The sequence below is a fragment of the Lynx canadensis genome, chromosome A2, assembly GCF_007474595.2.
Source record: "Lynx canadensis isolate LIC74 chromosome A2, mLynCan4.pri.v2, whole genome shotgun sequence".
In the NCBI taxonomy this organism is placed as follows: Eukaryota; Metazoa; Chordata; class Mammalia; order Carnivora; family Felidae; genus Lynx; species Lynx canadensis.
In genome coordinates, this window is record NC_044304.2 from 71,735,501 (window position 1) to 71,807,316 (window position 71,816).

The 71,816-nt window shown below is 44.0% G+C and overlaps 1 protein-coding gene, 2 long non-coding RNA genes and 1 other non-coding gene across 4 annotated transcripts; 2 read left to right on the forward strand and 2 right to left on the reverse strand.

Annotated features, from left to right (window-relative positions):
* Positions 1-5,601: 5,601 nt before the first annotated feature.
* On the forward strand, positions 5,602-38,119 carry LOC115508725. Its single transcript, XR_003967093.2, has 3 exons — positions 5,602-5,729; positions 29,322-29,435; positions 37,735-38,119. It is a non-coding gene; the product is annotated as an uncharacterized LOC115508725 (long non-coding RNA).
* On the reverse strand, positions 19,342-20,463 carry LOC115508726. The gene is made up of 2 exons (XR_003967094.1): positions 20,288-20,463; positions 19,342-19,750 (listed from the first exon to the last, which is right to left on the reverse strand). It is a non-coding gene; the product is annotated as an uncharacterized LOC115508726 (long non-coding RNA).
* On the reverse strand, positions 32,342-32,426 carry TRNAR-UCG. Its single transcript has one exon. It is a non-coding gene; the product is annotated as a tRNA-Arg (tRNA).
* A 9,700-nt stretch (positions 38,120-47,819) lies between the features above and the next one.
* Positions 47,820-58,953, forward strand: INHBA (inhibin subunit beta A). The gene is made up of 2 exons (XM_030307711.1): positions 47,820-48,555; positions 57,951-58,953. The coding sequence occupies exons 1-2, from the start codon at positions 48,168-48,170 to the stop codon at positions 58,835-58,837; spliced, it is 1,275 nt and encodes a 424-aa protein (XP_030163571.1). The 5' UTR covers positions 47,820-48,167; the 3' UTR covers positions 58,838-58,953.
* The last annotated feature ends 12,863 nt before the right edge of the window (positions 58,954-71,816 follow it).

Genomic DNA, 71,816 nt, shown 5'->3' on the forward strand with positions numbered 1-71,816 from the left:
TTTAATTTCTTTTCACTCATTCTCCAAGAAGGCCTATTAGGGCCATGCACAGACACCACTCCCAATACAGTGCTCTGGGCTCCTCGGTTCCTGAGTTGGGCATGCAGGTGAGAATTCCTGCCCTTCTTTGTCTGCAGGCACTTAGAAAACACTTTCCTAATGATCAAGTTGGAAAAACAGGAAAGAGTTTGGAATGCGTGCGCTCCTTCGGTTAAAAAAATTGGAACGTCTATTATACCTTTAGTCTTGACTAAGATAAAATATGGAAAGACATCATTATATAAATATTCACTTAAGACAAAAGCAGCATTTTCCCCTTTTCCCCCGTTGCATGCTCACACTTTTGGTATATTTTGATGTGAATGTGCACACCTATAGTCCACTTCAAAGTTAAAGTTCTGGTGGGGAATTCTTTCCTCCAACTGTGACTAAGTGCAGTGGGGTAGGCTGTGCAGTGGGGTAGTTTCTGACCATAACACAGACATCTACATGCATTCTAGTTTGTTTATTCTTCCCTAGGGTAAATAGCTCTAAAAGAAGATAGATAGTGCCTTTCTTAACACTCTATATGACACCTATTAGGTGGGCAATAAAACAACAAGTGTTGGTAAAGATGTAGAGAAATTGGAACTCTTATACATTCTTGGTTTCTTTAATTTTTGTTCTTTCTTGAGAAAGAGACATCCTGGATACACAATTCTGGTTAGATCTCCCCGCTCAACCCTCAGCACTTTTGGAGATACTATTCCACTGGCTTTTGGCTTTCATGATTGCTGATGAGAAGGCTGCTGCCCGTTTAATTGTTGTTCCTTAGATTGATAAACTACTTTTCCTTTTTGGCTGCTGTTGCTGTTATTATTATGATTATGATGATGATCATCACCCATCTTTGATGTCTTTCAGTTTCACTATGAAGTGTCTAGATGTTTATTATTTTTATTTTTACAATTATTTGGGATTCCTTTTGCTTTTTCTCCGCGTGGATTGTTTTTCACCCTTTCTGGAACATTCATTTCTCAGTACCTTTACCATACAACCTCTCTTCCATTCTCTTTATTTTTTGCTTCTGGGCTCAAATACAGTATCTGTTTGACTTTCTCATTGTGTCTTCCAAACCCCTTCATGTTTTCCATCTTGTTGCCTCTGTGGGCTGCATTTTGAATAGCTTCTTCAATCTACTTTCCAGCCTAACAATTCTCTTCAAATTCTTCAACTCTTTTCTGCAATTTGGGGCACCTGGATGGCTCAGTCGATTAAGCATCCGACTTCGGCTCAGGTCATGATCTCACGGTTGGTGAGTTTGAGCCCTGCATCAGACTCTATGCTGACAGCTTGGAGTGTGGACCCTGCTTTGGATTCTGTGTCTCCCTCTCTCTCAGCCCTTCCCCCGCTCATGCTCTTTCTCTCTCAAAAATAAATAAATATTTTAAAAAATTAAAAAAATCCTTTCTGTGATTAATGTATTCCCTCTTGATTACGATTCTGTTATTTAAATTCTATGAGCATTTACATTTCTTGGGGTTGTGTGCAGTTTCAGTTAATTTTCATGCCTGAATTTTTCTTTTCTCTTGTGTATTTGGTCGACCGACATATATGGACAATGTGGAGGCCTAAACTGAGAATTCTTTTTCTTCCAGAGGGGATTTGGGCTTAATTCAGCTGAGGACACTACTGCTCCTGACAACTCCACCTCCTGCAGGACCCAGGCTCCATCACAGTGCTTCAGAGCCAAGGCCAATTTCCAGCACAGGGTATTTTGTTTTCCCCTTAGAGGTATTTTTTACAATCTGTCAGCCCTGCAATGCCAATTTATAAAAAGTAAAGAATTTGTAGCAACAGAGCCACTTATGGATCCTGTCCTCTGTATTGCCGGTGACAGAAACCCCTGCTTTATTTCAGTTTAATTTATTTCAGTTTACTTTACATTATGCCAAATTTATTTAGTAAAGGAAAGGGCTAGGCACTCAATACTAGGAAAGATGAGATCCTTTACCTCATCTCCATAAACCCAAATCATTTTAAAAACATGAATCAAAAAAGATTTGTATTCAGAGACTGTCATTAAACTAATTTCTCTATGAACATTTCTTTGATATAGTCACAGAACTGAGAACTGGAATCATTTCCTAAAGCAGGAGCTAAATGCATGCTTTAAGATATATCTCCATTGTGTTAATATCTCATCTTATTTACATGTGTTAAAGGGTACATTTGAAGAGGGGGTAAATCCCTATTCCAACTAAGATATAAAATAAGCCCCATGAAGGACTTTATTTCATTCATTAATTAGTGAGGAGGCCAGTAAGATGTTGCAAACTCTCTCAGCACTAACTAGAGAACCTGAAAAATCTATGAGCCTATTTTCTGTTGTTTTGTCTTCTGTCACTATGACTCAGTATCATTCTTGAACATAGATGGTCCTGCCCAGCCTGATGCAATTCCTTGCCACACTTGAGATGCGACTGTTGGTTTTGTAGTAATTGCTCCATGTGCATAAGAGTGAGGAAGGGAGGAGAGGACCTGGCTGTTGGAATTGCTGTTCCTCAAACACAGTGCTGATGCAGGCCAGCATCTGCATGGGCTACGAAGTTTCTTCCAGGGAGGATCACTCCACTCCCTGCAAGTCGGACCCTAAAAGAAAATATTTGTCAAAGGAGAATGGGGGTTCTCGCTTCCTAGTAGAGAGGGGTGTGAAGACTGTTCCCAGGCAGATCTGGAAGTAGGTCAGTGTTCTGGAGAAGTGGCTATGTGAATCCAAAGTGTGGCAGTTGGATGCCCAAGACAGTTCTCTCTTAAATACATCTTTGATAACTAGGAGGTCTATTGGCTGCATCATTTTATCCACAATTCCATCTGGAGATTCGTAACTCATCAACATCAATCTTCATTGTCCACACTTCTCAATTGAATTTGGCTTTCCCCATGAGAATAAAGCACTGAGATACATTTGACGTGCACATCTCAGTTAAGTACTTTCATTGAGAACAAGGATTTCAATATATGTTCTTCCACAACAGTCAATAGCAGGGAATTCCTGGTTCCATTTAAAAGCTTCATTAATGTTCCTCTCATTGTTTTAAAACTATTTTAAAGGAGTAAATCTTAGAATGATAATTTCCCATTCACATGATTATTTATAGTCTCCTTATTTATATCTCTTCTAATGTCATTACTGAACTTGTTTTCCTTTTCTGATGTCTTTTATCCCATCCTACTTCCTTATTACTCTCATTCTCATTGCCAGTGTTTCATTTTCTCACCAATGTCCTCCCATGAAAGGAGAGCTTTATAGTTGACTCCAAATAACTTCTCTGTCCATAGTCCCCTGGAGACCTTCTTTGTGGTCTCTACAGTTGACCTTTATTTCAGCAGTTCTGTAAACCCTCAAAATAATTCTTGGGAGTATCTCTTTGTAAGGTCATTATCTCCAAATTTATGTCTATCTCCTCTACTGTGTAAGGGGTAAGTTTTACGGGCATATTTATAAGCTCCTAATAATTTTTGCAATAAGAAGCCACAGCTTCTCATTATCCTTGGAGCCGCATATTTCCTCCTATAAAAACAAAGATAAATTATGGGATGTTAGATGAATGCTTTGCTTTTCTGATTTTGCTATAATTATCATTTGATTGTTTATTGAAAAATGTTTATTGAGTGCTGACTGTTTACCAGGCACTGCTGTAGATACTTGGAAAAAAAATGGGGATGAGACCCACCCTCTGTCTGTTGGGGGCTGCTGGTCTAGCGGGTGCTATAAATACATAAACAAATGTAATATAGTGAGAATTACTAATAGAGTCAAAAGGAAGCCCTCTGACAGCAAATTTGCCTTCTGTTGGGAGACTGGGGTTGTGGGGGGGGGCGGCTACAAGAGAGAGGAGGGAGTCTTACGTTTATCCCACAGGATATATGAGCTGGGTTTTGAGAGAAGGACAAGAGGTTCTCTGGGCAGGGCATAGAGGTGGGAGAACAATACAGGGAAGAAAAAAACCCAGCAAGTGGAAAGGTAAGGAGACATGGAAAACCATGACATTTTGAGAAAAAGTCGGAGTTGGCTGTTGTAGAGACTGTGCTTTGGAGTACAAAGAGGGATGAGGGTGAAAACATCTATGAGGCCCAGAGAGCAAAGCCCCTTATACATGATGCTACTGTATTTCCATTTATTCTGCGGGTGATGATAAGGTACTGAAGACTTTAAAGTCTCAGTTGGCTTGAGGTCTGGAAGCAGTTTGAAGATCTATTGAAGGCAAGAGCTTCCTGGCACAGAGAAAAAGCATGTAAGTAATTTAGTTGAGAGATTAGAGGCCTGTGGGGGGTAGAGATGGGAGTGCAAACCCATTTGACTGGGCACTGACAGACTGTGCATAACTGAAGAAGACGAAGTGCGCTGTGTGAAGGCTGATGAGGCAGGCCGAGGGAGGGGCAGAGAAGAGTGAAGCATTACTGAGAAAATTTTGACCCGGGGCATCTGTGTAAACTTCAGTGCCATTAACCAAGATGTGAACTCAGGAGAAGGGAAAGGATGGGTCGGGGCAGCGTAGGGACTTTGTTTAGTTTTGAACATAACAGAATATGAGTTTCTAGGTGGTTATCAGTGTAGAGATTGAGACTCAAGGGACAAGACAGCGCAAGAAAGGAAAAGAGAAGAGAGAATTGCTTTTATTCTAGAAGCTACGAGCTGTGCTAAATGCTCCAGACAACTACAGGGCACCCAACAGAAGGGGATCTCAGCAATTTAGTAAAAATATTGCCATCAGACTTCTGGAAGTTCCCTTTACTGGGGATTCTTCTCGATTTGCAAAATTCACTCTGGTTACATAGAAGTGATGTAGGAATTACTCCATGATTCTTGGAGAAAAAAAATAGTAAAGTGATTATAAATATGAATGAATATAAGATGCCATAACCTGAGATGTGAAGTGGCCTTGTTTTATCATGTAAATTGGGTATCTTCAGCGCTGAACTGTGGCCCTGAAAGGTTAGAGGCAGGTTTTCCATTAATACAAATTTACAATGAACCACCTGTATTTCCCACAGGGTATTTTTTGCGATTGACAAATCCACACTTCGGCAAATGCGCTATTAACAGTTACAGGTCATGGAGCACACAGTTTGTGGGTGAATGGGGGTACAGGGGCTCCTGAAAGAACCTGGAAAAACAAGTGAGAGTCAATCCTGTCTTTCAATAGAATCTGGTCGGAACACACACAAATGTAAAATCCAGAGGGACCTGGTGAGTTCGGTGAAAGAGACAGAGATTCGGGCAGTGTCTATGGGAGCCTTCTGGGAAATAGCCAATGCAGTAATGGTTGGAGGAAGGCAGGGGTAAGGTGGAGATCAGGGAAGAGCATAAAGGAGGGGATGTCTGCCCTGAGTCTTTGATGGTGAGCAGGAGTTGTCCGGATAAAAGGGCACGCAGAAGACACTGCAGGGAGAGAAAATGGCAGTGGTGGGGGAAAGGTATTGGGACAAGGGGAAGGTATTGGGACTCTCTAGGGAGAGTCAAGAGCTTCTCACTTCAGTGTCTTGGAGTTTACAGTGTTAGAAGGAGGGGGCAGGAAAGAGCTGAGCAAGAGAAGTAGGGCATCCGGAGTGGTGGGCAGATTAAGGACCTTGGGATATCTCTGACAATGGTGACAGAAAGCCATCGTGCGAATGTAACCATCGCAGCAGAGGACTGACTGGAGAGCCATCTGAAGAAGGCAGACTTAGCTCTCACCCCGGGTCAGGTGAGAAATGCTGAAGGCCGAAATCAGGTCAGGGGTGGGAGGGCTGGGGAAGGAGGCGGAGTCAAAATACATATCCACCCGATAGTTCTGACAGTCCGCTGAGACCTGGGTGCTATTGACCAAGGTGGCGAATTAAATATAAGGGAATAGAAGAGGTAGAGAAATAGGATGAATATGGCTTTAGACATGGTAATTTGAGGTCTCCGTAGGCATCAAGAGGCTAGAGGCAGAGATTGAGGGGATGATGATAGGGGAGATGGTGGTGTCAAGCCTTTGCTGGGTATCCCCTCCATGCCAGGCACCGTACTGACTGTTTCCCATTTGTTAGGTTATTTCTTGTTCTACTCTATTCTTCAGAGCCCCTCTTACTGTTGCATATCCAATGTCCACTTGCTCATTTGTCCAGTGTCTGTCTCACACTATAGTAGAAGTGCCACAGGGATTTTTGTATGTTTTGCATATCATTATATATCCAGTGCATAGCACATTCGCTACTCAAAACATTTTGGTAAAATGAATGAGAGACTCTTCATGATAACTGTAAAGCTTGGGGGTGATTTTTTTTTTCTGTTTTCTGTGTGTGAAAACAGGGCTTAGGGATTATGTATATTGTCCAGGTCATATGTCCAGGATTCAAACCCAAGTCTCCATAATTCCAGAAGTTAGACACTTAACCACAATCCATACTGCTATTAGCATAAATGACTACTGAAACCACAGGAAGCTACCCATCCTATTCCCCAGGAAGAATGTGTAGAGCGAAAAAAAGAAGAAGAAAGAAAGAGAAGGGCAAGGAGGAAATCCTAGTTGACCCCAACCATCGTAGAAAGAAAAAGAATCTCCAGGGAAGACTGAGGGTAATACCAGAGCAAGAGAAGGAAACCAGGAAAGGAACAGTGTTCTAGAAACTGAAGGAGAGCTTCTCAAATAAGGCAGTGGTCACCAGTGCCAAACTCACCTAATGGTTAGGCAGGGAGCATTCTGGAAAGTGCCTATAAATTGGATATCTCCATGGCTGGACTTGAGAAGTGAGAGACAGTTTTTCTTTATAGTGGTGAACACCACAAGAAACATCTTGTCAGTGGGATGATGGTGGCAGAAGGGCAGGTGGTGGAGAGCCTGGGATAGACAGTAGTTGTCATTAGTTGCCTGTGAGGGGAAAGAGGAAAACGGGACAATGACTAGTAAGAAAGAGGGGAGGAAAGACTTCTTTGGCAAGGTAGGAGAGAATCCAGCTCTTTGGCTTGAACTTGACACAATAAAAATGTGTGTGTGGGGGGGGGTACAGTGTATAAGTGGGGGTGTGTGGGTGGAGGGCGGTATGCATGCGTGGGGTGTATGTGGCGCATGTGTATGTGGAGGGGCGTGGATGTGTGTGGGGTGTGTGGGTGCGTGCCGAATGAATGAGTCGATAAAATCCAATAATGCCCACTAACCTGCTCTGTAAATTGTAGAATGTACGACAAATGTAAAGAGTTATTAATTTCTGCGCAGGTATGGTCTTGGGAAGATTGTGCCTTCAAAAAGTTCACCGTGTGCTGAACTCGCAAAGGCACCTGCTAAGGCCTTCCCATAACCCCCACCTTTCACAGGGACTGGCGTCCTGCCCTATGGCCTCACTCCTAAGGAGTTTATAGGGAGAAAGTTGCCTGTCCTCCAAAGCTGGTGTGGGGGGGGTGGGGCATGGCACATCACTCATCTGCAAGTTTTTGTGCAAGTTGCATGTGCCAGGAGGAGACCCGAGAGGAACCAACAGAGCAAGCCTTCTCCCCTTGGTGAGACTCGCTCCTCCTGGAGCACCAGCTGGCTTTCCCTCTCAGGCAAAAGAGAGAAAGTCTGAGAGACTGTCTTCCACTCCATGCCAGGGATAGGCCTGCCTGTGGACAGGACTGGCCACGTGATGTGTGGGGCCCCTTGCAAAAGGAAGTGGGGCAAGGTCCCTGTTCGGCCCTGATTATGAAGCCATCACTGAGAGCAGAGCACTGACCAAGGGCGGGTCCTTCCAAGTTCAGGGCCACGTATTAGAGCCCAGGGCTGAGCTCACTAAGAGCCCTGCTGCTGACCGGGCTACCTGAGGTTTGAGTGGGAGTTTCGATTCTCATGTGACATCTTTGCAAACCTATTCTTAGTTGTCTTCTATTAAATACCAGATGATCTCCTGAGACAGGCGACACGGCTTCTCCTCAGTACAGATCCTCTCTCTCCTTTGATGGTTCCTCTTCCCACCTTTCTTGCAACACTATCTGGCAGTATTGTGAATTCATTGATTTTTCAATCCTGGGACCCAAGGCAGGAAACGTCCCCGGCTTACATATTTGGTGAGTTCCTGAAAATGTGAGCCTACGGCTATTATTTATATGTGATATTATATCCTCCCGTGGGTGCTCATTAAATTTGCAAGGGCTTTCCCACAGGTGGTGGTGGAACATCCCAAATACTTTGAAAGAATATGGGTCAACAACTGCTTATCCACAGTTCTGCAATTCTGGGGGTTGGGGTGAAGGGGGCAACTCTGAAAACTTGTTATTTTTGGTAAATTGTCTGAACTGATGTGAGAATATTTAATAGTGATTATCCCACTTATAATGTGCATATTTATGTGTTTCATTATAAAAAATTTAATGGGTTTGAATGCTTCCTTGAGCCCCCGATGGGGATGCTATACAATATATAGTATGAGCTCACATTACCTTTCTGATATACAATAAATTCTGAAGTCTGGCCTGCATGGGTTGTGGTTCAAGAACTGTGATCTGATATTAATATCCACTTTGGGAAGCAATCTGCACTAGTGAAAGTATAATCTATTATCATCTGATTCATACACAGACTCTCTGGGAATGTAATTAAATGGGTATAGAAGCCATCCCTTTCTTTAATATTCAAATAAAGGCCAAAAAAACATGGTTATATACTTCCCAGATATTTTCATTTCTTTGAGAGTATTTGCTGAGTGTGGAATTTTAATATTTAAGTCTTAAATCTTTGGCAACGAATTTCTCATGAATTTATAAGCATTTTATGCACTTAGGAACCTTACATATAAGTAAAGAGTAAGTCTTATATAGAGAGGTTTTAAAAAAATATGACATTACTATAATCAGTAAATATTTCTAACCTCATTGGAAACAAACAAAGAAAATACAACCCGCAAACATATTTAATCCACAGGGACCTATGATGATGTCTAATTTTTAAAATTTTTTAAAATGTGGTTTTTAATTTCATTTTTGAGAGAGAATGAGCATGAGTAGGGGAGGGGCAGAGAGAGAAGGAGAAGAGAGAGTGCACGCATAGGAGGGGAAGAGAGAGGGAGAGAGAATCCAAAGCAGGCTTCACGCTGTCAGCAGAGAGCCTGATGCAGGACTCGAACCGAAGAACCGTGAGATCATGACTTGAGCCAGAATCAAGAGCCAGACGCTTAACCGTCTAAGCCACCCAGGCACTCCACAATGTCCTGTTTTTTATGGAAAGCTATGTGTAATGTGCCTGATGGGCATTTACAGTTTTGCAGTTAGTGAATGAATACTAACTGTAGTTATAAATAGGGCAAAAATATAAACACTAAGTGAGGCTGAGTTGAACTGTCACTCCTATTTCCCAGATAAACAAACTGAGGCACAAGAATAAAGGAAAGATGAAGTTTACTGTTGGTCTAGAGAGTAACTCTTTAATTCCTGTGCGCCCCCTCTCCTTCCTCCTCTTCTGCAGGTCAACGCCATCAGTTAATTCTTTTTTCACTTAACATTCCTCTTGTCTTCGGCCGTGCTGAGAATTTTTCCGTTTTCAGGTACAACATACACAATGTCTTTGGATTCAGTGATTCTGTTCTTGGAGACAGAATTGAAGGCTGAAAACTCTATGGGGTGTAGGATGGGTTTTACCGGCCAGTCTAAGAAATCTGTACCGTGGCAGAGTCACCGAGGCTTCATAGCATGAACTCGGAGCAAAATCTAGCGGCCAGAATTTCAGAACACCACTAAAAGTGAGTAAGATTTGAACACATTGTTGCAACTGTGTTTGAGTAAATGTCAGTTTCTAGGCAGTGGCTGTTCACAAAGCACCAGGGGGGGTGGGGGGACTGGCGCTGGGCAGGTTGGAGGATGATGCAAATTTCCACCCAGCTTCACAGAGGACTCCGCAGTATAATTCGGGGTTCCTTAGAATTTTAGTGAGGTGAGTTAGAGTTGAAGACTGTCCTCCAGGAGCCATATGCAGGAGATGTTTATAGTATACCTATTACAGAAATGAAGTCAGCAGTTGAGCCAGAATTAAAACTTGGGGCATCTGAGGATCCCGTATCTGCTCTCACCCATTAGCCAGAAAGGGGATGAATTGAGTCACCGGTGTGAACTCTGGGGGAGGGGGCCCTAAAATAATTTCTCCTGACTGTGCCACATCTTATCTTGCCACATTGTGGGTGACAGAGCCTGTCCTCATTATCTTATGCCCAACCACGAGCCCTTGTGTAGGAGAAGTGAGAAAAGTGGAGTCTGTGCTGTGATTTTGATTGTCATGTGGGAAGGCGATGTAAGCGGCTCCCTCCTCATGGACCGGGGATCTGAGTGAGCCGGCCTTTCGGGATGGATCCTGGGCACAGCGCTCTTTTCTCGGCCTGACAGCTGAGAGTGTACCTCCTACTTCCTTGGCCACAGGCACACATTTTTAATAAGACATCAGTTGAGCAGCAGAATATTGGATATGACTTTTAATTACATTCTGCTTCCCGTAAGCTCTATCTCCTCGCTGCTAAAGAAAATATCACTGCCTTGGTTGGGGGGGGGGGGTCCCAGAGCTTTCTGTGATGGGCGATTTTCAAATTTTCCCTAAAAATCCTGACGAAGACCTGACCCACGGCACCAGCTGGCGGTGCAAAATCGGGTCTCCTTTCTCCCCAGATCCGTATCATTGTTGACTCCAAGTGTGTGTCACTCCTCCAGAGGCTGTCTGGAGGGACCTAAGACGTGTTTTCTGACTGCAAGGGGATCAATGAACAACCCTTTGTAGAGGAGGAAATGGGGTCGTTGGGTAATTTCCTCTGAGGGAAACCGTTTCTGGGCTTATCGCTTCCCGGCGTCGCTACCAAGGGGAAGCCAGGCGTCCCTATCACTTTACATCCAAGCACAGACGGCTTCCCCCAGGACACTGGTCCAGGAGTGGGGGGTCCCAGAACCTGTTCCGTTAGAAGAGCTCTCCTCAGCAACACGGGCCCCAATGGGGGGGCTTACATCCAGTTTCCCCGGAAGCCCCTTTTCTCGTCTATTGGCCTCATTCTGGGCAACTGCAGCCCATCAGACATCCTCTAACTTAGAACGCCAAGTCTTCCATTCTTTTCCTTCTGGATGGCTATTTGGCCCTTAATAGGAATCTACTGATGCAAACAGATGGGAGGGAGAGGGGCCATGCTGAGCTGTATCCACCTATGGAGGCTATGCCTCACCACTTGCAAACAACAAAACCACTATGTGCTTGTCTTTTATGACAGATTTTTAAATTTTATTTATTTTTAATGTTTATTCACTTTTTGAGAATGAGGGAGGCAGAACACGAGTGGGAGAGGGGCAGAGAAAGAGGGAGACACAGAATCCAAAGCAGCCTCCAGGCTCTGAGCTGTCAGCACAGAGCCCGGCACAGGGGTCGAACCCACGAACCACGAGACCACGACCTGAGCTGAAGTCGGACACTCAACCGACTGAGCCACCTGGGTGTGTCCTTTCCCCCTCCTTTTTTTTTTTTTTAAAGGGTTGACAGCTTCTTTTTTTTTTTTAAGTTGATTTATTTATTTTGAGAGAAAGTGCACAAACGGGGGAGGGGCAGAGAGAAGGAGAGACAGAATCCCAAACAGGCTCTGCACCATCAGCACGGAGACCAATGTGGGGCTCGAACTTACAAACTGTGAGATCATGACCTGAGCCGAGATCAAGTGTCAGATACTTAATTGACTGAGCCACCCCAGTCCCCCACCTATGACATATTTTAAAGGGCTACCTAACTCCTTTCTCTCTGTTAAAAAATCAAACAAACAAGAGGGTCTATTGTGCTGCTAAAACTAGAAATCGCTAGTGCTGTTTCATGCCAGCTTTCTAGAAAAACTAACTGAATAAAACACATTAAGCAGATTCACCCCGCCAAACAGTACTGCTGTGGCTTGTGTAGTCACCTCTATAGAAGCGCTGTTGCTGAGGAAAAAGGTAGAGGATTTCTGATAAAAAGGGATGTTCTGGGTGAGAATAACCACCAGCATAGGTCTTCTGACTATGCTAGGGACCAAAAAGAAGCCCGTGGAATCTAACAGAGCTGGGAAGTCTGAGTGTTGGATGAGGAAAACTCCATCTTAGTCCTACAGAGCCCAAAGGATGCCCAAGGCTGGACAATGAGGAAATGGATGTGCAGGTGGCTTGCCAGGACCCAAGTCAACTGGAGCTGAGAACATTCCACACACCCTTTCTGTTGACAAATGTAACACGGACAGTTCGCACCCCTTTCCAGTTGACCAGTTCAGGCAGTGTGGAATCACATCTAACATAAGGCTGGATTCTAAGATAAGCACATAAGTTAGCACTATATGTGTGTGTGTGTGTGTGTGTGTGTGTGCATGTGTATAATGAAATTATCTCACAGTTCTTATCTTATACATATACAATCTTTCATATATATATGTAATATATATTATATATATATTATATGTATAATATGAAATATATATATATATAATATGAAATTGTCATGAAAAGTCCCACAATGTCCCCATAGGTCCATAATGTATTGATTTGTGAGACCCCAGAAAAACATCAGAGGCACATCTATCTCCCCTGTTCTTGGGTAGATGCACTTGGAAGAGTGCTAGGTGCAATCAGTCACAATATTGTAACATTCTCTCTTGGCTTCAGCTGCACATGATTCACACTACATGAATTCACTGCGCACATGATGTGACTACAGTCTAAGTGGGCAGGGCGGACATCTACATGTGAGGTCTTGAAAAAGTAGTATTACACAGGGGAAAGAAATACTGGCCAGGAAGCGTAAAGGAAAAGCATCCCTCTAAAAGTATACTTTGGTGTGGAAGCAGGAGGTTTTTTTCTGGTGTTCTCGAAAAACTGCTAGTCTAAGATGAAGCCACTGGAGCTAAAGAAGAGGTTGACCTGATTCTTGAAACACTTTCTCAAGTGTTTCTAAATCTGGCTTCCAGGGAGGGCGCCACACCATTTCTCCTACTGGTGTGGTCACTCCTTCTCAGTCTTTTTTGCTTCTTCCTCCTCCTCCTCCTCCTCACTCCAAAATGCTGGGACCCCACAGGACTTAATCTTTGGATTTCTTCTCTCTGAAATATACTCTCACTCAGTGACCTCTTCCATTCCCATCCTTTGTATACCATATATACCCTGATGGCTCTGCATTTGTATCTTATGGCCAGGAGCTTCTCTGGGAACTCCAGATCTGCATATCCAATTGCCCTCGTAACATTTCCATCTGATGTAATGGGTGTCTCCAGCAAACGTACATGCACAGTCTGGGGCCACATCATCTCTGGACACCACCGTGCTCCAGGCCATGGGCATATCTTGCCTAAACCATTGCCATCTTCCCCTAACTGATCTTCCTTTTTCTATTCTTGCCACCCACAGACCGTTCTTCTCAACATGGTCGGAGATGGTTTTTAAAGATATAAATCAGATCACGTATCTCCTCTGTCCAAAGGTTTCCAGTAGTTTCCCGCTGTGGTGAGAATAAAACCTCAAGCCCCTTTATAGCTTTCAGAACCCCTCCTTCCCCCCCGCCACGATCTGGCCACCACGCAACTCCTCAAATGCAACTCATGTTTTTTGGGACCTCTTTGACTAATTTCGAGTCACCTTGGCCTTTCATAGTTCCTAGAACATTCTTCACTTCACTGGAACATTTTTTTCTACTTTATTTATTTATTATTTGCTAGTCGCTTCAGCCTCGAGCTGCCTTCTGCAGTTTTAGCACAGCTGGCTTGAAAAGCTCTATAGAGTGTAACTAAAAAAGGTAATCAGGCCCATCTTCATGCTTCAGACTCTTAGCGCCATGGATCAAACATGTGTTGGCAAAAAGGGACCAGTTCTTTAAGTCAACCTCAAGGTTGAATCTTCCATCTAGATGTATTTATTTTTATTTTTATTTTTATTTTTTTAATGTTTACTTATTTTTGAGAGAGAGAGACAAAGCGCAAGAAGGGGAGGGGCAGATAGACAGGGAGACACAGAATACAAAGCAGGCTCCAGGCTCTGAGCTGTCAGCACAGAGCCCAACGTGGGGCTCGAACCCACAAACTGTGAGATCATGACCTGAGCTAAAGTTGAACACTCAACCGACTGAGCCACCCAGGTGCCCCTAGATGCATTTTAATAATGAAAGTATTATAGAATCCATCTAAGATGTTGTTAAGGGATATGGATAGAAAATTCACCATAGCATGGTTGGAGGTGAAGTTTGGCATGTGTGTTGGGGGGGGGTTAAGAAAAATAGAATAAAAAACGTTGGAATAAAAAACAATTTATATTTATAGTGCTTTAAGTTGACGCTTCTCAACAAGCCAGTTCCTGTGGTTTAGGGAACACCACTGATGCACACACATATCAGAGCCAACCATGTTGCAAAACTTCCGTGTTGGCTCTCTCTACATATCCCAATTGGCTATTTTAAGTTTTCTAAGTCATGTATCTGGGCATGTTACAAGAATACCATATCCCAATTAAGTAGTATTATGTGTAAGGCAATAAAACATCTGTCAAAATGCAAGCAGTCAGAAAATGGAACTCTTACATGCCTTTATGAAAACAAAACAAGATAAAATACACTTAAAGATGTACTTCGACTGATGAAGTTGGAAATTTAAAATTACAGCAATAATTCAAGAATGGGAAAGTTATACATAAAAGAACTCCAGGTAAACATTCAGACCAATGAAGCTTAACAGTGATGTGAAATATTGTAAATGTGGATTAGAAACATAAATGCCAAGGCAAAGCAGTTTTCAAACATACAGTGGCATATTATGAAATTCATCATGTAATAAGAAAATGGATGTGTCACCCAAGGTCAATTACCAGCAGTTAAGGAGTAGAACAGAGTAGATAAAGTAAAATGCATTGAATTCCTTATTATTAATATTGTCAGACTCAGAACGGCTGGCAATTAGAGTGTGTGGCTTTAAATATGTAGCTTACTACTCTAAAGGATGACTTCAGTGGAATTAAAAAAAAAGTACAAATTGGAAATAGCTATACTATAGAAAATAAAGATCTTAATGTGATATAAATGTCAAGAGCCTTTGCGATCTGAAAAAAAATCCTTTCATTTTGAAAAAAAAAAAAAAAGAAAATGGCTTACCATTTTAGGAAAAATATGTAGGAAAATGTAAGGGTGTTGTCTGTTAAAGGGGATTAAATTTTTTTTAATCTTACACACAAAAACCATATATAATATCCATAAGGATAAATTAGTATGTATTTGTTCACTTTTTACTTCAACATAAAGGTATGTCCTTTTTTTATATATTCAGAAGACATTCAGAAAACATGAAGTATACATTGGGATTCAAAATTTCGATAATTTTCAAACAATAGATATGGCACAAAGTATCAAATGGAAATTCCAGGAAGTCATAACCAAAGAAGTGCATTTTATTGCATTAAAAAATCTTTATGTATTTTTGGAGAGAGAGGGAGCAGGGGAGGGACAAACAAGAGGAGAGAATCCCAAGCAGGATCTGCACTGTCAGCACAGAGCCCAACATTGGGCTCGAACCCACGAACTATGAGATCATGCCCTGAGCCGAAACCAAGAGTCAGACACTGAGCCACCCAGGGACCCTTAATTTTATAGCATCTTTAAACCCCAATCTCATTTGTGTGTACGTGTATGCGTTTGTGCTTTTGGTTAACATTTGGTACACAAAGCTTAAAATATCTACATGTCCGTGTTTTTCCATCTTCCTTAGTAATGGACTCTTACATTTTAGTTGGATATTTAGCCAACCAGACTAGACTATTTTTGCCACCTCCCCCTGTAGCAAGGTCAAGACCCGGACTGCATGAGGCGGTGGGCACACCTTCCAGTAAGTATCCTTCAGGGGAAAAGTGTGTGTTTTTGTGTCGTTTCCTTCATCCTTCTGGCTGGGCAGGGCCCTGGAATGCAAGCAGGGGTCTTGGGCCCTGGTACGTCAGCTACTTCGAATGGCTGAGCAGTGAGGTGGATGATCCTGAGAACCTGATCCTACAGAGGACTTTGATTACCTATGAGAGAGTATTTCCTGATGGGTGATTAGAAAAATGAAACTGAGTGGCTTATACGGAGTGAGGGGGTGATGGAAACAGAAGCATAGAATACAGACTACTCCTTCAAGATGTCTCACAGTGAAGCCAAGGAGATATGGGCAGCAGTCTGTGAGAGAGAGGCAAGGTTGGGAGTAGGTCATGCCTTGTCTGGGTGGGAATACAACAATGGAGAATCTGGAATATTTATAGTCTGAGTCCAAGAGAGAGGTACCTGGGAAGAGGGAGAAAACCTAAACAACTATTGGAAGAAAAAAAGAGTGACTGGGAGGGAATAGAATCCAAAGCCAACAGAGAAGAGGCTAGTCTCCTGTGGCCAAAGGGAAGAACGGGCACAGATAAAGACAAATTGGGAAGTGCAGGAATGGAGACCGTGTAGCTCCAGCTGTTTTCTGGAAATTAAGAAACAAAACAAATCTTAAGAAGGATGGGGTGCCTGGGTGGCGCAGTCGGTTAAGCGTCCGACTTCAGCCAGGTCACGATCTCGCGCTCCGTGAGTTCGAGCCCCGCGTCAGGCTCTGGGCTGATGGCTCAGAGCTTGGAGCCTGTTCCGATTCTGTGTCTCCCTCTCTCTCTGCCCCTCCCCCGTTCATGCTCTGTCTCTCTCTGTCCCAAAAATAAATAAAAACGTTAAAAAAAAATTTAAAAAAAAAAGAAGGAGAGTAGACAGGGTACGAAAAATCCTCAAGGGATTAGAAAAACAAGCAAACTGCAGATAAGAATTGAGCATTTCCTGGGCTCCTGGGTGGCTCAATCGGTTAAATGTCTGACTCTTGATTTCCGCTCCGGTCATGATCTCATGGTTCGTGAGTTCAAGCCCCGCATTGGGTTCCATGCTGACAGTGCAGCACCTGCTTGGGATTCTCTCTCTCTCTCTCTCTGCCCCTCCCCTAATTGTGCGCTCTCTCTCTCTCTCAAAGATAAATAAATAAACTTTAAAAAAAGAAGAACAGAATTCAGCCTTTCCAAGGTCCTACCTGAGACTGGCCAAAAGGACGTATCATCAGCCAATGAGCAAAGCAGTGTGATATTCTTCAGCAGTGCTTCGCAACTTAGAAATTAGTCGGTTAGAATGAATCATTAGGCTGTTATAGAATAGACTACTTCAAGGCTTATGCAGCAGACGATCAAAGGGTTGGTGGAAATGAGTGTGTCGATGACAGTGTGGTTGAAATAATAAGCCATGAGGTCCAGACAAGTTAGGAAATGAATTGGAATAAGGAGGGTGGAGAGACTGGTTAAATGGAGACAAGGAAGTGAGTTCAGGTGCAGTCCTGCTGACAGGGAGGAGTGGTGGTGGAAGGAGGGAGCTGGGAAGTTCACGGGGCGGGGCGGTGGGGGGAAGGCAGGAGGTCAGAGGGGCAGCAGAGCCCAAGGGGTGAAGGCAGAGAAGAGCAAAGTTCACATCATCCACGGTTTTGGAAGGAACAGGTTTAAAGAAGGAAATTGGTCCGGGGGCCAACTGGTCTCAGAGGCCTTGGCTGTAAACGGAACACCAGTAGCAGGGAGACATGCAGTATCTGGAAATAAGAGCTGGCCAACCAGCTAGGAAGAGGCTTCACATTGGTATCTTTCAGGATTTTTCTGTAAACGTAAAATCTGGAAGATATGCACTGCTAGCTCCATTTAATGGGTAAGTTTTAGAAAAAGTTTGGAGCACTGTCAGCTAATTGTGAATGACAGATGTTGAGTGCTTACAATTATTCTTCTTTTCCCGACACTAACGAGGACATCTTAGTAGTTAGGACCGAACCGCACAAGCCCTCCTTGCTATTGATTTTTTACTTTTTTCTTGTTCCAGTAGAGGGCACTCAAAGCTCAAATAAATGCATGCAATCGTTTTATGGCAATTGTTTTTATGTAATTAAAGCTCATATTGAAATGAAAACGAGAAATCCTGATTTAGTGACACTTAATTACTAGTCATGCGTGTAAATTTCACTAACACGAAATGAGATCTTGTAAGTGATCACATGAGAACATGTCTCCCCAGACACTGTCAGCACACACTGAAAGTAGGAGGAAAAAATCTCTTGCCTGTGAGACAAGATGGGACTTTCTAAAGGCATGCCCACAACGGACCCCTGACCCCCAAGTTTCATTTTCATTCCCATCTGACTTCTTCGAGAGGGCTCTTAAATAATGTGGAAATAATCCTGCAGGCTACTGGACAAATATCCTTCAGTGAAAGTCATCTGAGAATGCGCTAATAGAACAAAGGTGACTAAGACAAGAGAAAACCCTTTGCTGGCAGATCTGGGCCACAAATGAGTGAGGTGGCTCAGAGGGAGGCGGTAGCCACTGTGTCCAGCCCATGAGGGGTTCTTAGGGAAGCTTCCAGAAGACCTTGCATTTCAGAGAGAGCTGTGAAAATCCAAGTACTTACTATTAGGACTTGAGGGAAGACAATCTCCCCAGCACAAGATTAGCCTAGCGTGGCTTTGACTGCCAATTTGGCAGAATTACCGTGGACGATGGAAACAGTGGTAACGTGGCTGTCAGTATATTTCGTCAAAGATTCTCCTGGAGGAGTTAGACCTTGGGGTCAAGTGATTCTGCAGCGATGGTCTTTGCCACAAAGGGGGCTGCCATGATCCAAGCACAGCAGCTTTTCCAAACACAGAGGACATTTTGGTTTGGCTTTACGTCTTCTGTCGGAATTAAGGGTTACTTGCAGGCAGTGAATGGGAATCACTTCCAGCATCCTGTAATAATGATGATCTATCAATAAGAATTAACTTCTTAGGTAGTATGCAGGCTGCTAAAGGGAAGAGAGGACTCTCCCACAAAAAAAAGTCTTCTTGGCAGAGATCGTGGAGCTGGCATTACAAAGAGTATGTTATGGCTTTATGACTTATTTATAACAGATTTTTTCTGTAAAGCACTGTTACAAGACTCTGAAACTTTACGATTTAAACAACTCCCCTTACCTGCCCCCACCCTCAGCAGACGCAGCCTTCCTAGTACTCATAAACTCGGTCCTGTCTCTTCTGGATACCTTAGTGCTGGGATTCTTCAGTCCTACACATGCATTAACTCCCTTACGCTCAGGATTCAAATGCCAGTGGGGCAAAGGTCCGAGAAGCTATGCAAAATGGAATTTTTTTAAAAGCACTTTCTCTTCTTCTTAATAACATGACAGTACAAGATAAAGGATTTATCCTTTAAGACCCTGAGGGTGTGCAAACATCAATAATGAAAATCAAACAACTTTAAGCTTGTGGAGTTAAATATAGAATATATATTTATGGCTTTGTTGTAATTGTTGGGCACGTCTCGCCTTGCCATATATTGTTGACAGACCAGGCGGCAGCTGTCTCATTGTTTATTGTTTTTCTCAGCTTTCTGACATTGGCTTGATTTATAGTTGTAGGTGATAAATTACAAGGTTGAATCTAGTTTCTAACCCTCTGGCTAAAGATTTCCCATTACCTGGTTGGGCAAGCTAAATATTTTATTTAAAATAACCTCAAAATCATACTAAATGAAAATCCTTCCAATGAAAGTGAATGCCGATGGTCTTGAAATTAACGAGCCCCACCCCATGTGACCGCTTGGTAGAGCGAAAAACGTATAGCAGTCCCGTCAGCAAGTCTGGCTTCTACAATTTAGGCAAGCCACATCTTCTCTGTGAGTCTGCAGAGTTACTCCTTCTCCAACCCAGCCAAACAATCTCGATGCCTCTAGGGATGATGTTTGTAGCACTTAGGATGCATCCTGCTGAAAGAAACAAAAGGCCTGGCTAAAGATGACTTAATAAATAAAGGCGTGTATGATCTGTTTTTTTTTTTCCTTTTTTAAAAAAATTATTTTGGGGCGCCTGGGTGGCGCAGTCGGTTGAGCGTCCGACTTCAGCCAGGTCACGATCTCGCGGTCCGTGAGTTCGAGCCCCGCGTCAGGCTCTGGGCTGATGGCTCAGAGCCCGGAGCCTGTTTCCGATTCTGTGTCTCCCTCTCTCTGCCCCTCCCCTGTTCATGCTCTGTCTCTCTCTGTCCCCAAAATAAATAAACGTTGAAAAAAAAATTAAAAAAAAATTATTTTAATTCAAGTTAGTTAACATAGAGTGCAGTACTGGTTTCAGGAGTAGAACCCAGTGATTCATCGCTCACATATAACACTTAATGCTCCTCCCAGTAAGTGCCCTCCATAATGCCCATCACCCATTTAGCCCATCCTCCCACCCCCACCCCTCCAGCCACCCTCAGTGTGTTCTCTGTATTTAAGAGTCTCTTATGGTTAAGGCACGTATGATCTTACCTAATAGGAAGTCTGGGCACAGGGTAATTTCCAGGGACCTTCACTTGGTAGCTCAGTGATGTCAGCTGGCCTGCAATAAACTTGTCTTTAAAGTCACAAGATGACTGCCATCAGTATCACATCCTCACACAGTGACATTCACAGATAGGAAAATGGGTATTTTTCTTATTTCCATTTTCTTAAGGTCAAGGAACACTTTTCCAGAAGTTCCAGACTTCACGCACTGACCAGAATTGTACAATGTGTCCATCCCTTGGTGAATCACCAGTCCAGGAAACAGAACAACCATAGTTAGCCTGGATCAATCATCATCCGTGCCCTGCAGCAGGACAGCGTCAGCATGCCCAGGAATACAAGGGGAGCATTAACAAGTCAGTGTTCAGAGAGGTGAAGGTGACGGCCAGGGAGGGTTGCGTAGATGATGTGCACCGTCTGTTGCTCCCTCTCAGGCTCTGCGTACATGGAAACATGCACACAAGACTGATCACTTGTAGGTTTCAGAGTGGCACAGTAAGTACCCCAAACCCAAACGACAAATCTTTCTATCCAGGTAACACAATTCCATTCAGTAGAGACTGCCTTCTTTACTCCGCAGCCTGAAAATGACCCTGTTTGGAACGTATTCCCAGTTTGCTCCAAGTACTTGAGAGCACAGATTAAATTCTATAAGCAATATCTCCTAAACCTACTGAATTTAATTGAATCCTGATCCCTGTAACTAATCACTGAAAAGGCATGACACTCCATGATATGGATTAAGGGGGGAAACCGTTCCATCATTACTGCTTAAGCTTTACTAAATGGTGATAGTGTGGGAGGAGAGAAGAATGCTATGTTGCTTCTAGACCTCATCGTGGTCAAGTTGTAAACTTCAGATAATCAGTTTTTACTGTCTTCGTGGCTTCATAATTTCCTTCCAAAAAGATCCAGAAGTCTCCCTCTACCAGCTTATTTCCCCCCTTTCCATTTCAGGGAGCCTCTTCAATTCAAGATGGTTTTGCCTATGACCAACATGACGCTGTCTTCCCTTCTCTCGTGTGAATGGTAACACAGATAAGATAGTTCATGATTAGGAGACATGTCACGTGGCTCTCACTCTGTATCTTTTAATCTCAGGCTTCATTTTTTTCTGTCTGAAATCCTCTCGTTACTGGTGATGGAAAGAAAATGGAGCTTCTCTGTTGGCATGGGGCTGGAGTTCCTTCCCAGCTAAGTCAACCCCAACTGGAGCGCAATGTAGAGTTTGAGGAGATCATCATTCTAGAAGAGCAGCTGTGTTGACAAATTATAAGAGAGCTGAGGTTCCAAATACCAGAAGGTGAGTCAGGATGTTCTCAACAGGCAGAGAAGCAGAAGAGCGACAGGTGTCAGCTGGGAAATGGATCTGAACATTCAGAGTCAGGGCGGTGTGAGCAAAAGAAAACACAGGAGGATCAAGGGAAGAGAGAGAGAGAAGGGAACCAAGCAATTGATGTATATGCCTGGCTCAACCAGGAGTCTGGATAAAAACAGTCTTCCAAATCATTTGCACCATAAAATTATTGCAGTTTTGAGACTGTTAATGAAGAAAATAGAATGCATTTCTAGGGGTGCCTGGGTGGCCTCAGTTGGTTAACCATCTGACTCTTGGTTTTGGCTCAGGTCATGATCTCACGGTTTCATGGGTTCAAGCCCCATGTCAGGCTCTGTGCTGACAGTATGGAGCCTGCTTGGGATTCCCTCTCTCTCTCTCTCTCTCTCCCTCTCTTTCTCTCTCTGCTTTTCCCTTACTTGTGCTGTCTCTGTCTCACTCAAGATAAATAAATAAAGTTAAGAAATGCATTTCTATTTTTTTTATTTTTATTTTTGGAACTTTTAGAGTAGTTGCTTTGGGATCCAAAGCTATTTATTGTCGTAGTAATGTGAGGTTCTGTCCGCAACCTTTTTTCTGGTATTTTAACTTCCTCTTACTCGAGATTCTTTCTAGAGTTTGTTGTGTCTGCCTTCCTATTTTTGCTACAGATTAAGGTATGCTCTCTTACTGGGCATCACAAAGGAGCAGCCTGGAGTCGTTACACATATAGGTTTGAGTTCAGATGACAATTTAGTCTACACATTCACATCCTATAGAGCAGTTAAACTCTATTTTCTTCTATGTGCTGATACTGAAAAGAGTCAGAACATTTGCAACAGAGATATATAGAATATCATAAAATATGATTATTATATTACATTTTAATTACATCATATTTTATAAATATATACTTATAAATATATAAAAATACAAAATATATATCAGTTAGAGAAGGTCTGTGGCTTTAGCTAATAGAAAACTTGACTAATGGGGCGCCTGGGTGGCGCAGTCGGTTAAGCGTCCGACTTCAGCCAGGTCACGATCTCGCGGTCCGTGAGTTCGAGCCCCGCGTCGGGCTCTGGGCTGATGGCTCAGAGCCTGGAGCCTGTTTCCAATTCTGTGTCTCCCTCTCTCTCTGCCCCTCCCCCGTTCATGCTCTGTCTCTCTCTGACCCAAAAATAAATAAACGTTGAAAAAAAAAAAAAAAGAAAACTTGACTAATATAAATTTGGGGCATCTGGGTGGCTCAGTTGGTTGAGTGTCCAACTCTTGACTTCTGCTCAGGTCATTATCTCATGGTCATGGGATCGAGCCCCACGTTGGGCTCTGTGCTGAGTGTGGAGCCTGCCTGGAATTCTCTCTCTCTCTCTCTCTCTCTCTCTCTCCCTCTGCCCCTCTCCCTGGCTCATGCATATGCGCTTTCTCTCTCTCTCTCTCTCTCTCTCTCTCAAAATAAAATCTTTAAAAAACAAAACAAACAAAACAAAACAAAAATACAAGCTAGTCTTATTCAGTTTAATACTACTGGAGACAGTCCAAGAACTGCCTTTTTCTTTTTGCTCTGCCATTCTCACCATCATGGCTTATTGCCTCGATGTCAAAAAAATGGCTGCTCCAGCTTAACCATCCCATCTGTGTTCAAGGCCAGAGGTAAAGGAAATTACTGGTACAACCTATCCCTTTATCAGGAAAGGATCAGCTTCTTTGGCCAGAATTGAGTCACATGGATATTGCTAGCTGCAAAGAGAGCTAGAAAAGTGTGTATTTAATTCTTTTAGCTTTGGGGCGCCTGGGTGGCTCAGTCAGTTAAGCATCCGACTTCAGCTCAGGTCATGATCTCGTGGTTTGTGGGTTCGAGCCCTGCGTCAGGCTCTGTGCTGACGGCTGAGAGCCCGGAGCCTGCTTCAGATTCTGTGTCTCCCTCTCTCTTTGCCCCTCCCCCACTCATGCTTTGTCTCTCTCTGTCTCTGAGCTTTCACAAGCTCTCTCTGCTTTGATGAGCATGCTCTCTCTCAAAATGGATAAATAAACTTAAAAAAAATAAGACCTAATTTATTTGCTTCTTTGCCTTCTTATTATTCTTTATTTATGCCTACATTTCCATAATAGAATTTCAGACATCTTCTAAAGGTATGTAAATTATTATGAAGTAACCGAAGTTAAAATTGGAGCAAAGGAATAAGGATGATTAGCTGAACCTATTACGGTAATCATTTCACAATGTATGTAAGTCAAACCATCATGCTGTATGCCTTAAACATACACAGTGATTATTTTTGTCAATTATTTCTCAATAAAACTGGGGGAAAATTTTTATTTTTTAAAAATTTTTTTTTTCAACGTTTATTTATTTTTGGGACAGAGAGAGACAGAGCATGAACGGGGGAGGGGCAGAGAGAGAGGGAGACACAGAATCGGAAACAGGCTCCAGGCTCTGAGCCATCAGCCCAGAGCCCAACGCGGGGCTCGAACTCACGGACCGCGAGATCGTGACCTGGCTGAAGTCGGACGCTTAACCGACTGCGCCACCCAGGCGCCCCATGGGGGAAAATTTTTAAAAAAGAATAAGGATGGGAGCCAATTGGAATCAGGAATTTGACTAAAAATGCACCCCTTGTTGAGGTAAATATATAGTATGGGTAGGCCCCAAATTTGCCTTTGTCTCTCCTTATCTTTTGCCTTATGTTCCCTCTAAGAGGGACCCTTCCAGGTCTCCTTCAGTTGTGATTGGAATGAGCTCTCGTGGGTCCGGGAGCAAAATCAGCTGGAAAAGCAGGTGTCCATGCATGGGTGACCTTCTCTTTCCTGAGTTACTGCAGCCACTTCTTGGGACCAAGGTCTTCATGGCTGCTCAGCCATTTGAAGTGTTTTTTCAGTGCTCCTCCTGTTGAGGAGAGTTTATTATTATTCAGTTGATAAACACTTTTGATTACTTTCTCTCTTGGGTTAAAGGAGAAAGGAGAGAGACATATTAACTGAGGACTTACAAGATATCAAGGACTGCCTCTGTGTCTCCCCGTGGCTCCCACAATCTTCTTGCTGGCTTGGAGGAAGTCACGTATTGTAGGCAGACAGGCTGAGGTTCAATGAGGTTGAGTTATGTTTAAACCCAGTCAATGGCAGAGTAGGTTTAGAGCTTGGATCTGACTCCGAAGCCCACGCCTATCCATTATGCTGCTTTAAAGGAACTGCATTTATCCATAAAACCAAGGTCCACCATCAGAGTTGGACATCTGAGGCTCAACCATTCTCCCCTATTCTCTCTGCTCCCCAACCAGCTTCTCTGAAGGCTGTTCTAGAAAGATTCCCGGGCTTAGAATTAGAAGGCTTGTTTACCACTTCCTGCTCTTTTACTTAATAGCTGTGTCGGTTGGGTAATTCACTGAAGCCTCCTGAAGCCAGGTTTACTCATTCACAAAGAGAGGATGATGACAGTGCCCCCAGCACTTCATGACTGGGGTGGGAGGAGGGAAGGGAATGGTGTAAAACTCAAGCTAGATCCTCTTTGTGGTACACACCTTGAAAGAAACATAATCTTTAATCCCATTCCATGCATTGTTTTATTTATTTACTTATTACGGGACTCTCAAGATGTTGTTATAGAGAAAATACTACTTCTCTGTTGCTTTTCAGGCCCCAGTTCATTTGTTTAGGAGAATCTGACCTTCCTGTCTAGGAAAACTCTGACTCCACAAACACTCAGTAGCCTATTCATGGCACTCACCCAGTTGTAATCAAACAATCATCTGTTTAATGTCTGCCTTCTTCCTGCATGAAAGGGGTGGTTGCCTGCTTTATTTTGGACCTCTGTTCCCAGCACCCACTACTCTGGTTGGTTAGAGGATACGGAGAACAACATCAACAATGTTGCCATGTTGAGAAACTACTCAGACAACTCCTGAAATCTAAGGGAGTGCATTTCTCCCAGCCTGTATTACCTGCCACAGGGTACTTACTTTGGAAAGGGAGAGCTTTTTGGGTTATGTCAGAGGTAAACAGTTTTTGACTCACACATCTCATATGACTGAGCCTACACATAGCCATTAGAGCAAGAATCAAGGCTGGAGAAGTAAGCTCAGGAACCATTGGATAGATCATTACTGATTGGCATTTTAGTGTCTCCCTAAAACACAAATTGCCTATCCACTGCATTTACTCACAGACAAGGACATGCACACTTGCACCCCTCGAGGCGGGCTTCCCATTGTGCTGGGAACCTCTGAAGAGCATTCTTTGGGAAGAAGGTCAACTTTGGAAAGCCAGCTAATTCTCTTGCAGACCCTGCAGGGATGGAAGCCACTGTGCAACCACAGAGCCGGGCAGTCTCTGGATCCAGTCCTCTGTTTCCCTAGTCCTCTGACTCAGCACTGTTTCCAAAATTTAGAGAAAAAAAGATCTAATAAGTGGAAAAAATTATTTCCCAGTAATGAATAGACGCAAAGCAAAACCAGCTTATACCCAGAATCCAGGAACATATTTTTGGATCTGGCTACCTGGAAATAAGACATTTGAAGTAGGGTCCTCTTGGCCTGACTGCCCAACCAGCAGCACAGTTCAGTGAGTGTAGGGCACAGGACAGGCACCAGGCTGATGCTCAAAAAGAAAATGGAAACATTCAAAGGAAGCAGTAGGAACATTTTTTTTTTTTTTTTTTTTGACTGTGCAGCCAATCAAGCAATGGAAACATTTGGGACTCCCTAAATAGAAACATTCAGGAGAAAAGTGAGATGGAACACACATTCCCATTGTCATTATGAAGCAGTGTTTATTGAGTGTGGACAGGGCACGAGGTAGCTTTCCAAACGCAGAGGCACCCCCAGTTCCTGTGGAAAAGTGTGCGGAAGACTGCATGTTGGCAGCTCCCGGCTGTGGCAGAACCCGTGACTCATGACGACCCTGCTGGCTGGCCGAATCTGTGGCTCTGTGGCAAGCTTACAAACTCTTGAGGTGCTTCCTGCTCAGAAAACTGTGCCTTGGGCTGGTTATGAAACAGGAACATTAATTACTATTGTGATTGTTAACGGGGAGTTCTAATAATTAATGCACTTAAGGTTCTATGTGGTATTTGACTTGTTACCATGTTTTAAAACATTACGTATCAGATGACTCTTCTCTCTTGGGTGTTTGATGAATTGTGATTGGTAATAGCAGCTAACTCATGATGTCACTCTGAACAGAAACAGGCTGGTTAACAGAAAATGGTGTGAACACGGGGATACAGGATGGAAAGTTACATAGGAGATAGAAAGGTAAAGTCTAGAGAGGCCTTTGTTCTTGTCCAGATCACATTGCATATTAAAATAATCTTACTCAGGGCACCTGGGTGGCTCAGTCAGTTGGGTGCCCGACTTCGGCTCAGGTCACGATCTCATGGCTGGTGAGCTCGAGTCCCACGTCAGGCTCTGCTCTGACAGCTTGGAGCCTGGAGCCTGCTTTGGATTCTGTCTCCCTCTCTCTCTCTCTCCTCCCCCTCTTGTGCTCTATCTCTCTGTCTCTACCTCTGTCTCCATCTCTCTCTCTCTCTCAAAAAGAAATAAACATTAAAGAATGAATAAAATAAAATAAAATAAAATAAAATAAAATAATCTTACTGTAATACCAAAGGGGGAAAATTGGTTGATCAAAATGCACCATAAAAGCCTGGCATGAAGATCTGCCTTTCTTTAGAATCATTTACTGATGGAAAGTCGGAACACAGTTGACTTGACTCATTGTTTCACGGAGAAACCATAATCTCCATCCACCTTTTGGTGACCTTCAATACCAACAACCAAACCAAGAATCTGGGGGATAGTTTCATTCACTCTCATATCACTGGGGCCTGAGAGGACAAACTATGCACTGACCCATGAAATAAAGCAGCACTTATCAGCAGGCAGAAGAAAGGACATTATTTTATTCCTCCCCAAGTTCTGGCTCCTGGCTAGTTAACTGAGCATCCATTTTCACTGCATAAGTAGAGCTTTCCAATGAGGCTAACATATGGTCCTTTTCCCACCTTTCCCCTCTTTTTCTATCTTTTTTAACCTTTTTTGCACCAATTGTGGAACTGTCACTTCCAGAAAACAAGGGCAGACGCTGACACTGGAATTATCATCTCCTTGCTAAATCTCTGGAAATATCATTCCCTTGGTAAAGCACTCCTGAAGAGTTAGAAATGGAAGTACCTCTATAAAAGTGCCTTGGGAATTATAGTTTTTCATATATACCATTGGTTCAGGGTATCACAAAATCAGTCATCTTCAGAACACTTGTCAGATCCTAGGAGTTACTAATGTTCTTCCTTCCAGAGTATTTTAGCACATCACATAAGTCAGAGAACAGAACCAAAGAATCCACATATCCTGTCTAATTGCAAACATCATATAGGAATGGTTCTCTTTGCAACTGAAGATGAAGAGGGGGAAAAAAAAGACCAACATAAGAACTAAGTTGAAAACAGAAAGTACCCATAATATTTGACATTCAGCAGAAAATTGTTCTCCAATTATTTACCAATACAATTATTTAGAAATTTGGTATCCTAAAGCAGTCTAAGTAAAAGTTACTGAAAAAGATGTAATAACAAATAATAGAATAATTTTGGCTTTAGAAAGAAATAAAGAATGAAGAAAGATCTAAGTGAGACGAAAAGGATTGTAAAGAAACCACATTTGCCACAGCAGAGTGAAAATCTTTACTAGAGGCTATAAAGAACAAATTCCATACTGAATGAAATTCAACATTGCCAAGAGTGGCACACTTCGGTGACTCTTCCAGAAAGAAGTAACATACCAAGAGATGAACATAGAGAGGAAAGATATGGGATTCCTGAAATGCAAAGCCAAGCTAGGAATGATAGATGTGTCTGGAGAGGATATCAAACTAATTGCAAGAAAACTTTCTTGAACTGAAAGAAACATCTGAATGTACAGATTGAAAATGGCTAAATCGGTTTCAAAGAATGTTAATAAAAAGAATCACATATGATTCTATCATGATGACTTTTTGAATTATGAAGATTAATAAGAATTATGAAGAGCTTATAAACATCCTTGAAGAAAATAAGAGGGTAGTAGCAAGGTAACTTTGAAAGCAACAAAAAAATCAAGCTGACTTAAGACTTTTCCAGAAGCAAACACCTGATGGCCACAGAGAGGGAACAATAGAGTGTTAAGATTAAGACATTATTGCCAGAGAATTGGATTCACTCAAGTTTTCATTCGTATGTGACAACCCAGAAAGGTATTCTGTGATATACAGAAGTTAATAAAACGTGTTATCACACATATTTTTGAAGAATGGCTTATAGACAGATACCACAGTACAGTTATGAGTTCCAGTACAATTATGAATGAAGGCTGGTGATGGGTATTTGCAAAACTTATTGTTTCCAGGGTGATTGATAAAACTCTACAAGTTATTGACTTATATGCCAAGAAAACCCTGGGAAACTACAGGTGATGAAATGTTTGGTCTCTATATTTAGAGAAACTAGGATTTAGCTAGATTAGGTGGTATGTCTCAGAAGCTCAGTAATACAAATGGAATCAGGACTCACATCCTCTGAATCTTGATGCAGAGGGCACTAGTTGTCATTTAGTGTTACTTCTTTCTATTTTGATTTAACTTTAGGAAGTTTCTATAATAAAACAAAAGGGAAAAGAAAGTCGGCTTGAATGGTTGATCATGTTTACAATAAATTCCTCTTTTCTTTTCCAGGATTAGGCTAGTGCCTATCTTTCATCAGAATTTTCTCTAGATTCCAATCATAATCTTGTCAACACAACAAGAAAGGCCTTCAACAATGATGGGTTCTGACCTTTAAGATACTTGGTGAGTATCAGGCCCTGCTCTAGGCCCCAGGGCCAATTCTCCTAGGTATAGAGGACTAAACCAAACAAAATCATGTGCTCATGCCTCCTCCCATCAAGAGTTAAGTTTGGGGACAGACGGACCTACCTAGACTACAGCAAAGGATGCCTTTTCTCATCTGGTAATTAACATACCAGCTTTGGTAATTAACACATCTCACCGTCACTACAAGGGGACAATGTAGGATCGCCAGGCGTGAGGAAAACCAAAGATGCAAAAGAGGAACAGAAAAACTACTGGTGGAGAAAACAAACCATTAAGGGCACAGAATAGAAAGTGTCTTTCCTAAGGCCACCTTTCAAAAGTGTCAAAAGTTCTAAGTGTCCTCAGATCTATTTTAGAAGAAATTAACCCAAAGACATAAAAGAAACCGAAACAATGCAAAAGCTTTTACAAACTAAAAACATAAGGTAAAACAGAAGCGAGGGAAGGGCTAGAAGGTAAAGTTGAAGGTGGTTCTCAAAATGCAGGGCAAAGATAGGGACAAACATGAAAGAGAAAAGAAAGAAGGAAACAATGGGAGTGTTAACCCCAAAGTTCCAACAGTCGGGGGCTGTGGTGGCACAATTTGCTTCTGTTGTGGTGGTGGAAGTTGTTATTGTTTATGTATTAGTAAAAATAATAGCTAACATTTGTTGAGGGTTTTCATTGTACTGGCATCTGGGCTAACCCGGGACGTCTTGTTTTATTATCCTACCAGCTTTTGAATAGAACCATGGGGTTATAGAGGAGAAATATTTAGAAGGTAAATGATTACGATGTGGTTATTGAATGTATTTAGTCGCGGGGAAGAGAACGCTGGTTAAGGGGTAACTCTTGGCTGGTTGAATAGCAACAACTGAGATCAGCAATGCAAAAGCAGGAGCTGGTTTGGAAAATTAGAATATGCGTTCAGTTTCAACTTGTTGAGCTGAAGTTGCCTGAAGACCGTCAGAAGGAAGATCAGTAGAAGTTTGGCTTAATGAGCCTGACACTCAGAGAAAAGGCTAGCTCAGAGAGAGCTATAGGAATCACCCACTTATCAGTTGAAGCCAGAGTGGATAAATCACCCAAAGAGTCTGGGTGTAGACAGAGAAGAGCTGGAGACCAAGGACAAAGCAGCCTGAGGGACAGACTAGGGAGGAGTGCTCAGTGAGTGGGCAGCCTGGGCCCAGGGTGGCAAATGGCCGTGGGACAAGAGAGGACTGGGCAGGAAGTGGCCAAGGGCGGACACAAGTGTACTGGACTTTTCGATGCAGAGGATTATTGGCAGGTGGTATTTGTCAGAACAATTTAATGTCATTCTGAGCACAAGCCAGATAACAGCTGAAGAACGAATGAGAAATGAATTAATCAAGTTCTTTGTCTGCTTCACGTGTGGATTGAATGAATAGGCCTATATCAGTAGATATTACACGATTGACAGGTACTGTCTGTGAGTATTTAGCAAATTACCTGGGATATAACATATGTTCAACAAATTCAGTAGAGACAGATAGATAGAGATATTGATGGTTAAAAAAAAATTTTATTAGTTTTCTTTATTTTTGAGAGGCAGAGAGAGACAGAGCGTGTGTGGGGCAGGGGGGCAGAGAGAGAGGGAGACACAGAATCAGAAGCAGGCTCCAGTCTCTGAGCTGTCAGCACAGAGCCCGATGTGGAGCCTGAACTCATGAACCATGAGATCATGACCTGAGCCGAAGTTGGACGCTCAAACGACTGAGCCACCCAGGCGCCCCAGATATTGATGTTTTAAACCAGTGTATTATAGTGATTGGGTGTATAAATTTTGGATCTGGATGGACTTGAATTTGTAGTTTAGCTCTGCCACTGTGTAGCTGTGTAAACTTGGACAAGCCACTTTGTTTCTTTAAAAAAAATTTGTTTTAACATTTATTATTTATTTTTGAGAAAGAGAGAAACAGAGCGTGAACAGGGGAGGGCTAGAAAGAAAGGGAGACACAGAATCCGAAGCAGACTCCAGGCTCTGAGCCAGCAGCACAGAGCCTGATGCGGGGCTTGAACCCCTGAGCCACAAGGTCATGACCTGAGCTAAAATTAGATATTCGATGACTGAGCCACCCAGGTGCTCCTAAGTCACTTTGTTTCTACATCTTCTCTTTCTTGTACAATGATTTATGGGTATCATCCATCGTTTTTTTTTTTTTTTTCTATTATGAATGATAGATTAGTTTGTGGATATTTGTTTTGTAATCAGGATGAGCTCTCATGTTCATATGTGAATTGATACAATCAGGGTTCATCTGGTCATGCAATGTTGAATACAGTTTAGTTTAATATTGGTTTGAATTTGTTCTAGCATGCTCTTTTCCCCATAAGAAAGTAGGAAGCCAGGTCTTTTGTATACCTTTGCCTTGGATATTGCTGCAGGCAGACCCCTGCTAAATTTGGAAGACGCAATGGTGGGGGTCCAGAATAGGATGTGAAGACAGGACATGGCCCAGGGCAGAGAAGAGAGGTGGATGAAGGTGGGCACCCACCGTGAGGAGCAGTGGACCCTTGCAGGAGCCTGGGCGGTGTCCCGATAGACTGACAAGGTCTCAGTCCTTGCAGGACCTTGTGGCCGACACAATGGTGTCCTAGCACTGGGCAGTTGGGGACCTATGAATAGAGGGGCTTTCCTTTGGCTAAGATGCAGGAAATGGAATGAGGGGGAAGCAAAGAATGGTAACAGAGATATGATTCACCATTGATTTGTGGTAATTTGAGAGCTAAAGGAACAGCCTGTGTCTTTTTTTTCTTTATTATTTTTTTAATGTTTATTTATTTTTGAGACAGAGAGAGACAGAGTGCAAGTGGGGGAGGGGCAGAGAGAGAGGGAGACACAGAATCTGAAACAAGCTCCAGGCTCTGAGCTGTCAGCACAGAGCCTGGCGCGGGGCTCGAACCCACGAACCGTGAGATCATGACCTGAGCCGAAGTCAGACGCTCAACCGACTGAGCCACCCAGGCGCCCCAAACAGCCTGTGTCTTGCACATGAATCTGTGCACTGAAAAATCCCACCTGCAGCACACTCATACTATCTACCAAGAAATAAATGTAACTTGTTCCTGCTTTCCTGAGATTTGCCCACTGTTTTTATTTCTTGCCTTATGACACTGGCCAGAACTTGCAAAATAATTAAGAGGCCACAACTTAAGAATGAAGAACAATTTAGCCACGAGCTGCCAAGACCAGGACATCTGAGGGAGGGCACAAGCGAGACAGATGATGATCCTTTTATTCATTCCAGCCTACAAACTGGAAAACTAGGTGAACTCTCCCACCACCCCCCACCCGCCCACCTCTTCCCTCCACCTCCCAGGTGCAGGGACAATTGGGAGACTCCAAATAGAGTGAGGTTCATTCACTGGCATATAGCGAATTGAAGGCTCATGGTAGAAATTCAGTGCAATTATAAGAAACCAAAGGAAGTTACCTATCTTGACCACCAAGATACATAGCTTAAGGGGCGCCTGGGTGGCTCAGTCGGTTGAGCGTCCGACTTCGGCTCAGGTCATGATCTCACAGCTTGTGAGTTCGAGCCCCGTGTCGGGCTCTGGGCTGACAGCTCAGAGCCGGGAGCATGCTTCGGATTCTGTGTCTCCCTCTCTCTCTGCCCCTAACCCACTCGCATTCCATCTTTGTCTTTCTCAAAAATAAATAAACGTTCAAAAATGATTTAAAAAAAAAGGTACATAAAGATTCACTCTCACTCTTACTTCAATGCTTCCAGAAATTTCTACTTTGTGTGATATCCTCATGAAAGCAGGTATGGCAAAACAAGTTGAAAGCTACGATACTAACCAGGGACTCCTCAATTAAAATTACTTTCATCTTTAGTTCTCTTCAATAGCTGCCAATACAGGTCATCATTACACGTAAAAGTTTTCTTATGTCATGATAAATGAGTATACAGATACCATATATGTTGTATTTCAAGTATGAAAATTTAAGGTCAATTAATTTTCGTCAGTCTTTCTCACCATCCCAAACAAGACCTTCAGAGAGCTGTCCTTCACAGTTATCCCATCCAATGGGCTCTGTGCTCGCTCCCACCCCTCCTCTTTTGGATGTGCTCGCTCCCACCCCTCCTCCTCCCATGGCGCCCACTAACTTTGCTCCACTGTGAATAAGCTACCACTCTGTTTTCACCCTAAATGCTTACCCCCCCCCCCCAATCTCTGACATTGGGTCCTCCACGGATGTTCTTGCTCCAATCAAGCATGCCTCCTTTCCAGCAGCTCCTAGATCCTTGCGAGCATGGGGTTGGACAGGAGCCACCCAGGATTCTTATTGCTATCCATTGCTGCTCTAAGTAAGAAGGCAGTTGAGTGTAGAAGTAACGTGCATAGACCTCAGTGGGGTTAAAATCCTTGCTCCACCAGAGCACATCCGTGGACAGGTTATTTGGTCTTTCAAAGCCTCTGTGGTTTCATTTGTCAATGGCAATAATAAGAAAACCTACTTCAGACGGTTGCTCAAAGGACTGAAGGAGATGACACATATATCAAGCTCTCTGAACCATGCCCAGCAGAGGTGAGTGCTTGATAAATATAACCAACAATGGCATCATCTGTATCACGTTCTCACCCTCGCGTAAAATCAGCTTTGAGGCTTTGGGCCTCTGTTGCACATGTTCTGGGCTTTACCCCACCTGTGCTTTTTTATTGCATCCGACCCTCTCTCACAGACCTTCAAATTCCTTAACGCCAAGGACATTCACACACGCTCCGCAGAAGAAATCCAGCCCCATGGCCACACCTTGCACTTTCTCACCGTTTACAACTGTTTGCCTTTTGAAATCTTAAACTTCACCCTTCCATTCTCTGAGAGACACTTCCGGCCAACTCCCTCCGACTCACTCCAAACATACCCTCATCAATGCCTCTGATGCCTGAATGATTATATTTTCCCCCCGATTACTAGTTGCTTTCGGGCCGCACTTCTTTCTTCACCAAGTTCAGACCCCCGAGTCCACCGACCATTTCTTTAATGATTTTTCCTTTTAGTCCCTTTCTTTGTTGTCCTTCTGTGGCTTCTGTTCTGTCAGAACCTGACTGTAGACCCACCTACTCACACTGTCCAGTATGGTAGCCAGTCAGGACGGGTACATGTGGACCGTGTCACACAGTCTTTAGATTTTGCCCATAAATAAATGGGCAAAGATACCAACAGCTACTCAGAAGAAAGCTGTTCAAATGGACAATGATCTATATTTTATCTTAACTGATAAGTAAAAAATAGAAGTTAACACAAACCATATATCATCTTTGGCTTGGGAGAAATATTGTGATCACATCAGGCTAGAACACAGTAAAAGAATCATGCCCTGACACTATTAGTTGTAATAGAAACAGGTAAAAACTTTCAGGAGGACAATTTGGTAATATACATATAAAGATCTGAAATATGCCCATGCTCTTAGATCCAATAATCCAATTCATAGGAATTTATCTTTAAAAAATAAGCAGAGATGCATTAAAAAGAGTAAAATAGTACTGTAACTGTGAAATTTTGAACACAAATTCAATCTACAATAATAGTAGACTAGTTCAAAAATAAAGGCACATCTATGTGATATATTACTTCCCAGTCATTGATATTTTCTCTTTTTAAAATTTTTTTTTCAACGTTTATTTATTTTTGGGACAGAGAGAGACAGAGCATGAACGGGGGAGGGGCAGAGAGAGAGGGAGACACAGAATCGGAAACAGGCTCCAGGCTCTGAGCCATCAGCCCAGAGCCTGACGCGGGGCTCAAACCCACGGACCGCGAGATCGTGACCTGGCTGAAAGTCGGACGCCTAACCGACTGCGCCACCCAGGCGCCCCGATATTTTCTCTTTTTTAAATGAGAGACCAGGTTTATTTGTTTTTGAGAGAGAGAGAGAGAGACAGGCAGAGCACGGAGAGACAGAATTCCAAGCAGGTCCAGGCCCTGAGTTGTCAGCACTGAGCCTGATGTGGGGCTGGAACTCATGAGCTTGAGATCCTGACCTGAGCCAAAGTCAGATGCTTAACCCACTGAGCCCCCTGGGCGACCCCGGGTCATTAATATTTTCAAGGACAACTTAGGCCATTGAAAATAATCACCATGAAATCTCATCACAAATGAAAATTATACAAAATTGTGTTTACGGCATGACTGCAATTTAGTTTTACATATGTATGTAAAGCATGGTGTATAAATATATATGGTATATATATATATATATGTATATATATATATATATATATGTATACATACACACATGTATATGCGTGGTAGGTAGATAGTACATATGTGTATGTAAATGATACATATATATCAAAATTTTAATAGTTATTTCTGGGAGAGATGATTAAGTGTGATTTACACGTTTGTATTTATCCATAGTTTCTGTATTTCATACAAAGAATGTGCGTTACTTTTAAAATCAAGACGGATGCTTTTTAAAAAGTGGTAAGTTTGTATTGGGAGTGGAGGGATTAGAGAGAAGGCGCCCCTTACTGCGCCCTTCATAGACTTTCCTTCTGCACAGATGCACCAGAAGAGGGCGCCTCCGCCTCTTCCCGCAGGCAGGATCTCTCAATTACCTACGAGGGATGGGGGGGGGATGCTCCCCAAGTCAGTAGAAACTAACCTGAAATGCCTCACTTCCCTGGTGGCCACATTCCTCTTCAGGGCCTCCCGGAAATCTGTGTAGCAGAGGGATATGTAGTTTTGAATGGCCTGTGAGAGCTTCCTCTGGTCACCCTCTTAACAAACACGCAGCCCGAATGACTTCCGCTCGGTCACCCCTGTATCCTGGTTTCACCTACGCAGCTGCTAGGAGCTCCTCAGCAGAAGGCCGAGGCGACGCAGGCAATGGCTTTGCCTTACTGGGCACAAACAGGTTGGTGGAGGTGGCCCAGTTCACACCTACCACCTAACAGGCTGACCCAGTCACCAAGGGTCCCTGAACCCTACCTTGCTCCTTAAAAAGCACATGCTATTCTTCGTGGTATCAGTTAGGGGGCAGCAGATATCCTGGCATCCTCTGCTCTCTCAAGGAAGCTTCCAATTTGGAGATCCTGAAGTTGCTATGAATCGGGCTACTATTTCACTTACCGGCTACCGTGGCCTGGCAGTTCCTTCCTGCACTAGCAGATCACGTCGGGGAGCCTAACCCTTTCACCCGGTGGAGTGCTTATAACTCACTACTTTGAGCAAAGGTGAATCTGAGTAATAAATTAGCCTGGATGATTACTGGACTCTGCCTCAGCGGAGCCAGTTTCTTTACTATCTAAGTATTACAAAGCCCCAGACTTCTCTTTTGGGCTATCATTCTGTCTCTCCCATACGCCCAAGACAGCTCTATTTTGACTCCTTAAAATACCCTCAGGAGGAGGCTGCAGGTAAAGGACGAGTGGAAGACATCGACACAATTGCTTCTGCAAGGTCCCGGGTTTAAGAGAATGAGGTATAGCCCCACCCACAGTAAAAACATGCTTTCTCTGATGCATATGCATTATGGAGACGCTTCTGTTGCTTTCTCTTTACTTATATATGCATATCTACACCCACATATACACACACATGTAAACATGTTAACAATGATTATTTGGGGAGGGATGCTGATAGGGGTTTTACATTTCTTACATTTCATACAAAGAATGTGTGCTTGAGAGCCGGGGCGGGGGACGGGGGGGGGTGGGATGGGGGGAGTGACCAGACTGATAACTTTGTTCAAAATGGCTTGATGCTGAGCTCTTCAGCATCCCTGAACCAAAGTCTTCTTTTGGTTTTAGTCACGTGCCTTTGTTCCTCGTCAGAAGCGCCTCCTCTGGCAAATGCAGGAGGTGGAGACAGAAGCACGGCGAGGGGGGAGACTGACCGGTGACGTCCCAGCCAGCGACAGAGCCAGCATGTACAGTCGCATGGGTCTGGCCAGGACCAGTCTGCCCTGATGGCTTCTCATAGTTCGTTTGCCCGTCTTTCTGTGCTCCACAGAGCAGGACACCGACAGTTCAGTCCAGTCAGCAGAACTTTCTAGAGAAGAGAAGTCACACCTACTATGTACCAACCAAGCACACTTTCTGTCAACTCATGATTCCTCACAGCAATCCTCAGAAGGGGGTGCCATTGTTACCAGCGCTCATCTGTCAGGGACCGAGCTACTACTGGGCCATTTGCCCAGTGTCCCTTAGCTTGAAAGTGATGGAGGCCGAATCTGAACCCAGGCAGTCTAGCTGCAGGACCCACTCACTGAACCGTTACCTTTCCGCACATCTTCAGATGGAGTTTCTTCTATTTCAGATCCCTAGAGGTGCAGAGCCCTGCCTTTGGTTACGAGGAGGCCATGGGTAGCTACACCCACCCAGATCATTCGGTCCTCTTCATGGCGGGCGGCCCCGTCCGGTCAGATGCCACCAGAGCCAGCATCACCCGAGAGTCATTTGGGATGCTGTGGTTCTAGAGACTGCCTCCATCTTGAGCCAAGGAAGAAGCTGTTCCGGGGAGGACATTGGAACCTTGGTGAGAGTTGGCCTTTCTGTGCCTCCATCTGAAAGCTAAGCTCTTCTATGGGAGTTTGGATTGAAGGTTAGGGATGATGGCTCAGAGGGGGAAAGTGTGAAATGGTAATCGCTTTCATATGTCACTTGAGAAATGTTATAATAAAGCTGAGTAAATTGGAGCATGAGTTAGCCCGGTCTTTTGCCTAATGATGTCACCCACTTTCTGCTTCCTCCAGCCTATGATTAATAAAAGGGGGATTATTACAGTAACTCATTCCTAGTGGGCAGCAGTGACGTCAGCAACAGCTGAGCAAACTGACTACATTTAGTCGTGCGTGTGTATGTGGGCATTTTTTTTTTTTTCCCTGTGACTAACATGAAGTTAAGAGCATCTAATGAAACAAAAGCTCCTTGAAATTTGGGGAACTTACTGGGTGAACTCTTTGCTACAGGGAGCACCATTTTAATTTTTCTCAGTTCATAGTTGAACGATGCTGCAGTTGACCAAATGACATGATTGGCTTTCTGCCTCTGCTCGTTAAGTGATCCGAAATTGACCCCTCGTCTATGAGAGAGAGGGTTTTTGAAGCTGTTTTCCTTCTAATATAACGGCTCTTAACTTCATTCACCATTCTATCTCATCTTTAAAGTTTGTTTAATATTTATTTTTAAGAAAGAGAGAGAGAGAGAGCAAGCACGAGTGGGGGAGGGGCAGGCCCTGAGCTGTCAGCATGGAGCCCGACATGGGGCTCAAACTCATGAAAACCATGAGATCGTGATGAAAGCCACAAGATCATGACCTGAGCCAAAGTCAGACGCTCAACCGACTGAGCCACCCAGGCGCCCCTCTAGCTCATCTTTAAAAAGGAACTCAGTGACTATTAATTTTTTTTATTTATTTTTTTTTTCAACGTTTTATTTATTTTTGGGACAGCAAGAGACAGAGCATGAACGGGGGAGGGGCAGAGAGAGAGGGAGACACAGAATCGGAAACAGGCTCCAGGCTCTGAGCCATCAGCCCAGAGCCCGACGCGGGGCTCGAACTCACGGACCGCGAGATCGTGACCTGGCTGAAGTCGGACGCTTAACCGACTGCGCCACCCAGGCGCCCCACTCAGTGACTATTAAGAAAAGAGACTGTGGCCATCAGTTATCTTTTGAAAGTTTAAGGTGAGTTGTAGAATCCAGAGGTTCCAAACTCTCAGTACATTGTGCTTAATGACAGTTTGCTTTTCCAAGCTGATAAAGGCTTACAGAGGTCCTGCTTGCCAGTTCACCTTTGCAAACTTGACCTTCCTAAAATGAGAGTGAGGCACTTGGAAATATTTACTAACCGAGCTGAACCACCGCCAATGCTCCCGGTCAGTGTGCACAAAAGTACACAGTGACCGGAACAAGGGCACTCCCCGTCGTGCGGGCCTGGACGTGCCTCGGAGGTGCTCCGACAGAAGGGCAGGACCTTTGGACTCTTTCTATCAGCACACGAGGGACACAGCAATTCACTGATTAAAAGAAAACAAAACAAAACACCACACACAAAAAACTGCTCCCAGCTTTTTCTGTGTCTTCCCTTCCAAAGCCACAATTTGGGAGCAGGTCGTGGGGGCATCTTTGTAGAAAGGTGAAGTTGGATTAGAATCAAGATTTCTGCTCTTATTGGCCCCGTGGAATTTATTTGCTAAACGTATATGTCCTCAAGTCAACAACATGGAAGTTACTGCCCGAGGGGATCCGGGTGAGAAGAACGGCGACAGCAATCTGGTCTATGTTCTCTTGTGAGTATTTTTCATGATCTTCTTGGGCAATAAAGATCTACCACTGTACCAGATGTTTCCTGATTGGATTAGAAGTGAATTATGATAAACAACTTGGAAATATGTGTTGGTCAGGAAGGACTTTGACGGCATATTTATTCAGTTTGTATTAGTGTTAGTGCTTTTTTTTTTTTTTTCCCATATATGGTTTTTGGTAGAGGTTGCAACGGATGGCTTCTCTCTATATATTGAGTTTTTCATAAGTACTACATGGTTACTTCTTGGGAAGAAATCCAGGCACTTCTGAATCATTTGGAAGTGGATTGAGTGAGGCCTCTGGTTCCAAAATAACCATCTACCTGAGGAGACTGTGACTCACATGTTGGAGGTGATGAAATGGCATTGGGGTGCCTAACATATTCCGCTCAAGGGTGTCTCTTCATCTTAAAACAATCTCTGACTGATCCTCTCCTTTCTGGATGATCCCAGTGGCTCAGGGACTAAGTGATGATCCAGGCAAACTGGCCTCATCATGTGGAGAACGGCATTTCACTTCTAAGCCAGTTTGATCCAGGCAGATTCCCTCTGGAGGGTCTCACCGACATTTGTTGATTATTATTATTATCATTATTATTATTGTTGTTGTCATTATTTTCTGAGATGTGGGATCCTGCACAGGGTCCCCCCCAGTCCTTACAGGAAAGCAGCACCTGAAGGGGCATGCCCTTCCTTGAATAGTCACACCCGTCCCTTTTAAGAAGGAAGTTTGGAGAATGTAACCTTGCTTGAAACATGCAGTAGGATTTAGGAGAGCATTCTGTTGTATCTCTTTGGATATTGACTGTGTGTCATTCCCCTAAGGTATTAAACAAATAAAATCAAGCTCCATCATATTTGTTTGCTCGGGAGGAAGGCTTGCTAATCTCACTTTCGTGAATTTTCCTTCAGGGAATTCTCTAGTGCGTGGATTTATCTGATACTGAATTGCTAACTCGAGCAACTCATGCTTCATTCACTTACTCTTTTCCATGAGGCTCTTTGCCTCCTAACAACTTGGGTGTGGGCCAACTCATCTCATCTTGTTGCTGGTCACCCAAGTTCTGCTTTGGTTCGAACACAAAGCCAACAGGAAGTGTATGGAGGCCATGCTGGAATGTTAGCGAGGGTGACAACAATGTTGCCCGAGAGGCACTCTTTCTGTGTTGGTATCTCTGTGGGGCGTGGGCTTCCATTAATCAGGAAGCACAAGACACATGAGGAGGCAGAATCACTTGAATTATTAATGTTTTGCATCGTTGCCAAGGCCCCTGGGAGCATGGACGGGAAGGGAATTAGGGGAAACTTTAACTCTAGATCAGGGTTCCTCAGTTGCAGAACCATTACCGTTTGGGGCCAGATAATTTCTCCGTCACAGGGGCTGATCTGTGCACTGCAGGATGTTGGGCAGCATCCCCGGCCTCTACCCACTAGATGCCAGTAACACTTTCCTTCCCAGTTATGTCAGGCAAGAATGTGTTCACATGTTGCCAAATGTCTCCTGCGGGGGGTGGGGGGGGGGAATATCATCCCAGTTGAGAAGCCTGCTGTAGACTGGTGGATAACAATTTACTGGGTTCCCCCCCCCCCCTTCTTTTATTTCCCTACTCATTTTAGTTGTAGCATCTGGGTTCCCTGGGTTTAGATAAGGCATTTCCAAACACTCTGGAAACAGAGCTGTCATACGCAGCACAAGGCTTTGTGGGATATTCCAGTGGTTCTCAGAGAAATGTGAGGCTTAGGAACTGGGGTTTGGATTAACTATTTCTGACCCTGTTGTTTTCTAATGAGTTTTGGGAGGAATTTTAATGTTTCCCTCTCCCTCTGTGTTTAGCTGCATTCATTGCTTGATTGAACTTAAAAGCAAACAGCTTCCCAGTTCAGTTGTGAATGTGGAAGGCTGATCCTTCTTTGTCGAAAATCTCTGTAACCTAACATACGGCCCGGGCGATGGGCAGGCTCTGGCTGTCCAGGAAACCGGCAGGGCTTGCCAATCCTGTACTCAATCTGAAGCATTTCATGAGACTTCTGAAATCTCACTGCAGCAAATATCGCTCTGGATCCTGCCCACGTTTTCTGGATTCCGAGCTGCCTCTCCGGGGAGGTACCTCTCCCCACCGGCAAGGTTTTCCTGCCCTGAGCCCAGAATAACCCCGGCAGCTGCTCAGAACACCTCGAATCCTTTTGATTTCTCTCCACAGTCACGTTTTATGTTCCGTTTCCCAGACGGGATGAACCAGAAATCATGCTTTTGGGGGAAACAGATTTTTCATAGGAAGGAACTAAAACACCCTGAGTCGTCAGCAGCATAGTCCATGCTCTGAACCCCCCCAGCCTCGTGTCATTTCGGCTGAATCAGACGACAACTTCCCGGTCACCTGCTTGGGGTGTTCATGTCTCCCGGCGTGTATTTTTCACGGAATTACAGCAAGGTGTGAGCGAGCAGCCGCGAAAATAAAAGAGCCATGAAAAACGGCCCCCTTTCCTAGGCCTGTCTCCTCGTTCCAGGAGAAGTGAGCAAAGAGACCAATTAATAGCACGGATGAAAGCCGAAGGCCATACGGTTTGCTCGAGAAGAAAAATGAACATCCTTGCTTCTTGGTCTGTGCCAGCTCCACACGGGCACAGCTGCTGATACGGGTAACCACCGAGATAGGTTAGCCGCTCCCCTAAGGTGTGTGTCGCCACAGGCCACGGGGAGGCAGGGGGGGGGGGGACGCTGGTCTCTCCTCCCTGCACACCATGGAGCTCTTATCCTTAAATGAACTTTGTTTTTTGACCAGCTCACTAATTGTGATTGAAAACACCAGCTCCCCAGCAAGGCCCAAGCACTGGAGTTAGCAGCAGCAAAGACAGGCCCTAATTGCTCCATTTACATAAAAGTAGAAACATACAACGTCTAAATATAAATCTCTGGCACATCGCGCCTTTTGCAATTACAGTAAAAGAAGGTACCACGGTTTCCCTCCCGGCTCCTTCTCGCAGCAAGCTGCTCCACCAGGTTCCCCAGGGGCTGCTCCTCGAGGCGAGAACAGAGCCGTGCTAACGCTCCAGCGAGTAGTGGGGAGCTCGGTGAAGTCGCCAGTAAATCAGGCCGCCTGCACTAGGTGAAAAACGCGGTGGCAGCGGGCCACTGTGCTAGCGCAGAAGCGGGTAGGACCCGACTGCACACTCGGAAAGGGGACGGCTCGTGGGGCGTGAGCGCTCCTGGCGCGCCTCGATCCGCGCTGGAGCCGGCCCCGCGGGTCCCCGTCCCGATCCCCGACACTGGCCGGGCTTTCGACCCTGGCACTGAGGGCTGGGTTCAGAGATTCCCAGCTGCACTCGCTGAATAGTGATTTTATTTTATTTTTTTTTTCTCCCCCTCTCTGAATTCTTTAGCTGCCAAAAGGGGGGAAAAATCAAGAGCTGCTCTTAAGAGAAGTTGCCCTTGCTGGTGCCCGGGGTAAAAATAGAGGCGGCCGCTCGGAGCGGCTTGGCCCAGACCCTGGCCCCGCGAGCCGGGCTCGAGCAGCGGCCGCGTTCCGGCGTGATCCCTGGGAGCTGCCAGCAGGTGCTGCTCAAGGTACAGTAGCAGGCCGAGCAGCGGGCCCGCAGGGCCGGGGGTGGGGACGCTGCTGGGGGAGGGGGCAGGAAGTGAAAGAGAAACCAAACCCAGGCAGGAAAAGTAGATGCCTGTCAGGAGTTGGGCTGACCGGCTTACCCCTGGGCCCTGGAGTTCGGAAGGGAAGAGATCATTCCCAGTCCGCGATACTCGACAGAAGTTATTTTAACCTGCCTGCTTCCTCCACCACCCCCACTTTAATTTCCACCGGTGAGGAGGCATTTCCTCGGTGTGGCTCAGCTCTGAGGCTGGGGATTCAGGTGGAGAATGACATCATTGCTGGTGGGCTGACCTGGTAGGTGGGCACTTCAGAGGCATCCGGTGGCCAACTGGATCTGAGTCACGCACGTAGAGGGTCGCCCCTCTAGTCAGGGCCCTGCGAATTTCTGTGACACAACTGTTGACAAAGAGCCACCAGGCACCTCAAAAATAACACCACCTCCTATGTTCTGAACACGCACTTGACCCTGTCAGTTGAGTACTGTGGCTCCCGCTTTACAGACGAGGACACCCGAAGCCTTAGGGGGTTGTGTGGCTATAGGAGGCAGTGGAGCCAGGGTCTGAACTGCGTTTGTTTTGCGCACCCAGAGCTCATACACGTGATGGGATTTCCAGGACACCAGGGTTCACGCCTGGGAGTGGTTTCAGAGGCCCTGCAGGCCAGTGCTCTCCAACAGTGCTCATCAAAAAGGATGGTGAAGATCCTTCCTTAGGCAGGGGTCGAGTCCATCCAATTCCAAATTGATGGGCAGTTTGGGAGTTAACCAACACCGATCCTGTTTATATCTTTCCTTCCCAGGTTCCCTCTGTGCCTCTACAGCCCAATGATTTAGTTTCCTATTTTATTTCTGCCTATACAGTTCTCAGAATCCCCCCCCCCCCATCCCCAGCGTACAGCTCATCATCCCCACCGTCGCTGTGTTTAGCCAAGGCACACCCTCCTACATAGCAAACTTCTGGTGTCCTAAAGGAACCTGCTTCGACTACACATCAGGAGGCCAGAGCCTCTATATTTTGCTTGTGGGTACAGTGAAAAGTTTATTTTATGCATGTTAAATCCTGCATACAAAACAACATATCTGGTCATATGGCTTGCATTAGCTCCCAATTTTGCACATTTTATTCCACTTGTCATGAGTACCCCGGCTTATGCTTCAGTTGTACTCCTTCAAACAGCCCTTCCCCACTATTCTCGTCTGAAGATTCCTTCCAACCGTGTTATTTCTCGGCCTTGCTAGCAACCTTCCCGCCCAACAAAAACCCTAACCGACATAACCCCCGTTTCAAAGAATGTTCATTCCTTTTCACTAATCTCACGTTGTATTTGTAACAATTTAGAAATCGTAGGGTTTGAAGTCCTGATAAAGAAGAATGGGGTGTGAGTCTTCCTTTTTTTTTTTTTTTTGCTAGTTGGGAAGGATATTTGTAAAGTTCACTAGCAGAGAATGGCTGTTTTCAAAGTTCTTGGTGACAAATGATTTATGAAGCAGGCATTCAATATCAAGATGTAAAATAATAGTGGAAGTCAGGGGAGGGGGGACCATCATCATATAGGTATACATATTTTCCCTTTTTTTTTTTCCTCAATGAAGTCTCTTACTTTCATAAGTAAAATCAGAATCATTCTAAAGAGCACTGCAGATTTTCTTCCCTGTAAGAAACAATCAAAGACTTTGTAAATAGAGGCAACTTCATGAAGTAACAGATGTTTTATGTGAAGACATAAAACCCGAGCCTGAATATAATGAGAAGTGTGTGCTCGAGTAGTAAAAGTTGGAAGTTGGACACTCAGTGAGATATAGCTGTTCAGTTCCAGTGTTTTTCTAAAAGGTAGTCTAGTCAGTCAGAGGTTTGACTGGCTCAGTGATCACCAAGTTGTGTCCCAGCAGCCAAGAAAGGCTTTCCATCAGATAATGAATTATGAAATATGTCTCACAGTGGAAAAACCAGTCATCTGCTGATGTCATGCTGATTCTAACCAATCCCAAACAAAGCCCCAGCCCTCCTCTGTTTGAGTGGTACCAATGTGTGAGTGTGCAAATGAGTAGCACAGTATAAAACTTGAGAGTGCCAATACCATGAAGAGGAACTCCTCACACAGCTCTTTCCACACGATACAGGAGTCTGCCGGTGAAAGACAGAGGACCGGAAAGGTAATGCTTTTTTAACTCTTACTTAGGAGCTGTTGACACATTCATAGTCAGGAAGGTTACAAGGAGTTGACTTACTGCACTTCCAATGCACGTTGTAATTTGGTACCTTTTTATATTATTCAGGCAGGTTAATAATACAGCTTTTAATAGTAGAGCATGCAGAGAGATTGTGTGTTTATACAGCCCATTCAGCACTTATATACAAGTACATATGCCACAGGGAAAGCTGTTTTTAAGAGTTACATTCACAAACAGTAAATTCAGGGAACACACACATACTCGACATGCAGAGGGAATCCAAATATTGATAACTTGCCCTTATCTAAATGCTACTAGTAGGACTCCTGAGTTGTTTGGAGTCATTAAACTTTTAGGTTTATTTCAGACTCTCTTGTAAAACTTAATTGGACTACAAAATTCTTTGGGTGCTGTATATATGACGCCAACGAGGTAGAGTATGTTAAGTTTTGTATTTCAAAGATGTTTTATTAACAGATCATAAGGCAAATAAATGCCCCCCTCCCCATTCTCTTTCACCATTCCCTGCTTAAAAAAAAAAAAAAAAAAAAAAATTAGGCTCTTTAGGAAATGTTGACAAAAATCTTAAGAAGAGCAGAGTAATCGATGTTCCTGGAGGAGAAATCCCAAAGGTGATAGATGGCGTGGAACAGAGAAAGTCTTGCAAGTAATTGTTTTGGAAAAGGGGGACAGCGTGTCCGATTCAGAAAAGCATTGTTATCTATGCAAACTGTAATTTTAACTTAATGTCACAATTTATTCACCCTCCTCCCCTGGCCCTCAGATCCTAGGCTTGTAGTAATGGTATTTCTTAACTTTTTCCACCCAAAGCACATTGCTTAACTATGATGCTCTGAACACACTAGGTGTCAGATATAAGCTGACTGTATCTACAGAAACTGAGGGCTTATGTGTGGGAAAGAAACCGAGAGAGAAGGAAAGCTTTAACAGATGGACCTCTTAAAGATACTTCTGCATGATAAAAGCAATAAGACAGAAAATGAAAAAAAAAGGGGGGGGGAGAATAAAAAAAACTCAGAGAGGCATTGTTTAAAAATTCACATTTTTCTTTTTCTGTGAACGCTGAAATCCATGATGATTTCATCTGTGCCTTTCCTTTGAGGGAAAAAGAAGCCGTCAAGGGGCCAGTCCATGAGCAGGCTGGTCCAGGACAGGGTAGGGGGATGGCTGAAAAACTCCCACATGGCGGAGAAAATCATTTGCCAGTATATTTCAGAGATGCTTTTCCCAGAGGACCAGTTATCCGAGTCATAGGAGCCCACTGTTTGTAGGGAATAATGTGGGAAAAGGCCAAATGAACTCTGCACTTTTATCTGTAAAGTCGGGGCTGGAGGTAGGCTGTAATTTGTGAGTGCGGGCGCGCAGGGCAGAAGGGGGCGGCGGCCGAGGAGAGGGAGAGGAGTTTCAGGTGACCGAGCAGGTTGACTTGCCCGTGGATCCTTCAGTGCGCGGCTGCACTTTGCGGTTGGGAAAAGTAGAGGGTGTTAGGTGACCCCAGACCGAAGTTCTCCCCGCCCCCCTCAGATCCCCTACCCGAGCCGAGGACCCTGAACATTTAAATATGAATGAATGGGAGACCGGTCACCTCTGGGACTCCCTCCAGCCAGGACGATCCACTGGCCCCCGGTGACCAGCCTGCCCCTCTTCCCGACCTCCAGGTACCTGTCCACCCACCTCCCGGGATCCTCGGCGGCCCCGCCTTATGGGCCGGGCGGTGGGTCCCCTGGAGCAGAGGCCAGGTGGGCTGGAGGGCCCTGGGGGCACAGTGTTTCAACCCAGTCACCCCTGGAGATTGGGACAGTGCCTTCCAGCGGGGTTTTCTTTCCCGTCCAAAAGAGGAACTGGGTGAAGCAAGGGGACTGGGCAGAGAAAGAAAAAATAAAAGGGGGAAGTAGAACAAAATTGGAAGGATTTCTTTCAGAAGGGAAGTAGAACTCCCGAGAATGGTGATATCTGAAGAGAGGTGTGTGTGAGGGAGCAGTGAATAGAGCAGCCTGTCAGAAACCGGGCTGTCCCTCCCCTTCCTAATCACAGCCTCTACTCACAGAGCAACTCCCTCCCTCGCCCATTCACGCACTCACTTAGGACCAATCGTTCTCTCTCTCCCTCTCTCTCTCCCTCTCTCTCTCCCTCTCCCTCTCTCTCCCCCTCTTTTCCCTCTCCCTCTCTCTCCCTCCCTCTCTCTCCCTCCCTCTCTCTCCCTCTCCCCCCTTCTCTCCTCTCTCTCTCCCTCTCTCCCTGTCTCTCTCCCTCCCATCCTCTCTCTGTCTCTGTCTGTCTCCCCCCCCACCCTGTCTCTCCCTCCCTCCCTCTCTCCCTCCCTCCCTCCCTCCCTCCCTCCTTCTCTCTTACTCGGAGACAGTCAGAACTCTCCTCCCTGAGAGCCACAAACCTACCGCACTGACTGCATTCAGAGAGGGAACCTGCAAACAAAACTTCACAGAAAACTTTTTGTTCTTGTTCCAGAGAATTTGCTGAAGAGGAGGAGGGGGAAAAAAAGAAAGAAAAAAAGAAAAGAAAAGAAAAGAAAGAAAGAACGAAAGAAAGAAAGGGGGAAAAAAAAAACCAAACCCAAACCTGTGCGTGAGTGGGGGTAGGAAAAGCAGGGCCTTTTAAAAAGGCAATCACAACAACTTTTGCTGCCAGGATGCCCTTGCTTTGGCTGCGAGGATTTCTGTTGGCGAGTTGCTGGATTATAGTGAGGAGTTCCCCCACCCCGGGATCCGAGGGGCCCGGCGCAGCCCCCGACTGCCCGTCCTGCGCGCTGGCCACCCTGCCAAAGGATGTACCCAACTCTCAGCCGGAGATGGTGGAGGCCGTCAAGAAACACATTTTAAACATGCTGCACTTGAAGAAGAGACCCGAAGTCACCCAGCCGGTGCCCAAGGCGGCGCTTCTGAACGCGATCAGGAAGCTCCATGTGGGCAAAGTGGGGGAGAACGGGTACGTGGAGATAGAGGATGACATCGGCAGGAGGGCAGAAATGAATGAACTCATGGAGCAGACCTCGGAGATCATCACGTTCGCGGAGTCAGGTCGGTGCCGGCCTGGGGGGTGGGGGGGCGCGGGGGGGGGCTGCGTCTCTCCGCGGCGGTCCGGGGGCCGAACTTGCGCCTCCGGCCGCGCGCTCTGCCCCGGGGAGGAGGTGAGGTGCCGGGCGCCGGTGGCGCCGGGGCCGGAGGGGAGGCGGGGGGTGGCGGGCGGGGGGTGGGGGGGGGGAGGACTTCTCCGCGGACGCGGAATTCGAGGCTGAGCCCTGGCTGGAGAGGCGGCGAGCTCACACTTGCTGAACTCGGCCGGTGAGCCCGGAGCGAGCTCCGAGGGCCAGTGTGGGGCCGGGAGCCGGGCTGCGGGAGGCTCGCTCGCCCTGCCTGTGAAACCAGATCCGGGCAGCCGGATGAAAGCCCGGGCGTTTTCGGGTGCTGGGGGTGGGGGGAGCCCGGGAGGCTTCCGGACCCCATCCAAAGTTTTTAATGGGGGTGGGGGTGGGGGCGCGGAGCGCGGGTCGGGGTGGCCTGGCATGGATGGAGTCATTGTCTTAAGACAAACCTTCCCTTTAAAAGTCCAGTCAGGGGCCACACCAGGGAAGCAGGGCATATTCATTGGTGACAGTCAGTTTTGCCTTTAGAAAAAACTCTGCCTTGGAAGAGCACGGGCATCACATTCTAGGCAGCGAGGAGGGACTTTGGGGGGACAGTTGACATTGAACCCGCGGCCACTTTTGGAACACTGACTTTTGCTCTCTGAGCAACAACAGCACCACCACCAACAAAAAAGAGTTTTGTTCCCTGCAAAGTTACTAAAAGAGCTCTCTGGCAAGGAACACAACCTTGACAGAGTGCTCTCAGATACTACACTGAGCTCTCACTCAATCCTTAAGAGGAAGAACTTTGATAGATTCTAATCCTTGGCTCTGGACCACGCTAACCTGTTGCTGGATAGAAAATACCTGTCAGAAGGGCGGCCACAGACTTGGAGCCAGGTTATTGGGTTATTTTTACAGTTATGTGACACAGACCCTTTGCCTGCCTACACGCCCCTGCACGCCCAGGCACACAGATGTGTTCATACCGTGTTACTTTCATGGTAATGCCAGGCTAAAGAATTGTTTCCCTTGCCAAATCCATTTGAAAGGAATGCCATTGTTTTGTTTGGTAGAGCATATGGCCAGTAAAGTATGTGCAGGGACTCCCAGCATTACAGTTTAAAAGTTTGCCGCAGCCGTATAAACAATTAAGGCAACACTCAGAATTTCCAATCCTGAAAACCTGTTGACTCAGATGTTCTGTTTTCAAGAAAACCCTGCTAGACCTGGGCATCCTTTTGGGGGAGCAGATAGATAGCCTGCTGGCTTCCTGGCTCCCCTCGTAGGAGAAGCCCTGACGTCCTGCAAGTTTCCCCGCAGGACAGTCTCTCTCTCTCTCTCTCTCTCTCTCTCTCTCTCTCTCTCTCACCAGAAGCTTCTTTTCAAAGAAGGTCTTTCTTTCTCAAAGCTCTTTCTCAGTGCAGCCCCCGAAGGGCATGATAATGATGACTTTATCTGTTGAAGCTTATTGAGGAAAAAAAAAAGTCAGGTTGGAGTTTTCAAGTTGCACACTCAGTTTTTCCTCAACCTTTCCTGATGGCAAGGTAGGAAAGAAAGTGCTTACTGACATGGAGTCCAGTGTTGGGGGGTGGGGGGGGGGATGGATTCCAGTGGTCTAGAGGTCTGCTCCCAGTGCTGACACAAAGGGACCCTGTCTAGGTTTTTATATACCAATTACCACACATGATGGCTTTAATTGCAAGCCTTACTCAATTGGCTTTACCCGCATCGGATGACTAAGTATACCTATGACTTTGACCACTTTTAATATACACCTGATGCTGGCAACAGCATCTGACTTAGCTGACTTGTCTAGCAAACCACTCTTTTGGCACTGAGAGATTTTGCAGTGAAAGAATTTGACCTTTAGCATTCTTTCTTACTTATGGCCTTCATCTCAGTGCCGGTCTTTTTCTTATTTATATGAAATCTCAGCTTTTTTTTTTTTTTTAACTTTTCTGTTACGTGTTTAGTTTAAAAGAAATTGAGTTACTTTTTAAAAAGGTGATTCATTTGACTCACACGTTGACTCCAGTTTAAGGTTTGTAATGGAAAACTCCTCCTGGTTGAGTTTACAACTTGACTTTGGGTCAGCTGCTGGAGTCCCAGAAAAGGTTTATTACACTTAACTTATTTTTCTCATCTGAGAAGTTTCACACATCAACTTTAAGTTGGTTTACTATGACTTCACGGAATTAATGATTGCTATGTGGACCGTCTGCTCTCCAAGCAGAGTACCATATGAGTTGCTGATTTTGCTAACCAGGAAAGAGCTTCATCATCTGAATATACAAAAATGTCTTGTTGCTTTTGGAATAGTTCAACCTTAATCATATTCAAACTATGTCAAACTGTAAGAATTTGGAGAATAGCAAAGGGTATTCATTTTGCTTTTCTTTATAAACTATTGGGTAGCAGCGAATCCCCGTCAGTTAGTGTCACCGATGCCCGTGACACTGACGCATACCCACAGATGTATCTTTCAACCTTAAGATTCCTCGACTGGGGGAATTCCTGCTTAACTTTTGCCCTCGGCCCCCTTCTTGATGGTTAAATGAGGCCGCGATGCGACCCAGCAGCTGAGCAACTACAAAAAGCTCAAGCGTCTAGAACTCTTGGAACTGAGTTTGTCCCACTGAGCTCAGGTGGAAAGTCCCATCTTTGTAAAGCTGATATGAGTTGTTATTAACTAAGTGGTGAGGAATTGCTCTCAGGCTCTCTGACATTCATCCCAACAAATAAAAATTATTTTTTTAATGCATGTCATCCAAGATTGCTCATCATTACTACATTCTCTGGATGGCTGGCACAGAATCCTCTGTGTTTACCTTAAGTCCTTAAAGGAAAAAAAGAAGGGATGGGTAGAGTCAAGTCCACTCTGTCTATAATTGTCAATGAAGCTGGGATCAGTGGCCTTCTTGACTCCTATATCTTACTTTATCTTCTTGTGATCCGTGACAATATCTGGTCAGTCAATGTACAATAGCAACCTATCATTGAGTCTCCATATGCTGCCAGATTTACATACTGGTGGTGGTAATCAACTTAGACATTGATAGCACTTGTTGGAGAACAGAGAGGGAAAGAAAGACAAATGGAGCGCCAAGAAATGGAAAATGCTCACTAAGCCCAGGTGTTGTTGAAAGTAACCCTTAAATCTCCCTTCTTGGAGGATTCCAGTTACAGAAGATTTGAATTAGAAATTGACACTTCCCAAACAGGGGCCTAAGAAGGCTTGCTTGGATGACTGTTTTCCCCCAGCCCAAGAAAGCCATCTCAAGGTGGACTTGACTCCCACCATTCCATGCCAGTCTAATGAACTTTCCTGTGAATTACCCGTCACTGAAGGGTGCCTTTAGTTAGGGTTACACGCTTTCTTCTCCCAATAATGGGCAATGATTGGCCACAAGAGGGCGCATTCCAAAGACTTTTGCTCCTTCCCATTTAATCTAGGGAAACGCAATTTCACCTCCTGGAAGCCCCATTCTGCAGCACCCAAATCTTGGTGCTTGTCAGTTGCCCCCTGCTTCCTCTCGTCCTCCAGAAAAAGTTAGGATTTTATGGGATGGGAGAAACATGACTCCCTGTGATACAGTAAATGAGACAGAAGAAAAGAAATGAGAATTCTAGTGATGCATGTGAACATTCCCGAGCTCTATGGAAGGCAGAGGAATGATACATTTCAGAAGCAGAGCGTGGAGAAATGTGACCATGAATCATCAGCAATACTGATCTGCTCACACATCTCTCCCTAAGACGGCTGGCTGCCTGGGCTTTTACAAAAATGCCTTCTGGCTCCCCTCATTTCATTGCCTGGTTTCCCTGTCTTATCAACCCTTTTCACCAGGGACAAATGACAAGTGACTTCCAACAGGGAGGAAAGGGCTGTTTGGTGACTGCCTTGTGAAAAATTGGGAACGGCTTTGGGGGATGCGTTTGTTTCCGAAGTTAGAGTGTGCAGCGAGATGGTGGCAGAAAGACCAGAAGCAAGATGCCTAGTGGTTTTGGGCCTGTGACGTAGGTGGATCTGAGTGGGGGCGGCGAGCTGTCAGAGGGCAGAAAGTCGGCTTTCGTATTTGGAGAACTGGAAGTAATACCTTCCCAGGCACTTTTTGTGAGAACATATTATTTGTCTTGGCCCCTCTTCTGCTAAACTATACTCGAACATGAGCTGTAGATCAGAATTCCTCATACTCGACTGGTCCCTAGATCCAAAACCCAAAGTGTAAAAGTTCGCAGGAACTTTGGAAGAGGTCTCTGAAATTTCTGTGGGTTGAATCTTAAGAATTTTTTTTCTACTTCTTCTAGGATCCTAAGCCCCTTTCTCTCTCTATTTCATCCCTATTTGAATGGGAGACACAGGAATGTGGCCGAGCATTTGCAATTCAATAGCACATCCTAAGATAAAAATATTAAGGCTAAAAAAAAAATCCAATCCAGATAATTTATGACCAAAAAAGACCTCTGCGGCAGGTTAAAGAGGCATAACCTTGAGGACCCCACTTTCTGCCATCTGCAGAGACCCCTGAAAACAGCCCAAATGCGAAGTTAGTGCTTTAGAGAACACGCATGCTGTAACCGGTAGTTCTGTATACTGGTACCAGGGACTATACCATATCTAGGCACAGTGAAACCTGGATGAAGAATGGGAAATTAAAGTAACAGCAGCATTTTACAAGGAGCCCCCCCTCCCCCCGCCCCGCCTCCCATGGCGAGTTTAAATCTATAAACAAGATTTTCCACATTCACATTAGAGACATAATTATTACCCATAGGTACAAGGGCAGCATACTTTGGGCAGGACCCTGGTGAGGCGAACAAAGCAGAATACAAACGAAACGCGAAGTGTGCGTGTGCGTGTGTGTGTGTGTGTGTGTGTGTGTGTGTGTATTGCGTGTATTGCTTATTTCATGAGAAATGTTCATCCGCCCACAGATCTGAGGTGTGGGGCTTGAGGGGGAGCAGAATTTTGAGTCCCGGTGTGGGGGAAGAGAACAACAAGGGGCTTGGCTGCTTAACCCTTGGCAGGCCTGCTTTCATGATTGAGTTATTAAAAACATCTGAAAAATCCTGAAAGCAAAGGAAAAGGTGCTTTCAGGTGTTCTGACTTCTAGCTTCCGGTCTTTCCTCAGTCCAATCCCTCCTTCCCCGGCAACATTTCAAAGGTCTTCCCTGTAAAGTGCAATTTTTCAGCCTCCTACTCATTTTTATGCACCTTTCTCGCTCCCTTTGGTATGTGTCCCCCGAGCTCATAGAGGTTTAAGTGATGAAATATTATCACCCACATGGGTTTGCGTGGGACTTTCTTAGTGAATTACTCAGGCAGAGCAGGCTGTGATACAAGCCTTGCTCACGAGCCTCGGGAGGGAAAAAATAGCACAGAGGATGAAAAGAATATTATCAGAGAGTAGGTAATGAAAGGTTAGCAAAGCCACCAGCTATATCTAGTTAGATAGGTAATAATGCAGGAACCCAGAGCGCACCTGTATAAGCTAATGCTGTACCTGCTCCCAAAGCATTGTGGGAAGGCTTCCATTTCAGGATTTGATGCAGGAGATATTTAAGTCAAACCTGAAACTGATTAGTAATTGATCCTAAACACCTCAGCCTCAGGCAACCTCCTTCCATTTTTTCAAACTGTTATGCATAGAGATTTGAAGATTGGAGCATCCTAAAAGCATCAATGCAGTATAACAATCTCCCTTAGGTAGAATACAGATAAAAGGGAATATAATCAAGTGACTAGTTATATTTTCCATACCTAAGAAATTTGAGGGTTGTAATATCTTTCTGAAACCTGCAGCCCTGATAAATATTAATCATCTCAGCTTCTAGCTGTCTCATTCTCTCCACCCCCTTCTGCAATGAAAGCTAAATGTAAAAGAAAAAAAATATTGCACTGCTTAATAAGTCAAATACAATAGAACTTTTAAAATGTACCTGCATATAAGGTAGACATTAGGAAGACTTGCATCTCTCTCTTCCCCCTGTTCTCCTGAGCATTATGGCAACAGCATTTTCATGAAATTGGATCTGTTTTATTTTTTTTCCCTGATAAAATATCATGCAATATACAAATAGCAGTTCCAGAAATGGACACCAGGAGAAGGAGGCGACAGGCATGTCAATTAGTAGGGGGAAAATCCAAATGTCAGAAATATGGGGGAGAGATACAGCACGCAGGCAATGGAAGCAAATACAGGGAACAGAATCTTTCAGCTCAGATAATTAAACCAATGCATAAATCAGTGCTGTGCCTCTCCACAGTACGCAGGCGATGCCATGCAGTTAATTATCAGCCAGGACCAGGTTGAAAGTCATTTTATGATGCCTCTCTGATCCTAATATAACAGCACCTGACAGATTGAGCCCCCTCTAATGAGTACTCTCTTTGTATGATCCTCTCTCAGGAACACTAAATCATTTGCTTCCAAGTACAGCTGCCTGTGAAGAAGGGGAGGGGCTATATCCTGCGTTAGAAACCTGCTCCTGTGAACTGAGGGGCTCTCCTCTAGGCTGTTCCTGGAAGCCAGCGACCTCAGCCTCCCTGGCCCTAGGAAGGCAGTTTGCACGGGCTGTCGCGGCTTCGATCCAGTGGGCCAGTGAGCCTACCCTGGCCCCCACCCCCACCCCCAGCATATCCGTGGACTTCTCTGGACTCTATTCATGGGAAGTCCAATGTGTGCTGGTCCGCACTGCCATCTGGACCCTCTCTATAACCGAGCACTGGCTGCCTTCACCCCGGCCCCTCCTGTCAAGCCCAGGTGAAAGCCCAGCGGAGCCTGTGGGAACGAGTTACCTGAAACCCAGAGAGCTTTTCCCATTCTGAGGACGAGTCAGATTCTCCAGTTTCACACTCTTTCCTAGAAAAACAAAACACAACCTTGTGCCCTCTGGCTTCTCTAATTTAGCAGCTACTATCTCTCGGTCTTTAGGGTGGCACCCTGCACAGTTTAAGGTTTCAGACGCTGGCCTACGTCGAGGCAGAAGGCAGAAGGGAGAACAGCAGGTAGCTTGTGACTGTTCTCTGTGGGGCAGGGTGGAGGTGCCCACGCCGGAGGGAGCCTGCACCCTCCTTCAGGCCAGCTCTCCGAGGCTTGGGTGGCTTCCGGAAGCTGCTTGTCTTTTTAAATTTAAATCATTAAGCTCTCCTTCCTAGAGTCTGCTCTTTTCCTTTCTTAAACAAAACAAAACAAAACAAAAAACAGCAACAGAGAAACCCACCGTTTGTAGCAAAGGGGCGTACTGCATTCACGTTTTGAAAAGAAATCATGCCCCCTAAAAAAAAGACAGTCCCCCCCTTCTTCTAACTGCTCCCCGCTCTAGTGATCTAATCATAAACCTAGCTTTATTATTCATTTCAACTCCTGCCAGGGACCCAGGGCTGGAGGCAAAGGACCCCCCCCCCCACCCCCCGCACCACCACCACCACCAATGTGGCCAGGGTCCTACAACTTTATACCAAGATGCCGGAGAATCTTTTGTATACATATGTAGCCTTTCCTGGCCCTGGCCTCAGTGAATTTACCACTATCAGAATCGCAGTGTGCAGAGTGTGTTAAATTAAGAACAGAATCTACAGTGCGCAATGCACAGAAAAGCCTGCCTTCTGCTGCAGAGAACTTGAACGAGTGCCGAAAATTTATAGTACCGTAAACATCTCAGGGCTGAGAGTGATAAGTATGGCTGGATTTCCGTTAGCTATAGAAATCCAGGCAGGGAGACCCTCCTAGGGAGTTGCGAGTTCTAAGATGAACTTCTCCTGACATTGTTCTCAGATTTGTGTGCGAGATGCGTGTGCATGGGACTGTTGTAAGCAGGCACACTCAGGAGGCGGCCATGAAAAGAGGGCACGTTTCATATACCACCAAGGGGTAAAAGTGGAACTGAGGGAAGGTGTTCCATCAACCCGAGAATTCCAGTCTGGACACCTGCTCCTTGCAGTAAATGTTGTTACATGTACAGACATACAGGTGCTTATGGAAGGAGAAGGGAGTAGTGTGAACTAGGCAAGAACTGAATGGTCTCTGAATCCGACTGCCTCGCCATTGTGGGGGTTGCCCCTCTGTTAGTAGCAGTCGCTGTAATTGGGGCTCATTAAGCTGCATTCAGAAGGGAACGAGGCAAAAATGGGGCACACGGCAGTAGGGGGTGGATCTCCTAATCTAATATAACTCAAGGCTGAAGATGCCTCCATTTGTTAACAGGGAGTCAGGCGATTGCCTACTTCCTGGTAAATGCTGGACCATGACCGTGAACAAGATGGATGGGATCTCAGACCTGGGGCATCCTAAATTAGACTGGCAGGAGGGTCGGGGAAGTGGTGTGGTCTCATCTGCAAACCAAAACCTCATCAAGCGCAGCCACTGAGGGTGACGTGTTGGGAGCTGGAGGATTCTAGTCGAGGGGCACACTGCCTGGAGGTGAGAGAGCGCATGGGATGCTTCTGACCTCAAACACTGTGTGGCTGTGCCACAGAGGACGGGGCGCTGGGAGAGAGCCGGAGTTGAGGCAGAGCCCAGAGTCCCGGGTGGCTCCTGTTTTATGCCTGCTGAATGGTGAAATGATGGGAGAGGGGCCTGGCTTTATGCTGAAAGGCCAGATGCAAGCAAAGACTGTCGTGGTGACCCAGAAAAGAAATGATGGACAAGTGAAGCAGGTTGTGGTGAGGGAGGAGGAGTCTAGCTCTGTGGGCACTTCCGTCGGGGGGGTGGGGGGTGTTTGCGTGTTTATGTGGGAACAGCACCGCTTCCACGACTTGCTAGAGCTCGCGGGGTGCTTTCATCTGTGTGATCCCATTTGATCCTTCCAAACCTGAGGCATAAGGGGTCAAATGTCTTTATGACATTCCCATTTTATAGAAGAGGAAACTGAGATTAAGCAGCTAGGGAAAAGACACAGACCTCCCGGGCTTCTGGACACTGACTGAGATCTGGGCTCTCTTCTTTCTAGGGCAAGAGTTGGCAAACTTTCTCTGGAAAGGGCCAGAGAGCAAAGATTTGAAGCTTTTTGGGCCAGTCTGTCTTGTGACTGGCGGGGACCTAGTGCGAAAGCAGCCACAGACAGCCTAGGAAGAAATGAGTGTAGCCGGGGTCCCGTTAAACCTTATCACAGGCGCTGAAGCGTCCATTTCATATGATTTTCCCATGTCACCAAAATCCCATTTTTCTTCAACCATTTAAAAATGTCAAAAGTGTTCTTACAGTCAGGGGGCCACAATCCTCTGACCACTGTTGGAGATGGCCTGTGGCAGAGGCCCCACGCCTGCCTGAAATTAGTGACTGGTGACCAACATCGCAACTAACGAGTGTCCCTGCTCTCTCTTGTGCTGTGTTTCGTCTGCAGGCACAGCCAGGAAAACACTGCACTTTGAGATTTCCAAAGAAGGCAGTGACCTGTCGGTGGTGGAACGCGCAGAAGTCTGGCTCTTCCTCAAAGTCCCCAAGGCCAACAGGACCAGGACCAAAGTCACCATCCAGCTCTTGCAGAAACAACCCCAGGGCGGCGTGGACGCAGGGGAGGAGGCAGAGGAAATGGGCTTGATGGAGGAGAGAAACGAGGTGTTGATATCGGAAAAGGTGGTGGATGCCCGGAAGAGCACGTGGCACATCTTCCCCGTCTCCAGCAGCATCCAGCGGTTGCTGGACCAGGGCAAGAGCTCCCTGGACGTTCGGATTGCCTGTGAGCAGTGCCACGAGACGGGCGCCAGCCTGGTGCTCCTGGGCAAGAAGAAGAAGAAGGAGGAGGAGGGCGAAGGGAAGAAGAAGGACGGAGGAGACGGAGGGGCAGGGGCAGACGAGGACAAGGAGCAGTCCCACAGACCTTTCCTCATGCTGCAGGCCCGCCAGTCTGAAGACCACCCTCATCGGCGGCGGAGGCGGGGCTTGGAGTGTGACGGCAAGGTCAACATCTGCTGTAAGAAACAGTTCTTTGTTAGTTTCAAGGACATTGGCTGGAATGACTGGATCATCGCTCCCTCCGGCTATCACGCCAACTACTGCGAGGGTGAGTGCCCGAGCCACATAGCAGGCACATCTGGGTCCTCGCTCTCCTTTCACTCGACCGTCATCAACCACTACCGCATGCGGGGCCACAGCCCCTTCGCCAACCTCAAGTCGTGCTGTGTGCCCACCAAGCTGAGACCCATGTCCATGCTGTACTATGATGATGGGCAGAACATCATCAAAAAGGACATTCAGAACATGATAGTGGAGGAGTGTGGGTGCTCATAGAGTGCCCAGCCCAGGGGGGACGGGAGCCAGAGTTGTCCAGAGAAGACAGTGGCAACATGAAGAAGTGTTTAAGGTTTCGGAGTTAAACGAGGAGAAAAAATATATATAGAGAAATTTAAAAAAAAATAAACTAAAAACAAAACCTGAAACAGATGAAGGAAGATGTGGAAAAATTCCTTAGCCAGGGCTCAGAGATGAAGCAGTGAACAAGATGGGAGTTGGGAGGGAAAGGGAGAAAGGCGTGCCCTTCGTTTCTTCCGGTATCTATCAAAGTGATGACATCCGTTGCTTACACGGGAGTATCATCCCTCCTTTTCAGTCCCCCTTCAGTGTGAGCCTCGAAGTCAACTTGTCTGGTCTGCAGGAATGTGGGCTAGCACAACCCAAATAGCATCTAGAAAGCCATGAGTTTGAAAGAGCCAGTTACAGGCACTTTCCCATCCAGTTACCCAGGTTGTAAGGTATGTCTGTGTGACCCTCTCTCTGTGTATATCAGCCCGTGCACACACGCACACAGACACACACACCACAGACACACACACACACACACACACACACACACACAGACGCGTTTCCACACAGCCCATGCACACACACGTACCGGTAAGAGAACTATAGTGTGCAGGTGGTACACTTCCTTTTCTGCACCAGTTTTGCAACAAAGCAAAACAGAACAAAAACCAACCTAAAAAAAAAAAAAATTGAGAGCAAGAATGGGAAGAGAGAAAAATCAAGGAACAAAGAATACCAAGTCACATTTCGTTAAGGTGCTTATGATCTTAGAACTATGCAACCTAATAGGTTTGAAACTGTTTACCTGAGAGAGAACAAAAAGAGAGACTTTTTTGTATTGGAAGTAACCTGATTAATTTTTATTTTCTTCAAGGAGAGATACTTGAAAGGAATATGTTTGTCCATCTGTTGGATCCAAACATTTCTATATTTTGTAAATGTTGTTTTTTTTTTATCGTTTACTATTTGCACTACAATGGTGTTTGACCTGTCTAATCCCTTATTTAACAAGTATTTTCTGTGGGTGGGGGTGGGGGGGGTTAAGAGCTGCACTTAATGTGAGCTATAAAAGAACTGCTACAGCACACAAAATAGCTATTTTTATTATTATAATTATAATTATTATTATTATTTTGTACCTTAAAAAATAGACACATACACCAAAGACATTTGTGTGAGCCTTTAAACAGTCTGTCTGTGGTTGGTATCATTCACCATCAGTGAGTCAGGGGTTGGGATTCAAGGTGGAGTAGGGTGGATCGTGTTCAGGCTTCGGAGACCTGAGAAGTTTGGGTTTTGACTCCTTTGACATCCATTAAGCAGGACATTTCATACTGGACGTACAGTAGTTGTACACTGTACACTGGATGTCAAGTTCAATCGGATTCACAGAACACTACATGCTTGTATGTGTATATATACATTGCTTGTGCATATGCGTACCTGTGTGTATATATACATGTATTGCATCATGCCCATATACACATTTTAAGGACTTCAGGCTGTCATTTTTTAAATGTTCTTAAAGCAATGAATGTTTGTGTGCAAAACACAGTATTTTTAAGAAGGATAGGCTATAGTTTTGCTTTTACTCTGAATTAGGTGGGCACGTTTCAAAAAGTTGGGTGGGAAGAAGCCTGGAAATGCCAGTGAATATTCAGCAAGACCCTCTTTCCATGTGCAGGGACTGAGTTCCCTCTTCTCTCTTGTCCCCCACCTCCACCCCACCAGGGAAAACAGGAAACTCATGTTCTTCAAGGTTCTAGGCTGATCTGAAGTTGTTTTTTTTGTTTGTTTGTTTTTTTGGTAACTTATATTTATTATCTATTGGAATCAATCTTAAATCAGAAAGCTTTTTCAGAGAGAAAAAATTAATCTTTAGGCCTTTGGTTGCTTTTTTTTTTTTTTTTTTGGTGATTAAGGTCTGCTTGTGAGAAATTTTACTTGCTAGGCTAGACAATGTTGTTGTCACTAGTAAAAAGATAAATAACTTGGCGGGGGGGGAAGGTCTTAAGAGTTTGAGAGTAAGAAAGAGAACTGCAGGGGTGACAGCAGTGGTAAAAATCCCTAATATTTTATTTAATTTACAGCCAAAACTCTTGATACATAAGTTTGTATGTATTGACTCAGATGCAAAAAAAGAAAAAAAAACACTTTGTTTTATAAATATCAAAGTACATGCTTAAAGCTAAATTTCTACTAATTTATTCCACAGTATTTAGCTTGCCTAGGATAGCTCATAAGTTATTCATTTATATGCTTTTAAAAATACAGAGCCTTATTTTTACTGACTTGTTTGAAGTTTGCAAAAATTGAAAAAAATACTAATAATTTGGAAAAAAAATTGCATTCATTAGCATTTTGTAAAATACTGAAACTTTCAGCCCTATGTCCATTCATAGATTAAAAAAAAAATAATTGTAGGAAAATAAAATAGTGAGAAACCAAACATTACAAAAGGTGGTTTAGCTCTTCTTGAGATAAATACTAAATCGGTATACTATGTAACACTAGGCTGTATGTAGGCAAATTATTTTAATGTTATTACTGGGCAAATATACTTACTACATCTTGAGGTCCATCCTTTCTTAGGCAGAAATATAACATGTACTACATGGGAGTGGACCCTAAGTGCAAGAGGGAGAGCATGCAAAATTGGTCCTTGCTTCCTCACTCTTAACCACTGACGAGGAAATCGTGCAGGTGGGGAAGGTGCGCATGGTGAGGAAAGCTTCAAGGAGAGGGGGATGGCAGTGTTCGACTTTACAAATTGCCATGAAAAACTTAGAGGGTGTTTTGAACTGCGTCTTAACTGTTACTGGAACTAATAGCGAACCCATAAAATAAGCGTGGGGAACCAAGTCCTAGTTCCCTGTGTGCTAGCAGAGATGGCCAGGGCAATGGGAAAAACAAGATGTTCGAAAGACAGTTGCTACCTGTTTGTGGCTCCCATTCATCTCAACTGCGTGCCCCATCTTTGTAAGCCCTTTAAACGAGTGCTTGACCTATTGGGGGTAAGATGGAGTTTGACTAGTGGCCACAGTAATTAGAAGCAGAGCAAAGTGAAATTCCATACGACAATATTTTCATGGGATGATTTAATTGAAACTAAATGATCGAGTTATCAAATACCTATAAACTTTAACTTTATTTCATTAAATTTATATGGCCTTGAAATAGAATGATAAGTTATTGCTATCTTCAATAACCTTGGAAGATATGCAGGCTTGTGAATAACTCCACTTTTCATGTAGCAGCATGAGGCCAAAAGAAAAAACTTTAAAATTCTACCATATTGGGCTCTTCAGAGTATGTTTTCCTTAAAACAGGGTGGCTCTGGCTGATCTTAGCATCTCTCTACTCTTCTCTAGGGCTGATCTCTAGGCTCTTAAAAATCTACACATACCAGTCTTAAAAGCTCTGAAAAGCATTCGTCCCCAAGTATCTTTTAAGAATGATATATATTTTGTAGTTTGGAGTCTTCTTTCTCCCTGTTTTCCTTTTTTCCTCCCTTCCTTCCTTCCTTCCTTCCTTCCTTCCTTCCTTCCTTCCTTCCTTTCTTTTCTTCCTTTCTCTCTTTCTTCTTTCTTTCTTTCTTTCTTTCTTTCTTTCTTGTTTCTTTGTTTCTTCTTTCACTTTTTTTTAATTTTTTTCAAAAAGAGCATGGCAAATTCCAGCACACTGACTTGGGGTTTTTCTTGCCCCAGAAGACCAATCAATTTCATAGATATTTAAGATTGATTCCACACTTTGTTTTCCAGGAGAATGCCTGCATTCTCCTCTAAGGAAGAGCAAGTGAATTTTTTTTTCACCCCCGTGGGATTGGACCTCAAGAAGTAAGTCTAAAAAATAGAGAGCGTGAATGCCCCAGTTGTATTAAGCTTAGATTCAAATTATTATGTTCACTTGAAAAAATGATTTCCCGGGGGCCTTTTGGCAACTTCCCCTTTCAATGTAGAGAAAAACTTAGTCACCCTGAAAACCTACACAATAAACGAAACTTGTAGATGTGGGCAGGAGGTTTGGGGGTGGACATTGTGTGTGTTTAAATTAAACCCTTTATCACTGAAAGCTGTTGTATGGGTCAGAGAGGATGAATGCTCACTCAGAAGCTGTTCACATCTTCAAGAGCAGAAGCAAACCACATGTCTCAGCTCTATTATTTATTTTTTATGCATAAAGTGCATCATTTCTTCTGTATTAATTTCCAGTGGGTTTTACCCTCTATTTAAATGCTTTGAAAAACAGTGCATTGACAATGGGTTGATATTTTTCTTTAAAAGAAAAATATAATTATGAAAGCCAAGATAATCTGAAGCCTGTTTTGTTTTAAAACTTTTTATGTTCTGTGGTTGATGTTGTTTGTTTGTTTGTTTGTTTTTATTTTTTATTTTTATTTTATTTTATTATTATTTTTTTTTGTTTTGGCATACTACATGCAGTTCTTTAACCGATGTCTGTTTGGCTAATGTAATTAAAGTTGTTAATTTATATGAGTGCATTTCAACTATGTCAATGGTTTCTTAATATTTATTGTGTAGAAGTACTGGTAATTTTTTTATTTACAATCTGTTTAAAGAGATAACAGTTTGATATGTTTTCATGTGTTTATAGCGGAAGTTATTTATTTCTATGGCATTCCAGCGGATATTTTGGTGTTTGCAAGGCATGCAGTCAATATTTTGTACAGTTAGTGGACAGTATTCAGCAGCGCCTGATAGCTTCTTTGGCCTTATGTTAAATAAAAAACCTGTTTGGGATTTATTTTTTATTTTTATTTTTATTCTATGTCTTATTGGTTTTCCAAGATCAACTTGGCACACACACTGCTACACCCTTCGCTGGGTGATAATTTCATTTCTCCTGTAATTCTTGGGAAAAGTATGAGACACAGACTGAACGGAAGAGAGAGGGGACCAAAGCTGGAACAGGAGAACTCAGGGAGGAAAAGAATAACTATTGCTGTGGCAGGGCTTTGTAATAAGCTGCAGATGCTTGGACCAGCAGGAGTTATATTTTATTCATTTTGTTAATTTCCCATTTCTCAAGCTGTAGTGGCAAGTAACATGAAATAAAGCAACATTCCCTTCTTCCTTCCGTCCCTTCCTCCCTCCTCCTTCTCTCCTTCCCTACATCCTCTCTTTTCCCTCCCTTCTTTTTCTTATTCCTTTCCTTCTGGCTAGAAAATCCGAATTGCATGAGAGCAGAAAACAGCATACCTTAGGAAAGAAAAGAACCTAGACCAACAGGACCAATATGGACTCAAAGACGGGCAGTCAACAATGAATTGATTGTTCAATCTTCTATAGGTTTCCCTGTAGTATCTGTGCCAATCGAAGAGGTTATATGGAGAAACTAACTCCTGTAAATACCCTGGGTATCGCCTGGTGAACCAAGCAAGTCCTGTGTGCCCATTGGGTAGATGTTACTTTCCCTGCTTTTACATCCGAGGCATAAAGTAACATTAATTGGAACTAGGATTCCAGTCCAGGTCTATCTTCAAGTCTAAAGTTAATACTTTGCTGCCCCGGACCCTGATATTTATATTAGTTTCTTTATGGACTGAGGAAAAAAAAGAGGGAGGTGGCCATGGGGGTTGGGACTGAGTGCTGAAGACACTTCTAACTTTTTACCACACTTTATATTCACCAGACAGTTTACTTATCTCCAAGTGAAATGCCAGGTTCATGTAAAATCGTATTAAACCCTTTTTATTTGTTTTAGGTAGAAAAGTTACATTTTTTGAAAATTAAAAATGAGAGTTGTTCCAGTTTTGCTTTACATTTATGAATATGTCTTATTTTTTCTGTTCTCATATTGTGCTACATGAAACCCTTTACCCAAAGTATTTTTCTTTATGGGCCCAGTGGTATTCTTGCGTGCACGTGTGTGGGTACACACAGGAGCACGTGCGTTAGCCTTCATTTCCTGCCAGGTTTAATAATGAATGCATGTTAGTAACTAAGTAAAAACTCCACTAAATTACAAATGAGTAACATTATTATAAAATTTATACAGATATTACCATCATTAAGGCAAAAATAACGGACAGAAACCAAAGTCAAGTGTAGAAAAATATATCAATATGTATATATATGTTACACATCTAACGTATATGATGAAGATGCATATATATGGGGCACAGTGTCATCATTCAAGGGGAACTGCCAAATCCATTTAATTTAGAAGTTCGATGCTTTCTCAGAAAACAGTTTAATTGTCTGAGGAGGTATCCAAGTGTAAGGGCACAGAGCATTGCATTAATTTCCTCTTGCATCAAATAATGGTGTCGGCTCCTTTGAAAGAATTCTGGTGTTTCTGCATTGAATCCAATTTTAAGTCTTCTCTTTGGTCCATGAAAAGGCAGGATTCATTAGAAATTCTCCATTACACTCTTTCAGGCTTTCTTGAATTGTCATGTAATTAACAGCGAGAAGAAAAAAGGGAGGCAAATTGTTTATCCACAAAAAAAAAAAAAAAAAAAAAAAAAAAAAAAAACCACAGAGCTGTTTCAAGACATTTTAGACATCAGCAATTGTCCCCCTTGCCTCTGTGCACTTTGGGAAGAGCTTGAAATCCTCAGAGTCCAGCAAGATGTCACATCACTAGAGGGACACCAGAGAAGTCCTCTTCTCACAGAACCCTTGGCAGTTAAAATCCCACAGTGGGTTTGAGAAATACCAGGCCAACTGATTGACTAAAAATGATGAGGAGTCTTACTTTTTAAAACTGATTTCTGCTCAGGAAGGAGTCCGAAGGAGCTCGGAGGGAAGGTTCAGTCAGGGTCAGAAAAGGACATTGGAAAAGCCACCCAGGGCAAGAGTTAAGGTGCGGCTGTCATTCCTCCTGTCACGGTGGTGGCAGTGCCTGCATCATTGTCCGTGTGGGGACGCACTGTTCTAAGACAAACACTATCATGTGGCAGCAAAGGTCCCACCGAATATATACGTCTTTCATTAATGAAGTTGTCCCAACACAGTTGAGCCCCACAGCCCAAAAGCTTAAAAAGCTGGGTACTCACATGGGATAAAGGCTGTCATTATGGGGAAACTCGTCCATTGTGAAAGCAAGAAAGCAAGAGAGAAAAGAAAAAAAAAAAAAAAAAGAAAAAAGGACAAACACTGCTAATCTATGCCAGAAACAGCAGGCCTGAGGCAGGGGGTTGACAAAGCCTTGTGCTTCAAAGTGCTTATTGTGCTAGAACTTCCAAGGGCTGTGAAGACAAGCATCAAACTCTTCTAAATGGAACCAGGGAGGCTTCCTGCCATTGATCTCAACAACAAATGTTTGTGTTTCATGGTCAATTTATGTATCCCTCAAAGACTCGAAGTAAAATTGTCATTAAATAGGATATTTTTAAAGATAAAACTAATTTTCCATTTGAGTAATCATATCCTCAACACGGGTCCATTTGCCAACTAGATGACATGGTTTGAAATGGTCTTGCGATGATATATTTAGTAGCTATTAATGTTCCCAGCATTATGGGGCTCACAATTCTGAAATCAACTAACCCTCGTGAGTTTTCGTAGTCTTGATGAGATCGTGGACTGGCCCATATTGCTGTGAGGTTACTAGTAACGGCCTCAGATTGAAAACTTGGAGCAAGCAAAGATAGCCCCCTTCGTTTTGGGCTCAGGAGAATAGAATTTGAGTTACATGGAAAGCTCTAGATAATTGGGTTGCGTCAACCATTTATTTAGCTGCTTTGCGAAAAGAGTCTGGACGGAGGACTCAAAAGAATTTTCCCTGAACTTAACGCTGCCTAGTAAGTAGTATGCCCCCATGACTCCTTGAAAGAGGAGTGGACGGCGAATGCCTGTTGGCCCCGTCAGTGTCCCAGTGACCCAAGTGTCAATAGGTATGGAGGAGCAAAACAAACCAGCCAGTACCAGGCTCACTGCTGTGACCAGGCTTCATAGGGTGATGGTGAACAGCTTTTATCTTTAGGCGTTAAATGTTTCACAAGACAGAAAGTGCAATCTTAACTCGTTTTGTATTGAACAACTCCCCAATTATGATCCTAACTAGATCCATCCGTCATCTGGGAAACTGATTTTCCAAGTAGTCAGTCCAGAATTGGGAGTACATGGATTAGGCATTAGAAGTAAATTCTAGGGAAAAGTAATCACTGTAAAACAAAACAAAGCAAAACAAACATCTTTCAGATGTCAAAACTGGAGAGAAAGTAAGAAAGGAGGTGAAACCCGTGGGTGGCAAGGGTGAGGTCAGGTACTTCTCTCCAGATTCAGCGGGACTTACCAGGAGCAAACTGATAAATGCATGTGCTGGCCTTGAGGAATCATATTGCTTGAGGGTTTTAGATTTTTGTTTTGTTTTGCTTTGCTTTTCCCGAAGGAGGTGCCCAGGGGAAAGCAGGGTGGGGAAGGCTGTACCCTCCACCTGTCAGTCTTCAAAGACTTGAGTCTAGACCAGTGGAGAGAGGCGGCTGCAGGCAGAAATGGAAGGAGCCTTAACATCAAGGACCCTGTGGTTCCCAAATAACAAATTGTGATACTATGCGGGATAGAGGACCATTTTCCCTGATCATGTGTTGAAGGTAGCACCATGGCTGCTGCAAAGAAAATGGGCCAACAGTTTGGGGAGGCATGAGACACAGGACCTTCACCAGATTTCAGCGTTTTTGAGGTGGCCTCTGAAAACAGTGTCTGTGTGATGGATTCCCATTGGAGGTGTGGCACAACCGAGAGAGGTTTTGTAGGAACGGAAGTTCCTTATAGGAACCGACTGGACAGTTTATTGGCCCGCATGAAACACCCGTGGTTTCCCAGGTACAACTGGATAAAATGTAGAGAGGGGCTATGCATCTACTAAGTTCCATCTTTGATCTTAAAGAGGTGGATGTGGTTTTAAACTGTATGAATAGGGCTTAGTATCATTACCCTGCCTCCTTGTTTTCACATTAGATCTAATACGAAGGGAATTTTAGTAATTATATGACTTCATTTCTCAAAAAAGCCAGTTTGGTTTCACATGAATGGATAATGTACAGCACTAACCCTACTTGAACTTGTCTATGCATGGAGAAACGGAAGATGAGTCGGTCATGGAGAGAATGCTAAGCGTATTTGGTCCAGGATGTCCTTGAATTTGGTGATATGACCTTGAACCAGATGCTTTGATTCTGGATTTATTCTTCTTTAGGGTGAAGTCAATGGTACCTAGGCAGCATGTGTCCCTGGGGTACTCGGAGAATGAGTTCATGTCAAAGTGCTTTAGTGACTGAAAAATCAAAATAACAATGAGGATACCCTTCCCATCTTCCTTAATCCATAAACACAATCTCCCAGGCCCTTAATTTGTTTCTAACATTTTTTTAAATTCTATAATTTATTTTTTACTTACCGTTGTATCCAAACCACTCAGTACACCACTGTGAAATGAGCTTATGATAAAGAAACACAGTCTGAATAGAGTTTTTAAAGAATAATAGTGACCGTGCTATACAACCTTGGCCAAAGGTACTTTTTTAAACTTTGAAAGTTACTCCTTCAAAAAATTTTCAAGTGCAGTTAATCCCAAAATATCTACACATTTACCACGTTACTCCAATGTAAAGTCATTGGAAATGCTTTTATAGGCTATTTTATTATTATTATTATTATTTTATTATTTTATTATTATTATTATTATAGGCTATTTTATAGGAAATGGCTATAATAGACTATCACTTTCCAGAGACCCACAGCAGAAAATTCTTCTATTTGAAAAGTCAGAAGGGGGGCACCTGGGTGGCTTAGTCAGTTAAGCGTCGGACTTCAGCTCAGGTCATGGTCTCCTGGTCCATGAGTTCGAGCCCTGTGTTGGGCTCTGTGCTGACAGCTCAGAGCCTGGAGCCTGCTCTGGATTCTGTGTCTCCCTCTCTCTGTTCCTCCCCCACTCACATTCTGTCTCTCTTTCTCTCTCTCTCAAAAATAAGTAAACATTCAAAAAAATTTTCTTTTGAAAAGTCAGAAGGGCCTTTTTGGCCCATTGAGAAGGTACATGCTATTAAAACAAGCAAAGCTGAGTTAACTGTCTGTTCCGAGGAAAGTGCTGGAAGATGTTTCTAATCATTATAGTTAGGCATGCCCTGTATTTGGCTTCTGAGTTTTAATCTTCTTTTTTTGAAGTTTATGAATTAAATAATTAAATTACAGTAAACTGGGGCGCCTGGGTGGCTCAGTCTGTCTGTTAAGCATCTGACTCTCAATTTTGGCTCAGCTCCTGCTCTCAGTTTGTGTGTCGGGGAGGCCTGCACGGACTCTGCGTTGAGAGCGTGGGCTCTGCTTGAGATTCTTCCTCTTTCTTTGCCCTTCCCCTGCTCAAACTCTCTCTGTCTTTCTCTAAATAAACTTAAAAAAATTAAATCACATTAAAGTTATAACATAGTGAAGAGAATAGCTTCTAGAATAGGTAACACAAACTTCAGGTCAGCTACTTAGTGGCATCGTGACATTGGAAAATTATTCAAATTCAGTGACTATATTTCTTTTACTTCTTTACATTTAAGATAAAAATAATATCTACCTGATAAGACTTTTTGGAAAATTTCCAAAGTGAAAAGACATCTAAATGGCAGAGGTCAGGGTCTGATATGATGAGTTTACCATTGACCCCCTGCTAGAAATATCCAGTTATATTTTTATGGCCCCACTCTCCAAGAATTATCAGAAACACTTCCTGCAGTTGGACCCTGTCCTGGGCATTTTAGGACACTAGTTCTGGCCTTAGTGCCACGGGATGTTTTGAGAGTAGATATTATTACTTGCTCTCTATGATATCAATCGGGGAGGGTTCTTGTTTTTGATCCAAACAGCTTTCGTAAATAATCCTGTTATCGCCATCCTTTTCAGCCTCATCCATCCATCTCTTGAGGTAACGCTTCTGTTATTAGTTTAATGTATAAATGAAGGAAACACCTAATTTCTTTGAATTGATAGAAACTGAAGTGTCCTATATAAAGCATTTTGTTTTCTAACTGAAGAAGATCCTTTTAAACACTGAAAAAGAAATTAGCGGATGTTTGACTCTAAAAAGTAGACATGTGACCAAACAGGTTTAAATAATAAAGACATTTGTTGCCCATTTAATGTGGAACCAAGGTTCTAGGCATAGTGTAATCATGGCACCCGCTCTATTTCTTTACAATTCTCTGATCACTCCCCTCGTCCGTATTTTGGCTTCATCATCAGACTCATGATCTCTACCAAACCCTTAGCAAAAACTGGATATTCATCTTCATGTGGATCTAGCATAGACTGCTACCCATGGTTTTCTCTTAAAAACAGCAAGGACCTTTCACAGAGAGAGTCAATCTTTCCTAGTGACTTTCTGGCTCAAGTTGGCACAGGCCAGTCTCCAGGACAGGAGACCATGATCGACCAAGAAAAATCAGAGCCAACTTCCTGAGAAGGGCCAGTTCCCTAAATAGCACTGTTGCCAGATGCCTGGGATTAGGTAGGTTGAAAGGTGGAGAGTCAAATACTACAAGTACCAGACTTGTATTTCAATATTCTTGAGGGAAATCTTTATACAGTGCTCCCACTTTCCATATTCTTAAATAGACAACCCTGATCATACTTTAGCCCTATGGAGGAGTGGGGGGATGGTATTACAGAGACGATTATTCAGTGATAATCTCAGTAGCTACCATTTAGGTGGCAGAGCTGTTTGCTCCTAAACTAAGTAATTACCGGCTATTCTTGCACTTTATGGCTGCTCTCCTGAGTACTTTGTCTCCTCAATTGTGGTGCCACTAACAACTTAAGTTCTTACGATAGATAGCAATCCTCTTCCCAACTTTACTTTGCTATGGGAGGAAATAATACAGAATATCTCTTAATGGATGCCGTTGAACCGACTCTGGGATTGATGGATGATTCCTATTTCCTGCATAAAATACGTTGCCTGATGCTTTCAGAATATAGTACATATAGCTAGCACAATACCTGTACAATCTTGCTCTCACTGGTTGAGTTGTATGGTTACTAAGGCTCAGTTGTGTTTGTTCCCAAATCCGTACATTCCAGTTGTATTTGTGATTGTGTTACATAAAAACTTGAAATATGAGTAAAGCAAAAATAAAAACAAACAACAAACAAACAACAACAACAACAAAATAAACCTAACTACTAATCAAATGTATTGTTTCTACAGAGCTAAGGGAAGCTCACTACAAACATTGGTGGCTAAATTAGCCATGGAAGAAATGATTGCAAAAGACTGAAGAAAAAGTGCAAAATATAGAGAGATTCTATATTCATAAAATTCTGTAGGGGTCTTTAAATTCTTGTTCTACTTCAAAATTTTTTTAACGGTTACTTATTATTGGGAGACAGAGAGACAGATGGTGGTGAGCAGGGGAGGGTCAGAGAGAGGGGGACACAGAATCTGAAGCAGGCTCCAGGCTCCAGGCTTCGAGCCCAACGTGGGGTTGGAACTCATGAACCACAAGATCGTGACCTGAGTCGAAGTCGGACACTTAACCGACTGACCCAGGCGCCCCACTTGTTCTACTTTAAAGATTCCAAAAAGGGGAATGGTAGAAGATACATTATTAATGTGATTCATACAGGAAAATGATGGCATCGTCCAATCAGCAGATCCACTCTCAAAGAAAGGGCCATGACCCTGTAGGTTAAGCTTGGTAAATGAACGTGGCAGAGATAGGATTCCAGAACAGATCTGCCTAAAACCATTGCCTGTTCACCATCCACTAGCATGACAGAGGTCCATGGGAAATTGGAGTCAATTTTCCTCCTTTTTTGTTATATATCTGTGTAGATTACAGGATCTCTGTAATTCTCCTCTGGTGACCCCTGAAAGGAAGGAAACTCCAGCTGAGTCAGGGATGTGTAACAACATAGGACAAAGTACTTGAGGCAGGCTGTATGGAGTTGCATACTTATAGGAAGCAGTAGAGAAGGAAAGAAGTAAATATGAACTCCCAGTGAAGGGAAGCAAG

What these genes read in the sequence shown, in the direction of transcription:
- INHBA (XM_030307711.1), top strand. Translation starts at nt 48,168, where the DNA reads ATGCCCTTGCTTTGGCTGCGAGGATTTCTGTTGGCGAGTTGCTGGATT. An exon ending in CATCACGTTCGCGGAGTCAG is followed by an intron (nt 48,556 to 57,950) that starts GTCGGTGCCGGC and finishes TTTCGTCTGCAG; the next exon opens with GCACAGCCAGGAAAACACTG.